General features: G+C 36.6%; 1 long non-coding RNA gene and 1 pseudogene across 2 annotated transcripts; one reads left to right on the top strand and one right to left on the bottom strand.

The window, feature by feature from the left end:
* Window positions 1-24,266: 24,266 nt before the first annotated feature.
* LOC148038159 (uncharacterized) lies at window positions 24,267-32,725 on the top strand. Of its 2 annotated transcripts, XR_015690416.1 has the most exons (4): window positions 24,267-24,493; window positions 31,196-31,270; window positions 32,361-32,463; window positions 32,561-32,725. It is a non-coding gene; the product is annotated as an uncharacterized LOC148038159 (long non-coding RNA). The 2 variants fall into 2 exon arrangements; XR_015690417.1 differs by lacking the exon at window positions 31,196-31,270.
* Window positions 32,726-39,513: 6,788 nt separating this feature from the next.
* On the bottom strand, window positions 39,514-40,383 carry LOC148038158 (putative CCR4-associated factor 1 homolog 6 pseudogene; annotated as a pseudogene).
* Window positions 40,384-72,089: the final 31,706 nt, after the last annotated feature.

Here is a 72,089-nt window from a genome sequence, read left to right as displayed (position 1 = left end):
AGGATGTTGGTGTGGTGGTAGATAAAGCCCTTGATCAAACCATAGGAACATACATAGATGACAACCTCCACTGTGTCACTTTGGAAACATGGCCTATTAAACAAGCCACCTTTGATGATGGAACATCATTGCTACAACAACAATCATACATGCAATTTATCTCTACAAATGCTTGTGCCAAAAACATGGAAGATACCAATGAAGATTTTGTTTTTGCAAAAAAATCAATTTTTGTTGAGAAGAGATCATATTTTATGGTCAATAGAAAGCCTCAAATTATTGCCCCTAAAGGTGCAAACTTAAGGACTTCTATGGACTCCATTTCACATGTTTCCATGATTGATTGTTGCCAAGAAAAGTGTTGTCATTTTGTTGATAGAGAAGCAATGCAACAATTACGTAAATACTTTTGGGGATTGCACTTTGAAGACTGCACAAACTATGTTTATGACAAGTTTGAATCATCATGTAGGATTGATTACTTGGGAACAAGGAAGCATAGCTTCATCTTCAATGGACAAGTGGTATGTGGAAAGGCATGGTATGAGATTCATGGAATCCCAAAGACATCTTTTTACAGGTACAAAACACAATTTGAGCATGGCATGAGGAGAGCAATGCATGGAAACAATGAGGTAATAAGAGCAGCTTGGGATCACACTGAGATGGGAAGAGCCATCCTTAGAGACTTTGTTAAGAAGAATATAGAGAAAATGCCACACAAGAGTAGAACAATGCAAGATGGATCAAGGGAGACACAATTGGTCATCCCAGATGTTTACAAGCAGGTAGATATATGGGCACAAGTAAATACAACATTGAGTGGTATTGGATGTAAGCAAATGTCCTTGTCCACCTTCAATCGTATTTGGAACACAGAGTTCAACCATGTAACCTTAGCAAAGACAAGTGAGCTCTCTAAATATAGTATTTGCTCAAAGATCAAAGAGCAACTTGCAGCAACAAAGTGTCTTCAAGAGCAAAATGTACTCCTAAAGAAGTGTCAATGTCACATGCTACAACAACAAAGTTGTCAAAATATATACTACAATTGGCACTAGGCCTCAACATTAGATCCAAATAAAAACTTGTGCATCATACATGATAGAATGGACCAGCAAAAGACAACTATCCCTAGGTTAAGGTTTCAATCAAAAGAGACTGAAAGATCTACTCAACTACTAGTTTCTTTAACAAGCATGATTACACATGGACATGGAGAAGGTAGATATGGAAATTTCTCACTCGATCTATGGCTTCACGATCCTAATTTCACAATTGCATCATTGCCGTTGTGCTTTAGGAACTTGGAGTGACTACACATGCATGCAAATGGTGATCTACAAGTGGATGGAATGCCGAGATCAACCTCTATGCTACTAAATGCCCTTAACTCAAAAAAACACTGGACCACCATCAAGGTGTTGCACAAAATAAATCATGCATGGAAGATAATACACCACAAGATGGCCATCATCATTTCAAACGATTGCCAAAGAACTTACTACTTCAACTTGATAATTGTGGATCAGAAAATAAAGTCTCTAAGGATGGCTCTTCCCATCTGAGTGTGATCCTGAACGTATACAATATTGGGCACTAGTTTGTAGTTGTCAAAATGCTACAAATGCGTAGTTGTCAAAATGCTACAAATGCAAAGGTGTATTTTAATTGTTGGGATAAATATTGGATGTGCAACAAAAAAGATCCTGAACGATGGAAAACAATAGAGAGCATTGTCTTCTCTTGGATGAAGAAAGGTACAAAATCTCCCAAAAATTTTAAAATTCCCTCAAAGGTTGTATTGAAGGCCAAAGAAAGTCTACAAGAATCCATCGATTGAATATTTTCCTTGAATATTTTCAAGGATATTAAAACTAAGGTGTTTATTAATACCACCTTTTTGAGTTTTTTTCAATCTCTTGGAAACAACCATAAGCAGTAATATGTTCCATTGCACAAAGTTCCAAATCAATGAAATTCCCAAAATTCATGAAATCTATTTTGATTTGGAATTCCCATATTGATGGGAAATTCCCAAATTCTCGAATATGGAGTTTATATCTCATGAGGAAGACAAGGGAAATGACACTTGTGATGCTATCAATCACCCCCAAGAAACCAAGTGCACTTTCAAAGATTTCTATCACCAAGGTTTTGAAAAAAAGTGAGGAGTTTGAGCATTAGACAATGCACAGATGATTCCAATAATGTCTTGTAGATTCCACAAGCCAAGTTGGCAAAACCAACAATGTAAGAATGCTGGAAAATTGTTATATGAGGAGAAGTCGAGAAACCTTGCTATCCACCTCGTAATTATATAAATTCGTAGCACTTCAAATGTCCACGTGGGGATGGTCTCATATTATGTATGTCGTCGTAAATTCCACAAACCAAGTTGGCAAAACCAACAATGTAAGAATGCTGAAAAATTGTTATATGAGGAGAAGCCGAGAAACCTTGATGTCCACCTCCTATTTATATAAACTATAAGCGCTCCGCACCTAGACTCGCCCCAGCGGGCGCGATTTTTGCAGCGAGGGCGGGTGCTGGACGCGTGGCACCCGCCCCCGCATTCCTTTGTGGGGAGGTTGGGGGCTGCCACGTGGAACCTGCCCCCAACCTCCCCTTAACTAATAGTAAAGATTCTTAGCACTTCGAACGTCCATGTGGGGATGGTCTCATATTATGTTTGCCTCTGGGTAACTTATTGCTTGCCGATCGTGGAAGCGACATGTGTTGCAGCAATCCATTATGTCTCACTTTTCGATGTGTGCCATGCCGCAGTAAGAGCAAAGTCAAAAACTCCAGGAGGTACTAGCTGAGGAGGTGGAATAGAGAAGGTGGTGCTTCTTGTCTTCTCCTTCGTTCCACGTCGTCACCTTGCGTCCTTTTGTGGAGCTCGCCTTCCTTCTTCCCGTCGTCTTCTGCTGCTTCTTCTTCATCGTCATTGCTTCATCTACTCGTCCTTCTTCGGCTTCTTAGTCTGCTTTTTTCATCATGCGTTCCGCCTCCGTATGCAGCTCCATCCGCCTCTTTGTCTGTAGATCTTCGTCTTTGTCACCTTCTTCTACTTGTTCTTGCCGTTGCAGCAACGTTGTCTTTGCCTTCTCCTCTCCTTTGTTATTGCAGGTAGGTCACCGTCTTCTCGTCTTCTTCCTCGACTAACTTCTCGTCACTTTCATCTTCACTTCGTCTCCTGCGGGTCACAGTGAATCGTCGTCAGCTTCTCATCACCATCTTCATCTCCTGCAGCGGCCACTTCGTCACCTTCTTGGACGTTGCCTTCCTTCCCTTCTTCAAGCTTCGTCACCGCAACAGCTTCTATCGTTGTCGTTTGTGAGCTCCATCGTTCGTCTCTTGGTGGTGCTTACCCGATTCCAGTCCCATCAGCCTCCTCGTGCCTTTATAATCATTCGATGCCGCGCAAAGCTTTTAAAAAAGGTCATCGTCCCCCCCTGTTAGCCAGAAGATTATTCTCAGGATGAAAGTTAAGTATCCAAAAATGATCACGCTCTTTGCGAAAAGTTTGTACACCAGTTCTGTTTACATATCCTATACACGGTTACTCTTATCTTCAGAATTGGAGAGGAGACAATTATGTCATGCCCACTGTCATGTCTAGCATTGATTTTCCCTCTTCCTCTTCTTTGTCTTCCTTCTCATCTTCATTTTCATTGGCCGCCGACACCTCTTTTGTGGTAGCCTTCTCAGTCCGCAAAGAAATGAGATAGCATGCTTTCACATCTTTGAGAACAAATGACAACTTAATATTTTAGCTTCATTAATGTTAGATAGGGTCTTAAAGGACTCCATTGCTGTTGGAGATGCTTCCTCAGTGTCATAGTTGGGGTTTGCAATTTGTCCATAGTCAAGATCATTGCCATGTACAAGTTGAGTCTTAAGGAAAGATGCATCATTCAAAAAGTGTGCTTTGCCATTGAAATACTAATTCCAGCTTGCGTGCATTTTCAATAGCTCTTCAGATAGCATGTCCATCTTGATCCTTTGTAAACTTGAATAGGACCCACAATAGAGTAGCACAGAAAGTTTCCTCCTTTCCCACAGCGAATGCAAATGTCAGATGTAGAAATACTCCACTTAAATGTCCATGATACAAGCGAATAACCAACTTCGCTTTTGAAGAGACTTACTATCTATGTTGGCAACATCCAACATCCGAGTTACAACTCACATGGGAAAAGACCAAAACGAAGGATCAACTTTACAATATTTTCCTCAAGTTCATGAGTCATCAACCTTCATGTGAACGCATTGTACCCTATCAAGAACATACATAGGAAAATAACTTCGTGCCCAATCATTTATGCAGTTTGCAATTTAGAATCCATGCTATGCAATCAATCGAGCATCACATAAAAATTTATGAATGCATTGATGAAATTCTGCCTAGCCTAACTACATATTCTCGTACACCATGCAAATGCAAACAAAGAGACATACTCAATGAGAAATAAATTCCTAATGACGCTGACTAATGTGATCAAATTTCTGGTAAAAACCTCCGCCCTCAAATTTGTAGTGGTGGACGCACAGTGTCACGACACTATTTCACTGTACAATACAAAATCTATAGTGCGGCATGGTCACGAGGGCGACATTTCTGGATTGAGCACATCCACAAAATACACTCCACAATGGATTGTGGTGTCATGGCAAAGTTCGAGCAAAAGAGCCGATGGCAGGCCAAGGATCCAAATAGCGTGATAGATGAGATGGAGTATTTTGGGAATCTGCAAAGTATTATCTCAGTGTGGATTACCGTAGCTTCTCCATGATCATATTCAATGTACAATGCTTCAAAGTGGTATTGGAAGGAGCCAAGCCAACTGTTTAGCGAGGTAAATCTAAATTTCTGAAAATAGATTTTGAGAAAAGATGGACGGATTTGCACAACACATTTGCCATGCCAGTCCATTGTGAACAAGTGCATGACCTTTTCTTTTAAATTTTTTTCATGGCACAAAATAATCACAAGTGTTAATTCACTCTTATATGTGATATTGAATATGTAATTTTCTATCCAAATCCCCGACAACCTCGATGCTGGTATATTGTGCCATCAACTCATTGGAGTGCAAGAGTGTATGATGAAAGCTATGTTCCCAACATAGACAAGGAGAGTATGCAAGTGGAGGGGTTGATATTGTCGAGAGTGGAGGTCGAAAAGGGCTTGGAGCGTGTAGAGGAGGTAGACACATGTAACCATGATAAAGATCCAGGAGGTGAGGAATTATTTGAGAACAAAGTCGACTCGTCCTTCTGTGGTGACCTATCTATAGACCTTCCAGTGTATATGGAGTTGTGCCAAGAGATTGACATGGGACCATAGGCTGGGTCATATTTGTATCTGCCTACTCAATTCCTTGATGATTTACATTTAAGGATACTTTAGAATATGCATTTTAATTAGCATCATTTTTTTCAGAGTTATATTATCGTGATTTACCTAAATCTTTATATTGATTATGCTAACATCATTTTTTGTCTATGCAGGTTACCTCTGATAATACTTCGAGGGTAGGATGAGTCGAGGGATGAGTAATGAGGAGTTGCAGGAGATATTCGCACATATGTGTCTAGATTAGATGGCATGATTTAAAGATTTGGCAAACTAGGAGCTTTCTCACAGACCATTGGGTCGTTTTTTGAGATTTACTTCCATACGCTCTGATGCTTTGGTTTCCAATAGACAAGGTCGATATTCTAGATTGGGCCATGATGGAGGGAGTGATTCTGGGGGGGTGCTACGGAGATGTAGATGTCATGAGCCTGCAATCAGTTCTAGATAAGGATGCTACTCCTTGCTTTCATATAGGTTTTAGAGAGGGTGGCTTATGTGGGTGTTGTGGAGGCACTGATGTAACATCTCCATCTTGTCGTTCTGGTGGATACTTGTCACCTCCAAGATTTGTCACACCTATAGGGACATCTACTTCAGTGACTCTGGGTTTTTCTCAATTGTCTGCAGGTGATACCCCTATGGGTGCTACTATGAGAGATACTACCCCCATTTTTCATTTTGGATTCTATAAGTATCAAGATAGCTTGATAGCAAAAGATAATTTACAAATGCAAAACTTCATAGCTACCACGACAATGCATTTTTATAGCTAGACATTTCTAAGTAGTAGAATAAACTTCATTCACACTAGCAGTCATGCTTGAGTCATGATGACAGTACATTATGTGTTTGTTTTCATTTGGTATATATGAGTATCAAATGTGTTTCATATGTCAAGTTTAGGCACAAAAACAATTATACATAATGCAAGGTAGGCTTTGCTAATGTGGTGTCAAATTATTAAGGTGGAGCATCATTTTAAAAGTTTGATTTGAAGATTCTTTCATGAAAAATGCCTCTCGCATTTCTAAGACTTCAAAAAATGATAATGAAAAAATCTTAAAACATGTATTTTTTAATGGAGGCCAAGTAGAATGAAATGTATGGTAGTATTATTTTGTACAAAAGCTCTTTAACCTAAACTAACATCAAGTACTTCAAATCATATCAACCTTTTGGAGCTAGAACACATGGTTTTTATACAAAAAAAAATGTGAATCATGAGGTCCCACATAGAAAGAAAATAGAGCTATTTCATTTTCAAGATTATTAATTGCATACCAAAAACCCCTAGTTTGTAATGTGTTAATCACAAATAAGGATATACACATCCAAAAAAAGAGTATTATGTAACTCATTATAGAAACTTGTGAGTTGTTGGCTCATTAGCTATGGCCCTAGAAGATCCCATGAAGTAGATGCTCACTAAGAATAAAGATTAGTTAGTGGTTGTCAAGAACTTGGTCAAAAATTACCACAAGATGTAATGCAATATCTCTTAGCTAGGGTACAATACCAATTGAGAAAAGTTAGAAAGCAACATGACAAAATAATTGGTATGGCTCAAAATATTGAAGCAAGATTAATGGAACCAACACAATCCATTATTTTATTACATGATTCAGACTGCATTTTTTTGTAATAAAGATGCAATGTGTAATTGTGTGATGGAAACAAGACTATTTAGTAGATTAGATTTCATGCTGATAAGGGTAAAGTCAGAAGATCCCACATGAATAGATACGTAGAAGTGGCCAAAAGAGTCCTAATTTAAAAAAATCATGATCAAATATGGGTGCTTAGAGATCTCACAAATTTCACCAATAGGCATGCACAAGTCTTATACCCAAAGCATATGTCCCAATGTGAGATGGGAAAGCCAAAAATGAACAACTGAGAAGGAAGGACCATATTTACGGCAAACTAGTACTTTCAATTGTACAACTAAAAAATGGATAGATTGACATATGGAAAGGGATATGCATATTATGTGAAAAACATTTGACTAACTAATAGATCATTGTTGAGGGAGCATGTGTTAAGCCCAAACCATATGGGCTCATGAGAATAGACAAGATGGAAGGAAGAATCAAGACAAAAAAAAAACTCTATATAGCACTCTATAAAAGACATTGTACACTATGGATATCCTCTTGGATTACAAACATTGCACCTAAGCCATTAGCTTAGGCAAAAACTTTATTATTTTGACTACTCTGTAATCTAAATATCTTTGCTATAGTTATATAGATTCAATATGTATGCTATGCCCTTGTGAAGATAACTCTAGATGTGCGAGAGACCACGTGGATGTACTTCAACCCAAAAACGTTGACAAATCCTTGTCAGGAGAGCTCAATTATAGCATTAAAACTCTTAATTGCCTATAGCTATAGGCAACTTTAGACCCAAGTACTCTCTTATATGCAGTCTTATTGGGCCAAAGGCACGCGTAGAGAGACAAGAAATGTCTTTTCTTTTGGTTTTGCTCTGAATAGCGTAGCATTAGATCATTTATAAATTTTCCAGGATCATCAAAGTCTCTTCCTTGTATTTATAAGCATCAAGATTAGTTCAGCCCTATTTTACTCTTCATTGCTTTGAAGTTTTCCTTCCAAAACACAAGTATCAATTTGGTTTCCATTACTCTTGCTTTTCATGGACAATTCACAACAAATTAGCCCTTATTATGGCGTGCTTTCAGCCATGCTTTTGCATTACACAACTCAAGTATTTATTCTCATAAAACTCATGAGAGTTTTCTTTTGAATATATTTGGTCTTCATGGAGTTCTTTTACAGTAGTAAATATATATATGATGGTGTGTTTAATCAAGTCAAAGGTGTCTTGAGAGAATGGGCAAATTATGTTAGCATGAGTGTGAGCTAGGCACTACCTTTTCTTTCTTTTTTTTACTAAGGGTCCTTAGTCATTAGCCTTTGCTTTTGGCTCTTTTAATTTGGACTTTGGGCACTTGGGTAGGAACATACCCAATTTCCTTGGTCATATTGGACATTTCACATGGTCTCCCTCTTGTATATCAAACTCTTTCACACTTAAGTCACTTGACACACCTTGTCTTGATCTTGACAAGTCTTTGTCATATCTCCTACTTTCCATCATATGTTTGTCTTAACATATGAATAAAACCTTAGTATTGCTATAAGTCTTTACGGAGTGGACATGTAGTGCCACAACATCCACCCTCTCTAAACTTGCATATCCTCCAGTATGTGCTACAACTACACATCATAATCTCCAAGCTCTATTGTTAGCTCAAACTCCTTTTTGTCTTTCACAAGCTCTGTATCTTCTTCTTCTACAATATTCTACTTTGCATCTTCATCATGAAGATGTGGCTTTAGCTTTTCATAGATCTTTGGGTTACTCTTAATTGGGATTCTAAGCTCTATTCATCTCACTTACATGTGATATTATCATCCATATGTCGATCATAGTATTTTGCATTCATTAAGGTTAATCACTCCCTGCTCTAAATTTGTCAATCACGACCACCCTGCAGAAATATATTCATAACTTTTCATGGATAATTTAGGCTATTAAGTTGTCCGCTACAAACCTTTAGCCTAGATTTTGGTCTACAGGTTTCGTGAAGAGACCTGGACCAAATTCCAAAATATTCTACTCGAAAAAAGTTTGCATATCCTACAACTATATTTTCTTGTGTGTAGTCTTCGTGAGACATAGAGCTTTCAAAGCCTATAACTCTCACACATTTACTCTAATGACAACAAAAACTTATTATGCCTCTTTTCTAGGTATAAAAGCCTAATTTGGAAGTATTGATCACCATAAAAACTCTATATGTGGCATATATTTTAAAAACACTAAATCTAGCCTAAACTTACTAATTGGAGTAACAAGCATCCATAACCTCCACCTAGGTCAAACAGCCATATTGTAATCACCTAATAAAGCATACATACAACCTAGATACTCCCTCCTAGATCAAATATCCATATTATTATCTCCCAACGTCTCATGCATATAACCATATGTCCAATTGACTCAAAAATCCCAACTTCCTAACATCCAAGACAACTTGCAAGTAACCCAAGTATTTCCTTCCTTATCATAATATATCCAAAGTTCAAACAATCCAAAAAGAATATATCCATTTGCAATGTGCTCTAAAACATCATGAATCCCACCAGTATCACATAGTAATAAAACCTTTGTAACATTCTATACATGGAAATTCTACCTAGATCATCTTAAGGTAGCTTTTTTTTCACTAATTTATGTTCTATCTCAATCCCCTAACTTTAGCCCTATCATCAAAACATGGCTTTTCCTACATTATGAAATAAAAAATATTCTCATTCATCTCCATAGAATGGACTTTACAATGTTGTTCTCAATACCCTAATTAGCTTTCACATGACTAAACATTCTTCAAGATCTTCTACATCTTGAAACTTTATATCTTTTGTATGTATTTCCGTAGTTTCCTCTGCATCTACAAACCTTGTATCATTCAACCCTTCTTCATCCTAAATCTTCATATCATCTACATAAAGATCCATAGTTTCACCTACATCTACAATCTTTGCATCATATAGTTCTTCTTTATCCTAAATCTTTATATCATATGCATATACCTCCAGAGTTTCCTCTGCATCTAGAAACTTTGTATCATTGGTAGTTACTATCACACCATCTTTTTCTTGCACTTCCAATGTCTCTAGTATATTTGCATCTTCAAACAAAAGCTTACATATCCTTGAATACTTCCTCACTCTTTGTTGTTGTATCCACAATACATGCAGTTAAAGCATGCTACTCTTGCTCTTTTGGTTTTTCTTGCTCTTTTGTTTGTTCTTTTTCTTCTTCTTTTTGCTCTTCTAGTTGTACACTCCATATTTTGCTCGAGTCTGAGTCTAGCAAAAGGTGCATACTATTCAAGATCAATCTTGCTACCCCCTCTAGTTTCTTTTTTTGAATGCCAAGTTTCCCTTCATCTCTCTTCCTCTTCTCTTCCACAATATTTTCAAAATTCTATGTTTTGGCCACATAAGCATAAATTAAATACATATCTTTAAGAGAATCTCATCTAGTATGAGATCTAATAGTCTGATATGCATTGGACAACTTTGTTTAAAGTATCTTGCCCCTTTTTGTAGTTTCTAGGGGCGTAGGTTCAATTCTCTATTATTTTACCTTTAGGCTTCTTTTCAATCTGTAGCCCATAGGTTGTCACATTTATAGTAGCATATGTAATCTGTGCAGACAAATCCTCTAAAATATTGTTCTTTGGACCCTTTTCAAAGTTTATAGAAAGCCATAGCTTCCATTCCCTTGCCAAGTACTCGAATACTCACTACATTACAACACTATAAATCTTGTTAAACTTTATGTATAGCAGTATGCAACTTCAGACCCAAATCAAACCCAAATACTCTCTTACAAGCAACCCTCCTGGACCAAAGTCACTAGTACAATGGAAAATGTGTACCACCTTTTTGTTTTCTAACTAAATTTTATGACCCTTTGTCACTATCTTTTGCTTTTCCCTCTTTTAATCTAGACTTTGGCATGTGGGAACAAACATACCCACTTTCCTTGGTCATATTGGACATTTTGCATGGTCTCCCATCTTTATGTTAAACACTTTCACACACGTAAGTCACTTGACACACCCCATTGCCATGCCACCAAGATGCCCCCACCCCCCCAATGTGGAGTAAGGATTGAGCTCTACCATGTTGATTATTGCACATATAGAGAGAAGTGTCACAAGCTTTTATAAATCTCAATATGTACAATTGTGTGTTTCCATTGTGAAGGTTAGATGGCCATCTAGATAAATGATAAGTGAAGAGCTTAAGGCTAGCTAGAAGAATTATGACGACTAGGTGAAAGATGGATAGATAATGGCTTCAGAGGGGTCTCCCTTATGTACCATGAGAAAGCACTTAGGTTAACATTTCTAACTTATCATATTATAAATATTTCCAATTGATTAGGGAATATTACCTTTACCATTAGTCCAAGGACTTGATAACTCCCATATCCCATAGCTTCATGAAATATGTCTTGCCTTACTACCAATTGAACTACTTTATCTATCCCAAGGGCTAAACTCAAAAAGGTCACCTTTTCTCCATGGTCACATAGAGATTATCTAGCATATACATCAAGACCAATGTTAGGGCTCATGCATAGCTTCTCCTCACAATGGAAGTGTTTCAACTTTAAGCACCATGGATCATTGGTAGCACCTTATGAGAGCGAGGCATTGAGAATATACAACAAGAAGACCATGAGTGAGTCCCATAAGAGAACTAACTACCCTCTAACCTATTGTGTGCATTTGTTAGCCTTATGGTAGCTTAGCCCATGTGACTATATGTCTATAGGCTATCCTTGGTGTGTCAACAATAGCTGAAACATCACTTGAGTCTTCTTTTTCCTACTAGCAAGTTGTATTTAGCTAGAAACAAAGATGAGCATATTGAGTAAAAGTTTTTCTAGTTATAACTAACAAAAATTTTATTTTACTAGTTTTGGTTCATTTTTCTATATAGAAATTGGTTTAGAGTTTCTTGTGATAGAGGTGGTTGAGTCTTATGCTTTTGATAAAGAATCGTCAAAGGATTATGATGAGGTCTCTAGAAAGAGAGAGAAAACCCTAGAGAAGAAAGAGAATGAGAGTAAGAAAGAGAAAGGTAGAAGTGGTGGAAAAGATATTGTAATTTGGATTCATCCTTTTTGAGAACTAAAAGGGTGTTAGGGACTAAGAAGAATCTCTTTTGAGAATGGCATTAAGGAGCCACATAAGGGGTTGCATCGAACATCCATGCCCTTAGGAATAGGGTACTATTATGCTCACAAACCCAATGTTGGGACCATTGCAGGCACCTTTATTTTTTAAAGGGGTTCGACACACTTCCTCATGGCTATCTCCACCTAGCCTACTTGCATGTACACACAAGTTTAGTCAGTGAACTTATGTGAATAACCTCTATATATAGTACCCTTCTAAATGTAAAAAATGTGTTAAAATATTTATTTAAAAAACACTTTCTCTTAAACCCACGTGATATGATTACATATTTATGAGTGAACCCCCTGAGCTCTCTATTTTCCCTCGTCTCTTCTTTTACTTTCCTCTCTACTCCCTCTCTCTCCTCTTGCTATTGTATCTCTCTCTACTTTCTCTCTCTTCTCTCCTCTACTCTACTTCTCTCTTCTCTCTTCTCTCTCTTATTTCTCTTTTCTATCTAGTCTTTCCTCTCTTTAGTGTTGCTCTCTTCTCTCTCCTTTATCTTTTCTTTCTCTACTTTACTTTCTCTTCTCTTTCCTCTCTTTGCCCTCTCTACTCTACTTTCTCTCAACTACTTATCTCTCCTCTGTTTAATTTCTTTTCACTCTCTTTGTCTAGTTTCTTTATATTTTATTATCTCTATTATCTCCCTACTTTTCTCTCTACTCCCTCTATGTCCTTTTTGTGTACTATCTTTCTCTCTACTCTTCTTTTTCTCTATCCTCTCTTTAATTTTTGTCTCCTTTGTCTCCTCTTTCTACTTTCTATGCTTTCACTTCTCTCTCTCTATTCTCTACTCCTTATTATCTACTCTCTACTATTCTCTTTTTGCTCTCTTTCTTTTCTCTTTACTCTCTATTCTCTACTCTCTTTCCTTTCTCTTCACTCTCTTCATGTTCCCTCTCTCCTCTTTCTATTATCTATTCTCTCTTTACTTTCTCTTTTCTCTATTTACTACCTCTCCTCTCTTAATTTTCTCTCTTTTTGTTCTACTCTCTTTCTTTTCTCTTTTCTCTCTCCTCTACTTTTTCTCTACTTTACTACTTTCTTATAAGTAACTACTTTTATAGTTAATTAAATAGTTTCATAATTTTCATAAAATTAATTAGTACTTTCACAATTAACTATTTTGTTGTGACTATGTAATTATTGTTTATATAAGAGCAATATTTTTAAATGCATAATGATATATTATTTTTGTAAACTAATATATAATTATTTTATTTTAAATAAACAATGATTTATATATTAGAATAATAGAAAACATTTCATATTAAGCTAGCAATGTAAACATATCCATGTATGCTCAAAGAAGACAATGACATGATGATTAGCTCCATTGAAATGCTCCTAGCTCAAAGTTCCACTCTTTACATGTCTATATCAAAACACTTTTTATGTTTTAAGTTTAAAAAAATGTAATATTTCTCTGTTGTCTCGCTAAATATTCTCTCTTTGCTTTCTACTTTCTCTTCTCTCTTAGAATCTTTCTTGAGGATGATCTCTCCTCTCTTAGTTCTCCCTTTCCTCTCTCTCTCTCTCTCTCTCTCTCTCTCTCTCTCTCTCTCTCTCTCTCTCTCTCTCTCTCTCTCTCTCTCTCTCTCTCTCTCTCTCTCTCTCTCTCTCATATAGACATACACACGCATGCAACTAGTAGAGAGGATATGAACATTGTGTTTTACATGTAGCTAATGTGTATAGAGAGGTGTATTTTAGATGCTTAAGTGTTGTGAGAGAAGTCAAGTTTTTCCATAGATATTCCATATAATTAGATGGGGAATCTTAAAACACTAAGCCCCTTAAAGAACAATCTTGAAAAATATATGAATATATTTGGTGTCCCATTACTATTTTGAATCATAATGCACAATAGCAGCAACATGCAAAGCTATCACCAACTATGTCATTTCTTCTATTAATTATAAGTGCCAATGTCTTTATGATGCCAAAAATATTTAGCATTTCACTTTTTTATATGAAAAATCATTTTAGCTAAAAATGAGGAATGCGAACATACCTCTACTAAGAAATGATATCATTATTTTATTAATAGGTGTGATAGTGCACCATTTTTGCTAGTGATCAACCTAAAGTTAAAAAATCATTGAGGAAAACCAAAGCAATCGTTGATGAAAACCTCGCATGGGGTGAATCATGCATGAGATAGGGATAAAGAAATGGATTAAATGGTATTAGTGGCTTGATGAGATATGGGATTGAAGTTGCTTTATGTTTTGTAACTAAGGTAAAAGTACCTAATGATTAGGATATCTCTATAATTGTTGTGTTATAAAGTGCTAATGCTAGCCAAGAGGAATACCATTGAGAAACAGGGCGACATAGTAGGGCTACCATGATAGGAATAATAGAAAACAAAGCACAAAGAAAGCAGTTGTGATGGTGCCTATTCAAGTCAAAGTAGACCTTCATGACAAACACAACTAGAGTGAACCCTATTAGTAGAAGTTTAAAAAAGTAGTGTGAGATGTTGAGAAGCCCCATCACACTACATTGTCATTACATTCTTTGGATGCCCTACAAAAATAAACAGCGTAGATGTCTATAGCATTTTAATAAGCTTAAGGGGCCTAAAAAGCCCTAGCATTTATTGGAGGGAAGGCTGATGCCAAGAGGCATATTTCACGATAGATTCCGTAAGACCATGGTGGATTCCATGAGGTTTTGCAGTGGATTGTGTAAAACTATATTTATTTACCGGGGCTCGTACACAAGGTGGATTCCTTGTGCAAGAAGTTGACGGGGACGCCTGTCATTTTCAGGGGTCATGTTAATTTAATGTGCACATGGGTGACTCCACAGCAGGTGATTCCACAAAATACATACTTAAATTAATGGACGTTTATGAGTTTAGAGTGCACTCGTATTAAATTAAGGTTAGGACAGAGTTCCAACTTATTTATTTATTTTGTAGCTAAAATCTGCTAGGTATTCACTTTTTTTTATTTAATTTTATTATTTTCTAATAATTGTGAATGCTTCAGCTAATGTGTAGAGTAGGTGACGGTGGCATTGGGAAGCACTAGGCGATAGCGTATATTTAAATTGCCTAGAATAAATTATCATTTTTGATGGACGGGTGTCTTATTATTAAAGGCGAGCAAAAGCAAACACAAAAGCTAAAGATTGCTTATTGTAAAATTAGACTATTTTTGAGCTTTGAGATGAATAAATTTATAAATACATGCCTTGTGAAGCGCTCACACAAGGCATGGGGGGAGATTATACCCAAATTTTCTCTTTTCTTCATGTTGTGTAAATCTATCTTCTTTGGTTTTTTAGCTTAAGTAGAGTTCTTTGTTCTTGGGGACCTTCCCACACTTGCTATGTATATATCCAACATCCGATTTGTGCACAAGTGGTATCGGAGCGAAGCTGAGATCAAGGGCTTCCAATCGCTTACCATCTCATGTGAAGGCGAAGCTCTTGGAATGAACAGGCTCTATAGTCACTCTCGAAACGAACTGTCAATACCAGCATATTTCTGGCAGTGAAGAACCCCCTGCTGTGTTGTCAGATCATGAAGGACCACTTCTAGACACAGTGGAGGACCACTTCCCAAGCTCCTTTGCAAGTCATTTCATTCTCAGAGAAGCACATAATAAATTTTCATTAATTTTTAGCTTATAAGCTTAATAAAGCTTAACAAAAGCTTAAGCTTCAACCATTTGACGACCTGCAGCGGCAACACATACTAAATGGCATTGATTGCAGCCAGTACATGCCGTCGTCCTCTTCGATTGGCTAAAGAATATTAAGCTTTTTAAAGCTTGAGGTTATTAACCTTATTAAAGCTTCAAATTTTCAATCCTAAATCTCCTACATATCAACTATTCTTATTGTCATACTCTCAAACTAGTTTTACAACTCCAGCAAGCCCCTCTTCGTACCTGCACTCTAACAGAGACAGTTTTCAGCAAGAAAACTGACACGCGTAATGTATTTCCCACTGGAAAGAAGACCTTTGTCAATTTTTGTACCCGCAAAAAGAAGAAAGATCGCAAAAAGTCATTTTAAAAAAAGAAGAAGGAGCAAGCCTTGTAAACCCAACTTTGAACTACACTCATCCCACTAACAAGATTTCGAATGTGTGAGGTTGTTTGAAATTTTGCAGGATGTCCAATCAAAATATGAAAGATTTTATGCTGAAGGTGATTTACGGGAACTAACGATGGAGCAAAAAATGGACCTATTTATGATGCAGCTTTAAGAGGAACAAAGAGCACATCAAACTTTGCAAGCTCGACTGGCTACTCTTCAACGATCTACTATCAAACAAGATGGACCGCAACCTGAAGATGTTATACGACGTATGATTCATGCAACACTCAAAGCACAATCTATCAGGAAAGAAGCCAAGATAAGTAAAAGAAATTTTAAATTACGTACTTCTAATGGGCTACATGACGGAAAGCGCTCTTAGTCAGTTTGATGATTGTTTCCATGAAGAACAATATGCCGAAAAAGAAAAACTCAAGTGTGTCACTAACCATTTAGTGGACAAAGCATTGTTATGGTGGATTGTTGTCCGCAAGAGTATTGATTGTCCTACTACCTGGGAGGCTTTTCAAAAGGAATTTTTGCAAAATTTTCTTCCACCTCAATTCCACGAAAAAGCAATCAAAATAATGGGATCTTCTGCAACAAAGAGATTGTGAGCCTATTTCGCAATACATTGAGCATTTCTGGAATACCTTATTGCAAATTTGAATGCTTGAAGATGTACATGAGGCGATCCACAAACACAAGTTTATGTCTAGTTTTCTTGGTCACTTCTATGCGAAAAAAAATCATGTTCAAGCCGACGACTCTTGAGGATGCGATTTCTTTGGCCCATGATGCTGAAGACAAAATTTGAGGATGAGACAAGCGACCACAACAATTCCCAACTAATGGTAACTTCGATACAAAGCAATTCAATTCTAACTTTTGAAGATTCAATCAAAATCACTTTGTTCCATCTTCTTTCCGTAAATCCTGGACACGAACCCCTGCTTTAAATCCAAATCCAAATCCTAAGCCATCTTTCCAGCCAAATTCCAACATACTTAAACTGCTAGCTATTACCAATAATGTTTCCAAAGCCAAACCCATAGTCTGCTACAAGTGCCATCAACCTGGACATCTAGCAGTGAATTGTCAATCCAAAAAGCCAACTGTTCACATCAACTACTTGCGAGCAACTGAAGATGAAGAGCATGAAGAATTGCCAGATTTCACAAAAGATGATAACGATATCGGTGCTACTTCAGATACTTTACCAGGTATGCCAAATCCTCAATCCTTCTTATTAACGATGAAATGTCTTGTGCATTGTAAAGAAAAGTTTCTTTTACATGATGATGGAAGCACACACAATTTTATTTCTGCAAAATTGGTCAAAGAATTGAATTTACATACTGTTTCAACTCATTATCGCATCAAGGCTGCATTCTTAGGTACTAGATACAATGGTACACAAGAAGTTCATAATTTAGAAATTAAAATTGGTTGAGTGCAGAAATTTCTTGGTTGTGCCTTTGCAATCTAGTGACATTGTTTTAGGAATGCCTTGGCATCATAAATATAATCCTGATATAGATTATTCTACACAATCAATGAAGATTCATTCTAATGGAAAATAAATCACATTACATGGTACATACACTTTTGATAATTTTTCATTACTTAGTCACACACTAGCTAAACGTGCATTAAGAAAATGTAGCAAAATATATTTAATATGGGTGAATGAAATTGAAGCTAAGAAAAATCAATGCATCCTAGGCACGCACAATTTCTTTCACAATTTAAAGATTATTTTGCTACTGACTTACCACCTAGTTTATACCCTACACGTCCTGAAGATCATAAAATAGACTTAATTCCTGGTTCACAACTACCATGTAAAGCACCTTATAGACATAATCAAATTGAACAGAAAGAAATTCAAACCCAAGTTGAAGAATTGCTAACCTGAGGACTCATTAGGCCCAATAGTTCTCCTTTTGGTGCACCTGTCCTATTAGTTAAAATGAAAAATAATACTTATCAAATATGCATTGATTATCGTGCCCTAAATAAGATCACTGTCAAAAATAGATATCCGATCCCTAGGGTAGACGACCTCATGGATAAACTACAAGGGACCACAATATTTAGTAAGATAGATTTTAAATCTGGATATCACCAAGTACGACTGGATACACCTGATCTTTTCAAAACTGCATTTAGAACTCAATTTGGACATTATGAATTCCTTGTTATGTCTTTTGGTTTAACTAATGCACCAGCCACATTCAGTCGTATGATGAATCACATATTTTTGAAGCATCAGCATTGTGTAATTATTTTCTTTGATGACATATTGGTTTTCAATAAGAATGCGAACAAGCATTATGAACATTTATCTTTGGTTTTCAAATTATTGAAAGAGAATCAATTATATGCTAACCCTAAAAAGAGTGAAATTTTTCAAACCCACATTTTCTTCTGATGGTATTAAAGTTGATCCTAAAAAGGTAGAAGCAATTTTGAATTGGCCGATACCTAAAAATGTACATGAATTACATTCTTTCTTAGGTCTTGCTAGCTTTTACAGAAAATTTATGAGAAATTTTTCATTGCTTGCATTGCCTTGAAAAAATTATTAAAGAAAGGTATTGTGTATCATTGGTTTGATAATCAGTAAAAGTTTTTTGATTTACTGAAACATACCTTAACACATGCCCCTGTTTTGCAATTACCTGACTTTAATAGACCATTCTTCCTAGTAGTCACTGATGCTAGTGGATCTGGAATAGGAGCTCTCCATATGCAAGATTCACATCCCATAGCCTATTCTAGCTACAAACTTAAACCATCTGAACTCAAATATTCTACCTATGATAAGGAATTGTTAGATATAGTATAAGCTTTACGTCAATGGAAACACTATTTAATGGGATCTGAATTCATGATCAAAACTGACCAAGAAAGTATGAAACATCTCCTTAGTCAGCCACAAATCTCTGACCGTCATATCAAATGGGATGCTTTTATTCAAAGTTTTCATCCACTTATCTAATATCAACCTGAAAAAGAGAATCTTGTTGCCGATTCCTTAAGTAGAAGACCAACTATCCATAATATCTCAGTTATATCTTTTGATGCCCTTATCCCTATGAAAGATACCTATGTTCAAGACCCCAGTTTTCAAGATGATTGGAATAAATTAGTTGCAAATAAATGGATTCCAATAGATTCATTGCCTTATTCTGATGGATTTATGTTTTATGAGAAAAGATTGTGTGTAACTGTTCCATTTAGATCATTTGTGTTGCACGAAATTCATTATTTCCCATATCAAGGCCATAGAGGTATTATTTGTACTTTGCGTACATTGGTTGAAGATTTTTATTGGCCACGGATGGAATCTGATGTTTCGAACTTTGTGTCTGAGTGTTTAATTTGTCAAAGAATTAAGCAATACCATGGTAAGCATTATGGTTTGTTAATGCCTTTACCAATTCCTGAACTACCATGGAAACATATTTCAATGGATTTTATTACTAGTTTGACTAACATCCAAGCTAATCATGATATGATTTGGACTATTGTAGACCGATTTAGCAAACGAGCATATTTCATTCCATGCAAGAAAACATTAACTGCATCTCAAGCTGCTCAATTATTTTTGAAAATTGTTTTCACTAACCATGGTTTGCCAAAAGTTATTATTTCTGATCATGATTCTAGATTTTGCAATAATTTTTGGACTATGTTTGCTAATTTAGGTACAAAGATTGATTTTTCATCTGCAATTCATCCTTAAACAAATGGGCAAACACAAGCTACTAACAATATAATATTAGATCTTTTGCGTGCATACACAATTTCAAAACCACAAACATGGGATACATATTTGCATTTACTTCAATTTGCATACAATAATACATCACATACAACTACACAGAAAGCACATTTTGAAATCATTTATGGACATTGATTGCCTACATTGGTTATATCATTGTCAAACAAAGTTAAAGCCGTTGAACAATATGCATGCTACAATTTTTGCTAAAGTCAAAGACATGATTGCGAAAGCCCAGCAATCATACACTAAACAAGCTAACAAGAAAAGAAAAGCTATGAATTTCAAAGTTGATGATTATGTTTGGTTACGTATTGAAAAGAGAAGATTACAAAGTGTTGAGAAACACCTTGTTGTTAAGTTAGCCCCTAGATTTTATGGATCTTTCAAGATCATTCACAAAATCAATGACAATGCATTTAAATTAGAACTACCCCAACACTGAAAAATCCACAATACTTTTCATATCAGTTTGTTACTATCTTTTAGGGGGCAATTACCTATTCACCCTGTCTATGAAAACCCTCCTTTGTTAGAAGAAGAAACTGAAATTCTTAAACTTTTATAACCACAGTTAGAACTAACTGTAGATACTCTAGATATTTGGTTAAGTTTAAAAATCTTCCTGTTGAAGAGGCCCAATGGATACACGCCCGCAACCTAAGTGCTTACCCCTCACTGTTCACTCCACATTGAGCTAATAGCAATTGAGGACAATTGCTATCCCACCCATGAGGCATATTCCACGGTGGATTCCGTGAGTTTTTATTCCACGGTGGATTTCGTAAAACTATATTTATTTGTTGGGGCTTGTACACAAGGTGGATTCCTTGTGTGAGAATTTGACGGGGACGCCTGTCCTTTTTCGGTGTCATGTTAATTAAATGTGCATGTGGGTGACTCCATAGCGGGTGATTCCGCAAAATACATATTTAAATTAATGGACATTTATGATTTTAGAGTGCATTCGTATTAAATTAAGGTTAGGACAGAGTTCCAACCTATTAATTTATTTTGTAGCTGAAGAATGTTAAGTATTCACTTTTGTCGATTTAATTTTATTATTTTCTAACAATTATGAATGCTTCAGGTGGTGGCGATGGCATTGGGAAGCACTGGGCAATAGCGTGTATTCAAATTACCTAGAAGAAATTATCATTTTTTATGGATGCGCCTCTTATTATTAAAGGTGTGGCACTAATATTTATTTAAGCATGCTTATTTATTGAAGCGCTTGACAAATATTTATTATTTTGCATACGCATGGACGCACGGTTTAAATATTTCATTATTGAACATTGTATTTGGACATAGCTCGACTTTTGGGCCGCCCAATCACATTATTCTTTTTTTGGACAAAAGCAAACACAAAAGCTAAAGCATGCTTATTATAAAATTGGGCTATTTTTTAGCTTTGAGATGAATAAATTTATAAATACATACCTTGTGAAGCGCTCACACAAGGCATGGGGGGAGATTATACCCAATTTGTCTCTTTTCTTCATGTCATGCAAATCTATCTTCTTGCTTTTTGAGCTTAAGTAGAGTTCTTTGTTCATGGGGACCTTTTGGTGCTCGCTACGTACGTATCCAACATCCAATTTGCGCACTAAAGGCACTAATATAGCATCCTCTAGAGAGCATTTGCATGCACACTTTGGATGAAGAGATCGATAAAAATTTTCTAATATCATGGGAAAAACGTTTGTAGTGCCATAAAGGTATTCAACGGATAATCCATCCATATATAAGTGTGTGTGTGTGCGTGTGTGCGTGTGCATGTGCGTGCATATGTGTGTATGTGTGTACACATGCACACATACATGCATGTTGTGCATGTGCCTTAGACTATCAACTTTAGTAGTATTCATAAAGTCATCACCTATTACTATTTGTAGTAATACTCTCTATTGCTTTGATATTTTTCAATATCTACTTTTCCATTCTCAAGGAAGCTCCTTGCGTATTGCTGCACATTGAAGTACATTGTCATTATGTCATCAGCTGTTACCATTAATGCTGATGCTTAATGGTGCTTTGGTATTTGTTAATATCTAGTTCTCCATTCTCAACAAAGCACATTGAGGTGCACTGTCATTATGCATTGGTGTAACTCTTAGTAGGCAATGTCAATTAGCCTAGCTACCACACACATGATAGCTTGGTTCATGAAGGAAGTCTCTTATGAGACTCGACACTTTTCACAAAGCTCTCCTTGTTTTCGTTTCTAGATTGATATTTTGTATCCTATGCTCTTTCATATCATCGTATTCAGGGGGGTTTATAATGTAGACTATGCTAGAAATGTGTGAATGCATGTAGGACTATCCCAAATTTTCTCTCCGCCCATAAGATTTTTTTTCCTTGGGTTTCTATACACCTCTTATAATCTTCTGTAGTAGAATTATGAGCCACATCTTGCTCATCCATTGCATGCAGTCTTGGTTTTCCCTCTAGTCATTATTTCAGCATTCTACCTAAGTTCAAAAGGTCACCCTTCTACTTTGGCACATGAGCCTCTACAAAGGAGACTTTCCTAAATATTTTGAGTGGTGATGACATTACATTCACTAATCTTTGAAATCTATATTTCTCCTAGTGTAGCTATTTGTCCTTGATTTTTGTCTCTTAGTCTATGAAGCACCTTGCTAATTCAAGACCTACATAGGTCTCTTAGAATTTTATATTCATCTTTGTGAACTCCCATCGACATCAAACATTAGGTTTCTAGGATTGTATGATAAATCAACTCTTTTTATTTGTTGATTATCTGAGGATGATTGATTTTTTAATTACGTTTTTTTAATTTTTGGGCTTTGAGAATGTACCTTTTAGGTGATGTGCGGTTTTGACTTTTTTAGAAGTGATTATTGGGTATTTATTATGAAGTATGAGATGATTAGAGTTGTTTCAGTAAGCCCAATGGGCTCAAATATAGTTTTCCAAATAGAGATCCATGGATTCTAAACAATATCTCCCCATGGCCTTTCCCTCTACTAAAAGTGTCCTTCCTTCTCAATGCCCACGCATCCGTTCAATACAATAGGAATTGAACCTATTGAACTAGGCTTAACATCTTTGCTTATGTCACACTTAGACTATGATTGTATTTGCATGAGTAAAACAAATACGTGTAAAGCCCAAAGGCTTCCATGGGCAAAGCTTAAAGTCTATTATTGACTAAAAGGCAACGCCATCGTGGCTCTGAAGACTTATCAAAGCACCACTGTGTGGATTCTACTTAATATCTTTAAGGCCTTCTTCGTGCTTGAAATTCTTTTGAGCTTGGATATTGATTTCATGTGCTTTTGATGTGTTCTATTTGATTCTGTGTACCTTTGTAAAGGTATTATTGTCCTTTGTTATGTGAGTATGTGATGTCAATATATGTTTTTGAGCCATAAAAACTTGTGCATTTCTTATGAGGTATGATTGATGAAATGAGTTTTAACTTGAGTTTGGGATAATTCAAGCAATGGATGAAACATGCTAATTTGAATCGTTGTATTTCATTAGAAACTATGATAATTATTAGTATGCAATAAAGGCAAGCTAGATAACAAGTCAAGATGTTTGTACTTAAGAACATATAGAGGGTTACCAAGAGACAATTTGGTAAGTGAGAGAGAGTTTCCTTTTTATGGGGATTGGATGATGTTTCTCAAAGCATTACCCACTACCATGGGCAATCAAATGGGTTGGACTTTTCTATACATGCATATTTATGTGATGGGTAGTCACCTTGCCCACTACTTTTTACACACATGATAGTACTTACCAAGTATTTTAATGTTAAATTGGTGGGCATGCTTGTGTCCAAATGCTTGTAGAAGCAAATTTTGTAGCCCTTCTTTATTCTCTATGGAATTTTTCCTAGGGCCCTTTTGCCAAAATGTTTGAAATAATTGTTTTTCCTTGACCGCTATATATATGTCCCTAAATGATTCTTCTCATCTACACTCCAAATCATTCACCATGAAGAGTCATGCTTTTCCTTTGTGAATGGTTGGTCCGACAAATATGCATTGGTTTTGAAGGCGATACCCCATGTTCTTGATTGAGAATCGATTTTTGTCCTGAAAATCGAAGAGCAGCCCATGTGTCCGAGTTGAGATTCCAACTGCTAATGAGAATACTGGTTTATGAAAGTAGATCCTTTAGCGGGCAGCGGAGGATATGAAACGTTTTTGCGGACCCCGTGACATAATTAATACCTTGGTAACGAAGGCCAAGCGCGTACACAGAAAAAGGGAGGCAGTCGCGAACAAAGAGGCACACGCACACACAAAGGGATCAGGCAAACGCCAGATGCCGTCGCAAACAAAGGCTAGCTGATCGCCGTGATCATCTTATATTATGTGTAAAGAACTCCGATCCCGATGGATGATATCATCATATTACTGTACAACTCCTCCTCCATAGTGATCCGCTTATCTGTCCTCCTGAAAGTGCATGGCTTAATCTGGTATCAAAGTTTCTAATTGCGTGCCAGGTACCAATTTAACTTTCTCCCAAATTATCGATTCATGAAATGTCAGTCTCTCAAGACTCTCTCTCTCTTCACAATTCAAATTCTGTTTCGTATTTTGATGCATTCAACTTAAGTAGCGCCGAACGTACAGCCAGGATATTGGTTTGTCAATGACCGTATTTTCAGAGTGCAGCAGCAGTTATCGTGCGTGTGGTTGGCTTAGAGTGGGGTCGCACCTAGACCTACCATACCTTTTCAATGTCAAATAAGTCAAGTTCGTATAGTGTGACATGCTTTTCTTCCTTACTAAATTTATAGTTACCTTTACTTCGGAATGCAAGTAGAGACTAATAATATGTGTGCAGCACTCTTATCACAATCAAATTTGACTTTGTGTGAGCCAAAACCTTTTTGGTATTTCAGCTAGGTCATTTGTAGCATCGACTAGTAAATTTTGTTCTACTTTTAGTAGTCAAATAATGGAGTAACCTATATTGGTGTTGGGTGTTAGGGTGGTGCTTTCAAGATGGTGTGAACTCAATGAAAATCTTTTATTGCAGCTAAAATGAACATTTAACCCCTAACATGTTCGCACGTGACAACACTTTTGTGCTTCTTTGGGGTTTTCTTTATATTCTTTCATTTTTCTTTTGCACTGGTATGCGTTGTGAGCTTGGTGCTGCAATTCCCTATCACTAAATATTATGAAGGCAATCACAGTTAGGACTATGCTATCGATCAATGTGACATTGAAGGAAATCTACTTTTATCCCCTTTTAAGATAACCAATGCCACAAATATCATGTCTATTGCAATTCTTTATATATATATATATATATATATATATATATATATATCTATGCCTCCCTTTTAAGATAGCCAACGCCACAAATATCATGTCATAACAAGATATCAACATTTTGGGAATGCAATGGATAATTATCTTTCCTAGAAGACCTAACTCCTAAGTTCTTAATCTATTATTCTTCTTTTGAAGTTTCTTATAAAGATTCAAAATGTTCTTAACTATGATTTCTAAAGGATGACCCAATGGAAAGTCTATTTCCCTTATATATTAAAGCATTCTTTTTATTTAGTCAAACATACTTGCTAATCATAACACAATCATATACCATAGTTCAAGGGAGTCAAGGTATAGGATGACTTCATCCTTGAAAAGCCATGTCTACATGGGAACACTAGTATCCAAGCCTAGAATCAAAAATCAATCCTTCACTTTGAGGTAAAGTGCTATAGTGCTTCCACAATGCCAAAAAGGTGAGACTAATATTACTTGTGCTGTTAACATTGTGGGTTGAGAGCCAAATAGTTATGAGTATATCAAATCTATATTTTATGGACATCTTCCTTGTGAGTTGGGGATTTCACTATATATAAAGATGCCTCTATATCACGTGTTGTCAATGCCTTTTTAAAATACCCTTATTCGTGAAAAAAGTACATCTCTTTTCTATTTCATCCATGAATAACTCCTTTATATTGCACTCGTGCCTATTTGAAGAATTTCCTTTTTTTGAAACCAGATAATAGCTTACATACTTTCAACTAAACACCACCTCACCCCAAGCATGTATCTCATCCTTTGGACAAGCTTGCTTAAAGCCATCTTCCAAAGTATTGTGTGCATTCTAATTGAAGGAATACAAATCTATACTTCAAAAATATGATGTTTCCAAGTCCTTCAAGGGATTAAAATAAATTGCTATTTCCAAGCCTCTTTAGCTTTTAGGGAGAGTCTACTACTCTTGATCATGAAATCTTTTTTTTTTAATTATAGAAACATTGAAGAAGGTATAGCTTAGCCTCCTTATAGCTCAACTACTAAAGATTGGACTTGAGACAAGAAGGAGAGATAAAGTGCTCATAAATTGCAAAAAGAGTATCTATATTGTCTCATTTTGTAATCCCACCATTTTGGAGTTACCAATCCATGAATATTTTGATGTGAAACGTGAGCCCATTCAAGAGACACAACCCCTTCAAATCACCTACATTTAGTTTCTAATTAATAATCCTAAGCAAATGATCAGTGGTAAAGCCAACAAGAAGAGGAGAAAAGAGCATCCTTTCCTCATCATAGACCTTTTTAAGAAAATCACAAGAAATTAGACCAATTATTATGTTGATTGTTTGTTGAGTTAGATACAAATTAGGTCGACTAGAAATCAAGGGTTAGGGATCATATCAACTGCTAGTTTAACATGTCTATTTTCATGCATATTGTTTGACTTCAGGAATATATTTATGCAATGTACTCCATCAAAACTATTCAAGACCATGCTTTATCTCATTGCACCCTTCTAGTTCTTCTATTTTTTATACTATACTCATAGCACAACCTATGATGCTTTTAGATCCAATCCACACTCTATGTTGGGTGTGAGTGTCTAACATTTTTGGTTTAATGTTTATATCAAGTTATACTTGGTCACTAGGATGACCAAGCCTTCACTACTGGAGATGAGCACGTATGCATTCATAGGGCCTACCATCACCTCTTGTCTCTCTAGTTTATGAATTACAATGTAAACATGAGAAAAAGTGTCTAGAGACCCTGGAAGCATCGATACATTCCACATGCACTCCCCTTTCTTCATGCCTTTAGGCACATGTATATTTTAAGGCTTGTTTTTTTTAATTTTAGAGAAGGCCCTAGGCCAAGGGTATGTATAGACATCTCATGATGAACAAATCCTCAAAGTATGCTATTACCAAGATCATTTGGTAAGAGTTTTGATGTTGAACATCTACTTATGCCTTGTAACTTCCTTTTGCAATATTTTAAAACCAATTCCTTGGACTTTTGAGGCCTCAAACCTACCACTTATTGTGTGTTAATATCATCCTTTATCTATATCTATTCATGATCTCATTAGTAGTTTATTCATGCTTACGGTTTTGCTTATCGACTTAGTGATATTTATGCCTTTATGCAAGGAAGGCTTTTCACTTATTTGGTTACATATATTGAAAAATGAGTGATACTGTAAATGCTTGAGGGGCTTTAACAATCATTTGTTAAACTTTGAGCTACAATAGATAAATGATATTTCACAATGAGATGATCTACCTTGAATTATTTCAACAGTACTAGTATAGTAGCCTAGCAAGGTGTAGCACTATGTAAACATAAATATATAGGAGTTTAGTTTATGATGATACTAAGCTTTAAAAAATAATAATATTACCTATTCAAATTAATATATAAGTTTAATATGATATTAAAAAGTATAATAAGTATCAATTCTTTTATTTTTAATCAATACAATTTTCAAGTGAAGAAGTTCCTAAGAATTCTACCAATCTATACTAATTTGATTGAATTTTTTCTATTTTTTAATGGATCATTTTGAAAAAGGTTTTAAATAAAATTTCATGAAAGTAACTAGAAAAAAAAAAATTTACTTCTAAGGAGTTCCTTTTGTAAATTTATCATTTAGTTCTTAGGTCTTATTATTGTAACTTTGTGTATAAACCTTATGGGCTTTTAGAATTAAGTTTGCTTGTTGAATAGAGTTAATAGGTAACATTGCCTTCTTCTCAATTTTTCAACCTATAGCATTAGGAAAATGTGAGTTCATCTAGTTGAATCATAAATATATTATTATGGTTCCTATTTTATGAAGGGAAACACCTACTCAATATGGTCATCGAAAACTACATTTGTTAGTCAAGGCAAAGAACTTAATAAAGGTACCCTCCCCTTCTATGTACAAAATGATAGATCGATGACCTATGGGTTATTAATCATTTGAGAGCAAAGGCAGATATATATTTGATGTCACTATTGAAAGCTTATCGTAAAATTGAAATTAATAATTAAATATTTAAGCATTTAACTTTATTAGCTTAATAATAGGCCAACTCTCCCTCAAAGGCAAATCTCAAGTTAGTGTCTGCTCTTGAGTTGACATCGATAGTAGCTTGGTAACCAAAAAATCCACTTATTAGCTAACCTAACGAATAAATACATCCTCTTGTCACTTGGTAGAGACATGTTAGGCTACTCTGTGGCCTATAACTTGGTGTTTTTTTATTTATTTTCAATTTACATTATGCTTAAGAGGCTATTTCAATTAAAGTATTTGAAAGGTATTCATTACATCCACAATCAAGGTAGCTTTCAAGATCATTAAGCTATCGTTTTATTAGGTGAAGAGCAGTTTGGCTTAACTAGCAAGTATTCCCACATAAATTTTTAGTTTTTCAAAAAAGGATTTCAGAGTTAAGACCTTACAAGGGTGGTCAATCCCAAAATAGCCAAGAAGCTTTGCGTTAATGAGCCTCAATTTCTCATTCTTTAAATAGAAAAAAACATATGATAATTTTTTTAAATGGTTAGAATGCATGGCATTTGTGAAAGCATAAATGCAAGATCTCTCTGTGGAAAAAAAGATGTAATATGACATGCAATTTTTTTGTTGTATTATGAAGAATACAAGAAAGATTAATGTAATGTGTTGCTATGAGGTCTAAGTCAAAGGCATTAGAAGGAGAAAAGATGTCGTAATGCATTGTCAAATGACAAATTAAACATGCTCTCAAAATCATCATCAAGAGGTCTTAATTTTTAGTTTTCATTCTCTTTATTAGAAGAGATCAAAATCATAGCTTGTTACAGGAAAGAACATACATATGATTTTTTGGGTGGAGGTCTCCCATTCTCAACATACTTTTTGAGAGGGCATTTTTCAAGGATAAATGATGTGTTGGGAATTTTTCCCACGATTGCTTCCATGGATACTCTTTGGTGCATCAAGGTAGTCTCAGCCTCACATCATTTTTCTATATAGGAGTCTATTAAATAATGGCCATGATCATGGCTTCTCATGTAAGGGGGATGGTGAATGCATGCTCTTAGGGTGTATGTAAAGCTAGATGAGAGGCTAAAGATGATATGTCAACATGTAGTAGTCCTCAACATAAAGAAGGTAGTCTATCATCTTGTATACTTAGAAGAGGTTGATATTAGCAAACGACTATTGATATAATCAACAACCTTCTTATGCATGGGAACTACAAGGGCGTTTAATTGTAGAATACACATGCAATGCCAATCGACAGAGCAATAACTTAGATTTGAGGTAGCCTTTGAAAGTATACAATGACAAAAGGGACAGTGTGCAAAGATGTTTTGGCATTCTTTCATACCCTTTGACTCAAGAGCCACTTTCGGTCCCCTAGTATATTTCTTTATACGGACTTGAGGTGTAATATGATATGTGGATTCTCTACCCCACCAAATGTTGGCTATTTCTCATGGTTTGTGACTTTTTACTCATCAAGCCAATGCTCCTTGGAATTCTCTCATTGGGTTGTATCTAGGGTTTTTTCCTTGCACCACTAACACGATGATGGCTCAAGCCAATAAGAAAAGCCAAGCCATGGATTTAAAGGAAGGTGACTTTGTGTAGTTATGAATAGAAAAATGTAGACTAGAATGTGTTAAATTTTTTTGAAATATTAAGCTGGCTCCCATATTTTATGGGACTTTAAAAATCATTAGGAAGGCCAATGATAATGTATTAAAACATGAACTATCTTCACATTGGAACATTTAGAAAGCCTTTCATAAGTCTTTTGGGACCTTTCCGAGGAACTTTCCTATTAATCCTATTTATGATCAACATCCTTAGAAGACATCAAAATTTTGAAACCGGAAGTTATTGTTGATATTGATCACATATCTCTTGTAAACATTTAGTTTAATTCAAAAACTATCGATAATTCCAATATATGATAGCCCTCACTTTGTGCTCCTATCTCCCTTTGTTCTCTAAACATTTGGCCACATACAAGTAAGGATAATTATTGTTCCTACCTTGAGGGCATGTTGATAGGAGGTGTTTTAAAGTGGTAACACTACAAGATACAAGCCTCACACCGACGTTCAAAGTGATGCAAATGTTCATAAAAAATTTGCCCCCGTCATCGTTAAACATGTCAGTATCAATATCTCCACAAAATCGTCGCTATTTATGTCACTATTTTTGTCAGTTTTACAACACAAATAGCGACCGTTTGCGACGCATATTTTGCGATGCCAATAATGACACGTGCAATAAATTTGCAACGCTAATAGCAACGGTTACAAAGAAAAAAAATTATGACAGTGTAGTAAGTTGCCCTGGCACATATAACACCATGTGTTGTGTAATATTCTACAAATGAATTACATGTTAGGTACACAATGGTCGTCAAGATGAGCACAAAATGTACTTGAACCCACAAGATTGATACATAAAATAAGTACAAGATGGTTGATGAAAACTCATGGAATTATGGCAAGATACAAAGGATGATAAGTACATAGTACATGGAAGAGTATGTAGGTGGAGGGGTCGATGTTGCAAGGGGTGGAGGTCGAAGAGGGCTTGGAGCATGTAGAGAAGGCAGATTCGGGTAACGATGACAGAAAGACAAGAGGCCAAAAATTCTTTGAGAACAAAGTGAATTCCTCCTTTTGTGGTAACCTATCTATAGAGCTTCCAGTGTATGCAGAGTTTTGCCAGGAGATTGACATGGGACCATAGGCTACATCATACTTGTTGTATATGCCTACTCAATTGATTGATGAATTGCTTTTAAGGGTACTCTAGAATATGCATTTTAAGTAATATCATTTTTTTTAGAGTTATATTACCGTACTTTACTTGAATCTTTATATTGATTATTCAAAAACATCATTTTCTATCTGTGCAGGTTACCTTTGACGATATTTGGAGAGTAGGATGAGTCGAGCGATGAGCGACAAGGAGTTCTAGGAGATAGTCACATGTATGTCTTTAGATCAAATGGACCAATTTAGAGATATGGTAGACCAAGAGCTATCTCGGACACCATCGGGCCATTTTGTTAGATCTATTTCGACATGCTCCGATGCTTCAATTTCTAGTAGATGAGATCAATGCTCCAGATTGGGCCCGAATGGAGGGAGTGGTTTTGGGGGGTACTGCAGAGATATGGATGTTGTGAGCCTGTGGTCGGCCCAAGATAAGGGTGCTATTCCTCGCTCTTGTACATCTTTCAAAGAGAGTGGCTCAATTGGGTGTTGTGTGGAGGCACCGATTCAATGTCTCTGTCTCGTTGTTTTAGTGGAGGCATGTCACTTGTAGGATTTGTCACACCTATAGGGACATCTACTCTAGTGACTCTAACTTTTGCTCAGCTATCTACAAGTGGCACCCCTATGCGTGCTACTCTCAGAGATACTACCCTTGTGGGTATACCAGATGTATAGGGGTCTCTTGGTTATACCCAGGAGGGTAGTCATAAGTGGGAGAGGATACATCTTAGACATACCCGAGAGGGGTACAGATACGTCGTAGATGATAGGACATGAGCTGTAATCATGAATGATGAGGGGAGAAGGGTGATGTCTTGCATGAGAGAGTTATTCCAACAAGTTTTTCGACACAACTTCTTGGACCATTGAAAGAATATACCCAAGGGGAGTAAGGATTATATAGTGGCATCCTTGCACGAGGAGTTTTCGGTACCTATCGTAGAGCAGAAAGGTTTTCCACTAGATGGATGATGGAGTGTATGCATGGATACATATCATATAGACGATTGGACACATGCAAGGCACTCAAGAGTGGTGCCTCAAAGCTTGAGTGGCTAGATACATATGATTGGCGGAGACTCAGGGAGCATGCTATAGATTCTCCCAGATGTTGGCGATAGCGGCAAGAGGTAGCGAGGGCACAATTGGAGGCAGGGGTCGTGTATCATCTGGGAAGATGCGGCCACATGACTTATCTGGAGGACTTTATAAGTTTTTCTTTTATTCTTCTCACTTTCTTATTTGCAATATCACTTGTACTGACAATTATGTTCTAATAGTTGTATTCTGTTTTCTTTGCAGCACTCCATTACAAATTGGGATCCCACCGCACCTAGAGACTCGATATCTAGAGAGACACGGTCTCACTGCACTGATCGATAGACTGTATACACATGGCAGCCCAGTAAATCAATCATCTTTCTTGTTCGTAGTTACTATTTTTTTTAAAAATGCAATATGTATGGTGGATTGATGTGTGTTTTTTCATTGTTGGAATATAGATTACAGCAAGCAAGTTGTCAAGAAAATTATCATGAATTGCAAGAAACTGTCCTGAATAGTATCTATGTTGGGAACATTGCTTTCATCATACACTCTCACACTCTGAGGAGCTGAAGGAACAACATACCACCATCCAGGTTGTGGAGGATAAAATTACATGTTCAAAACATATAAGAATGATTTAACATTTGTGACTGTTTTGTGACTGTTTTGTGATGTGAAAATTTTCAAAGAATCCGGCTACTTCCAATACCACTTTGAACCACTATACATTGAATATGATCATGGAGAAGCTATAGTAATCCACTGAGATAACACTTTGCAAGTTCCCAAAATATTCCATCTCATCTTCTATAACAATATTTGGATCCGTGGCTTGGTGTCCACTTTCTTGCTCGATCTTTGCCATGACACCACAATCTGTTGAGGAGCACATTTTATCGATGCACTCAATGCGAAAATGACGCCCGCGCGACCACGCCGCATTGTATATTTTGTATTATACATTAAAATGGTTAGATTAGTTGTCATATATAAAATCTAGATATGATAGCTTATAAAACATGCGGCCACCCTCGAACTATATTCCCTTAAGAATTTCCACTCGTCAGTAGAGACCTCCACCCCTTCACGAGAAGCTACAATCAGAGCTCCATGTAACCATTGCTTAGACATAAACCGTGGCATCTCCTCGATGCCCTTAGAATATCGAATTGGTCGATGGCGCGTACTATATCGAAATTCTGATCGTGCTTCTTCCTGATCTTTCCTAGCCTGCTCGTACCCTAGCGAGCCATATCTCCATGGATGTATAATACAACATACAAAAACGATTCACTTTCTCCTCCATTGCATCATATATCCTTTTTTCTACCCCATTTCCAACCACCACATCTCCGGTCAATCTATCATGGTCCTTTAGTGACCATAGCATAATAATGTCTGAATCCACTATTGATAGCCACTGCGAAATATGCACTAACACCTCTGACACCAGTCAACCTTCATCCATGCTACCTTTTAGCCGAGCTCATTTTCACACAAAGCCTTTCAAGGTTTTCATGAAGCGCTCCAAGAAGAACATCCATCACAAATAGATGGGTCCCGTAATCTCCACTTTATCTACAAGATACACCAGGAGGTGGGTTTATATCGTGAGCATGATAGTGGGAAGGTATTTCCCAAAGAGACAACAAATCGTCTCCACCACTCCTTGCCTTGCAGATTCAATAGAGGATGTCTTGATCTCCTTCTGTGAGATCCATTGCACTAAATTCGATAACCTATAAATTGCCCCGCATATTTCTAGAGTGAGGCATCCCACGATCACGATCGATAGTACAAACTTTCACAAATGAAGAAGCATTAAGAACACTGACTAGACACTAAATAGCAAAATGCATGGACCACTTACAATCAAGGCCAATACAAACCTGACATATCTTATGCCAATCATGGGATTTTAGCCATGATGGTTGGTTGTCTTTAGAAAAAGTAGATCTAAGGGAACCATCATATCCATCAGGGTACGGATAGACCTAAAAATTGGCTTCACAATGCGCTCTTTTTTAGTGGACAGACCCCAAGGAGTGTGAGGCAGTTGTACGTGACCATTACTACTCGACTATCGCCAAAGCACCTCCATATTGTCTACCTCCAAATCCATTCGTACCCCTCCATTATCTCTCTTTCTTCCTATGATGTGGTCCCATAATAAGCTGCCCACATTCTCGAAAATATGCAAGGGATCCAATAAGTGGTTGATCTGTAATAAGTGGGTCCAATACAACAACTCATAGAAAATCAAGAACCATCGTATTCCGTTTGGATGTGACTCCATGTGGACCATTTTTAACTCATACCAAACTTGGACATTCATTCATGCTAGAGGTTGTCCAAGAAAACCTTCCCTTAGTTCATGACCCTCAGGCAAGAAAGCAATGTGTCCTTGATATACCATCTTCTTCATGGTTCATGACCTTTGGGAGTCTAACTGTGGCCCACACAATGGATATGCATGATAACCTGAGATAACTACATATGTCCCAACACCCCTATTTAGTCATTACAAACTTGAACGAGCTATGTTAGATGCTACCAATGAGAACGAAAGCCTACCTACCTGAGCACTCCCCGAATCCTGGAAAGTCATACATGGTCCACATGAGAATGGCTCGTATATTAGTAGACATCGCGCTTGCTCATATCTTCCACGGTGACCCCCTCCTCCCACAAAATCTTAAGTTCATCAACTAATGGATAGAGATAGATGTCCATATTCTTGACTTTGTAGCGCCCAAGAACAAGCAAGCTAAGGATCAGGTATCCTTTCTTGGTAGAAAGTCATGGCGGGATGTTATAGTTAACAAGGACTACATGCCAAACATGCCACACACTATAAGAAGTTGAGCGGAGACCAAATGGATTCATGCCATCCATAGCAAGACCGAGTCGTTGAAGATTCCTTGGCTCTCATGCAAAGCTTCAAAAGGTAGAGTTAATGTGGCTCCATGCATGTGAATCGGCTGATATTTGTTGGACTCCATCTGTGGATCTATTCTATGCATGCCGCATTGTTAATATCGCCATGCACGACGTAAGAAACATGTGACTTTGGATACATCTCCATTAGTCTCCTCTCGAGACAGCACATAATCATTGACACATGCATAGATGCTGTTGTAGTCCATGCCAAACTTTCATAAAACATGTCACGTATCATCATGAGACTCAGCCATGGTATTTTCAAGTGGTAATATATCATACTTTAGCAACCTGAAAAAAATCATAAAATACCTTGAAAAAACACATGTTTTTTATAATGGAGTTAAAAAGATCAATGGAGCGTATGTAGTACATGAACAACTCGGTCACACTTGCATCGCTCCACCCGTATTTTGCATGCACACTTAGGAGCACAAGCAGTGTCTTTAGGTGAGATACTCGGCACCCATCATATAATGGTATGGATACTTCCTCTCTTAGCGGATCAGATGACTCGACATCCATGGGCATCAATGCATCGATCATTGCCTCCATCTCACACTCCAAGATTAGAGAAAGATTCAAAAGACTAAATGTCTCCTCTGTTATTGAAGATGTATACTGAGTTGAGCCTTCCAAGTGGTGGATTTCCTCAGGCACTCCATCCATCGCATCCCCATGAACTCTTCTACATGGTCGCAATAGGTACATTCCTCCTTGGGATGAGGCATCACCTCCCTGTATAAGTTTTACAGGCATGTCTAATGTTTTTATATATGATATTTAATCAGTTTGCAAATGTAAGGCATGAATGATACACTCTTTTCTTATTGTTCACTTTAAGTCTGAGATCACCTGATCAATGATCTTCAATTGGGACTCGTCGAAGCATCATACATGTTCTATAGATAAGCGATGCTTTTGTCTAATTTCCAGCTTGCATTGAGAGCAAGGACACGAGACACACTGATTAGGATACACCTCGTGATCTTGGATATCACGACCATCAATATTTTCCATTTTGTCCACGTTACAATAAACAATAGGTTTTTGTTCTCTTTCTCTTTTCAAAAAAAAAAACCTCCATTTATCCTTATTTTCTTCTCTTTCTCTTTTTTAAATTTTCTTTTACCTCCATTCATCCTTATTTGCTTCTCTTTCCCCCTCTATTTCTATAAATGTTTCTTTATCCCCCCATCTTCCCTCCCCACTCTCATTTCTTCTCTATTTTCCTTTCCCTCCCTTCTTTTCTCTATGTCTTTCTCTCGTTTCCTCTTCATTCACACTTGATGCATCTCGCTAACATCAAAATCAAAGATAGAAAATAAAATACCCATAAAATAAGACATTGAAAGACTCTCTCCCCACCCCTCTTCGTCCCTCTCTTTCCCCTCTACCAATCTCTTTCTATCATTTTGTTCTCTCTAATTTTCTCATTGTTTCCATTTTTCTCTCTTTCTCTTACTCTCTATTTGTTGTTTTCTCTATCTCTCTTTTTGTCTCTCTTTCTCCCCTTCTCTTTCTAGCTCTCTTTTTTTTCCACTCTCATTCTCTTTACTTTACCCTTTTATCCACCTCTCCCTTCACTCTCTGTTTCATGTTCTCTCCCCCCTCTCTTTCTCTTTCTTTGTTGCCTCTCTCTTTATTTTTCTCTACCCCCTCATTTTTTTCTCACTCATTCTCCTCTCTCCCTCCCTCCCTCTCTCTCTCTCTCTCTCTCTCTCTCTCTCTCTCTCTCTCTCTCTTTGTTATCTTTCATCTTTTCTCTCTCCTTCTCTCTTCCTTTTCCTTCCTTCTTCTCCCTCAATGCATCTCATTCTCAAGAAAAACAAACAAAACAAAGAAAAAAATCATAAGAACAAACCAAGAGAATGCAATGTACCTACCGCAAAGGCTCGAGGATGGATTCCTTGTCTCCTCTTCGTGACGTCCCCTCTTTCTCCCTCATGCACTTCTCCCTCTTCTTCGCGCACGGTGCCAGCGGTGGCGACAATGAGAAGCTTTCCTTCTCTCTCTTTCTCTCTTCCTCTCTTCCTCTCCCTCTCCCTCCCAAAGCCACAATCTCTTTCGCTCGCTCTCGAACTATTTGCGGCAAAATGCCACGCTTGGGTTTTCGACACTTTTTTTTTCTCACAGTGAAATAACGACGCCGCTATTTTGCATCGAAAACCATTGTCACTATATCCCCATTCCCTTGTAGTTTAAGAGCATGTTTAGTTCATTTAATTAATCGAGCTTACTTCATTCAACTATGTTTTTCAATCTTTGTGTATCTAATAAATCATTCAACTCTAAAGCAAAATAATCTTGAGAAATAGTAATTGTTAATTATAGGCAACATCATAAAAATAAATACATATGTTGATGTGTCTATAATAAACACATCTAATGGCATCAATAAGTAATCGTGAATTCAAGTGGACTACAATAAGCAAAATGATAGTCCAGAATCATAAATATATCCTAATTTGTCTCTACACATCAACTGAGTCTAACAAGAGATAACTTTTTTATGAAAATAATCTTAAATTAAATATATTTCATAATACTAAGCATATAATTTATTAAACATCAATTGTCACCAACAACAAATAGTAAAGAAATATTCTAAGAGCACTCAACTAGTAAAGAGAGTGTTGGGGAAATAACTCTTTATACATGAATGCTAATGCTAGCCAATGTGTATATAATGGAAACAACTGCTAGTAAAAATCACCCACATACACATGAGTGATTCTTACTCTCACATATGAGAGATGTCTTCGCCAACTTCCCACTAAAGGGAAAGCCATCGAAGACCATAGTTCACTTCAAAATATGGCAATTATAATCTGTAAGATGTATTGTCATTCTTATTAATTTTGTGTATTGAAGTGCTAAGGTATGGTGAGAGGACACTAGAAAGGCCTTAATAGTATAAGAGGAACATCAAAGGAGGGAGAAATTCCATAACACATTATCATAGCTAGCCAAGTGAGGTGTTTGATTGCCAATCACTATGTCAAAATGATATTCTCAAAGGCTATACATATGGATCCATCATCCGTGTGTTTCTTGATGCACATTCTTTGCATTGCTTCTCGTGTTAGACCTTAGAATGTGCTTAGAATAAACCTTTCATATTGCTTATTTTGTCTCCCACTTTGCCTTTTGTCATGTTTGTTCTTTAATGTCTCTTTTTCAATCCTACAAAAAGAAATATCTCTTGAAAAGAGTAGTGGGCAAGTGCATTAGTGCACTATCCTTGTTTGCCTTAAGACTCGTCTACTTGTACTTCATATTTTGACTTTTGTAAGCATACATGTCGAGACACCTAGGCATAACTTTTGCAAACATTTGGTGTATAAGTAAATGCCTTGTCCACCGTATAGAGAAATAAGTGTAGTTGGTGCTATCACTTACAACTCTCAAATTTTGTTACTACAAATTCAATACAAAATGGGTGAAGAGGACCTTAGAAAGATATGTTTTCTTAGTAGGCAAAGCACTTCTTTGTTATGAAGGCAATCTTCTATTAAACCTAATCATGATGAAACTTTTAGTTTATTTAAGATTATTTTATGTATCATTAGATGATAAATAAGAAAAAATATCACTTTCGTAGAAGAATGTTTTCTCTTTGGAATTAATAATGCATTTATGGCATGTTCATTTGAGAATATTGACTCTCTAGCTGGTTCATTTCAAGACAAAATATAGATTGTTTGTAAGCATAAATATTGAATGGCAAATTATTTTCTCTAAATATTTGTGAATTGATTTGTAATGTTGTTAATTATCAAAATGCCATGGTTGTGATTACAATAGAATTTTGAATGATCAATAACAATCCTTCAATACAAAGTAGCACACTTGATGGCTTGACTCTCTTGATGTGATGCATAAATAAATGTCTATATGCTATTTCCTAATAGAGATGCTTAGATTTTTTATGTTGATTATTGTGATGCAAGTGATACAACCTAACTCAGATTGTACTGACACACCACCACATGAAGTGTTTCATCAAGAAGTGGAAAAAGGTTAGCATGCCATGTGTCTTATTAAAGAATTACACCCACAAATATTCTCATCCATCTTGTTTCTAAAGAATATAATTATGTGCATTTGTAACGTTATGTACCTATGACACTCATTCGAGCATTCAACAAGTGCAAGGAAATACTATGTCATGCGCATGAGAAGAATACAAACCCTAACCTTCAAATAATGGTTTCTAATTCCAACCGACCCCCTGGACTCATGGGTTAATGCCTATCAAATCCCGCAGTTTAATGAGTTATGGCGTCTGAAGTTTCATTAATTTTTTTCATGACTGGCATAGATATGGTCGTTAAGAAAATACCAGATTGAAACGATCTCATAAGTCACCACCAAGAGCATCTATATGCACAACAGCAATTAAATCTCATCATCCAAAAGGGTTCGCTGACTAATAGAAGGATTTAGCATAAGTAACCCCTTGGACTTACAACGAAAATCCATATAATACGCCCTGGCATCTTTGGAGAGCATTCATGTCGATGATTGTCCCATCAGTTGGTGCGTTGTCATGAGAAGCAACGGGTGATTTTGATCTTAACCGGACCTCTTTGAGCTTGAAGAAGGCATCTGCCGTGAGCAAGCTATCAGAGCCTGCTTGATGCGTCGTCCCTTGCCTCGTCAGCCCCAGGTTAATGGCCACCTTGCTCAGTCCTGAGAATGGGTCCCGGCAGAGTAGTAGTACCATGTATTTGACATCGTAGATGACACCGAAGTACATGGGAAGTAGGCCTAGGAACTCGGAGAGACGGGGTGGCATGGGCTTGCATGTGAGGGCCTTGAGGAAGTAGGCAAAGTCGTAGCCCCCGTGAAACGAGATGTATGTGACGTCTGGGTTAAGGACTATACCGGACGACATGGCAAGCTCGGCGAACTCGAACGCATCGATGCCGAGGCGGCTGTGCTTGCCGAGGTCTATCCCAGCCTGCTGGAGGATGCCGAGTGCCTTTGGGCAGCAGCAGTCCGCACTCTCGTCGAACTCCCTGAAATTGAACTGCCATGCGTAGCAAGTGGTACCGTCGTCACCACGCGGCAGCCGCCCGTCGGCATCCGTAAAGGTCAAGCCAAGTTGGATGAGCTTGAGAAGGTCCACGTTCTTCCGGATGCTCTCGTACACGTGGTGCGGGTTGCTTCTAGACAGGGGCTGGTAGTGGAACCCGGAAAACTCAGTGTCGATGCTGACGAACGTGTGAGTATCGATAATGTCCCGGATGAGCTGGAACTCTTGGTGGAGGTTGGACTGCCAAACCTCCCGGATTTGCACCACCCTGCAGGCGCCTCTCAAGGACGACGTCATTGTAGTACACAGTCCTGCGCCTGATCTGCCAGCATCACCAGCTAAAATTGAATGCAACAATATCAACGAGCACGACAAAATGTTCTGAAAAGGTCTTTGAAATAATTTAGAGATGACGTCCAAAATTAGGGCCGACGAGTCAGCAGACGAGGGCTATGGGTGACAACGCCGTTAATAAAGAAGCAGCACAGTGATCAAGGGGGACTTATTTAAAAAAGATTGAGAATCTTAAATATTGTAAGGTTCATGAGAATGCAGTGTGCGTTTATACTATAGTGATGGCCCAGAGATGTGGTCACCTTTACTGAGAACTTGCATTTCCGCTGGGTATGCGTCGATCAGACGTCGCTGGCGAGGAGCAAATGTACGCCGAAACTACCGATGACGACGATGTTCGTGGGTGTATAGACGCAGCTACTACTTTGCAGAGGACGAACAGGAATCAGGATGAGATCTTTAATTTATGGGCGAAGGTCCCTAGATTAGGAGCTGTCGGACTTAAATATTTGTTCGATTTCCTTAAACTTTGGTTTTATCCGCCTTATTATACCTCATGCTCATTTCCTCATTCCTTGGTCACAATGTTCTTCTTGGAACCAGTAAACCAAAACCAAAATTCTAACTTACATAGTAAGTACGGCTCCCCTCCCCCCCTCATGACTATGTGCCATGGGGTAGGGGGAGTTGGGATCGACGGTTGAGGGGGGCCATGGACCTCAGCTAGGATCTAGACCGGTTCTTTTGGCACGAAAATAAACCCCGCCACAAAAGTAAACCCAGTCCGACATGTAAACCCAACCCGCCGGAAAAGGGGGCTGTCGAAAAAGGTGGTGGGTCACGCAGCACATGGATGGGGCCCGCGATTTTTGCCGAGGCACGTTGCATGAGGTAGGGTAATCACGACACCGAAGGGGATATGACAAATTAATGGATACAGTGGGGCTCGGGTTATTATATGGTTGCTGAGGGGTGATTGATGGAAGTCACACAAGACATTTGCGCATTTGAGCTCAATAGAAAAGCATGGGGAGTCCATTCTTCATATGATTTCCAAAGTAGAGGGGGATGGTCCTGAGGCCTTGAGGCTCCCCCCGCCACCCCCAAAAGGAACCCTCTTCCTCGAAGCAACCTTCCCGAGTATTGTGCTTCAAGTCCTTAGGAGAGATTAAGGGGATTGTTGTTTCCAATTCTCTTTAGCTTTTCGGGAGAATCTATTGCTATCAACCATGAAATCTTCATGTCTCCTTATAGCCACATTGAAGCAACTAGGGACCAATCTTCTTGTAGCTCACCATGATCTCCCTCCTATGCATGTCCTTGAACATGCGACCAATCTATGGTATATTGTAGTGTTTAATGGAGGTAGTAGTGACACTAAAAAACTATCCCCTCCCCTTAAATATCCTCCTATATATCCTCTATAGTATATTGTACTTTTCAAAGGAGGTGGTAGTGACATGAAAAAGCTATCCCCACCTCTTAAGTCCCCTCTTTATCATAATCTATTTCACTTCACTTTCCCTGGTCCTACGATGTCCATTACTTATTCCCTCTCTCATGGGACTCTCATGCATATGGGAAGTACCACGCAAATGGAAATGACTAGTAAGATGATTGAAATGATGTAATGGGATTAATAGATACTTATAGAGTGGATAGTAGAGTGCTCTAGTGTGAGCATGGTATACGAGCTTGTCGCTAGAGTTTGTTTGCCTCTCTCCAACTAAGTTGCACTGACAATAACTCCTAGCCTAAGATAATATAGTACAGGAAAAAGAGGTGGCACATTTAGCTAGTTAATCCTAGCTTATAGATCAATCATGACACCACATTGAGAGTACACAATAGCTTCAGTAGATTGAAATTTAGCCTCATAGTATGAAACCCTCCTCGTTAAGATAATAATCTCATCACATACATGGTCTTGGATAGTAGCTCTTTGGACCTCCATGAGAGCAATAAAGTAAATCACCCACTAATGAATATCTATCATGGCAAAGTTTAGACACAAACTATGTAGCCATGTAACTTTGTTTGCTTTTTATCATTCATTGGCTAATGTAGAACTATCCTATCAACTCAATGACTAGCTAAATGAAAGTGTTGTGCATTTTTGCTCGAGGGCCAACATCTTCCATGTTGTCATCTTCTAAACCATGAGCCTCTTTAAGTCTTACTAATAGTAGAGTTCACTAGTAGCTTTCTTGATAGTTTTTTGCAAAATTCAAGGCAATGAGTAATTGGTATGTCCATGTCAACAAAACATCCATATTTTCGTGATGACTGATAGTAATTTTCATGGTTATGACGAGGCTTATGATCCTTTGGGCTCTTCATATGGTATATTATAACCATCACTCCTACTAATCTACTAACATCAATATCCCAACTTATCAATGCTATGATCACATTGCTTATGATAATCTTGTATTATCATCATGACTTATAGGCACCATTCCATCTATTACTATTGTGGCTACCATGACAATCACTTTTGTCACTATCATCGCGATAGATATTTTATTAATTTTTGCGAGCTAGGATATGGTTAATAGGCCATTCTAAGGCTATGGTTTTTATTAAATTCTTTCCAAAAATTATCATGATTACCATGGCTACTATTATTGCAACTAATAATATAAGTGCTAATTCAAGCTATTCTTGAAATGTTGGTGGCAAGAACTACAATGATAGGACAAAGGCTATTCAATTGCAAGATTTTTTGGGTACATTACATTATTTGTCCCTTAGGAAAATCAAAATGTTCTCATGTTGACAAGAGTGTAGGGCTTATTAAGCTTTCATAGGATCTATGATGTGTCCACTTTGAGACATCCTCAACAGCATGATTTAGTGGTCCATCAAGATGATTTTCTAGGTGACATCCCTCGGTACTCTTTCGAATAATATGAGGTTTGTTGCCTAGAATCTATCAAGTCCACTTTGCAATGGAAAGAATTGGTTGTTTCCATGCGAGTCGATGTGAATTTTGAGTTCTAAGTGAACTAAGGTCACCTATTTAGATTAACTAATATTTGTCTTTGAACATTTTCTTGTGCTCGATTTCTAGAATCAAAGCCGACTTGTATTATACTTGATTCAAGGAGAGTGAGAAATGAGGGGGAGTATGGGTATGCCAACCCCTTTGCCCATAGGGCAAAGTCTCACTCCATTCCCCTAATACGATACGGAGTCAAGATGCTAACTAGTTCTATGTGGTCAATATTCCCTATACTATAACGCATCAAATGTAGAGAAACTCTCAACTTACCAAGACCACCCTGCCTTGGGGGGGCCATTCATCTAAAATCTCGCCCTCCCATTGTTAGAGGGATAGTATGTTTAGTCAGAATCCATAGGAAATTTTGATCAACAAGACGAGACTCAAGCAGTAATGATAATAGACGCCAAAGATCTTTATATTTTTAATAAGAAAAACAATCGATACAATGAGTTGAAAAATATCTAAATCTCTATTGTGAAGAACTAAGAAACTCTTCTTTCGAGTGGCCTTCTAGGCTAAGGCACTCGATTAGTGTGTCATTGATACCAAAGACTCAAAATCTTGCTTTTCAAATATAAAAGCTTGCTTTGTCCTTTCTTGCATTTACTTTTTTGCTTTCTCTATTTTCATTTTTCTTAAGGCCCTAAGTTAGACCACAATTTGTTTTGACCATAACTTTGTCATACAAACTTCGAATATAGTCATCTAAGTACTCAAAATGATTAGAATAACCTTGGTCTATAAGCTTACATGGACAAAATTATGAGAATATTCTTTGAATATCTAAAAATAGTGCTTTGTGTAAAACATATTGCTTTTTGATAGTTTGGATCTTGGATGACTTGTATTATTCAAAAATAGATTCTTGTATGTATTTGAACCCATCCAAATTTCTCAAAAAGTCATTAGAACTTAATATTTAAAATTTAGACTATTTTTATAGACCAATTCTACTACCTGAAAATCTAGTAAAGATCTGAGTTCAAGTACACCATAAGCGCATATTCAAAATACTTGTATGGATGTCTTTTCCTTGCTTTTTCTTCACTAAATCTATATTCTTAAAACATCCACCCCCTCTGAACTTGCACCAATAAACATCATTCGGATGGGCCAACATTACTCATTCTCATCACCGTTGAGATCCACAAATAACTTGATCTCCTCATTCTTTACATCAAGTCCATTTGCTACATTATCTTCTAAATCATCAATATTCTCCTCCTCTTCTACTACATCTTTAACATGCTATTTATCCTTTTGAAACTATTCAATTGCATAGGCCTTATCCTCTCTCCTCTAAAGATATTTATCTTTTCCTGCAATAGGTATCGATAATATTGTCCCATCAAGCTTAGCCAATATATAGGTACCATTGTCATAGACATGCTTTACTACATAGTGTCCAAACCAACCCTTTACCATCTTGTGGATGCTACTATCCTGATTCTCCAGGCTGTTATCATACACCAACATCCAAACCACCTCTTTACCATCTTGGGGATGCTACTATACTAATTCTCCAAGTTGTTATCATCACCCTCTTCCACAGCTCTAGGCCACAGATGATGAGTAGACGATGCCTGCTATCAAATCTGTCCTTATTGCTCAATATGGTTGCCTTCAATCTCTATAGTCCTAACTGTACATCTTCTCGTCTTCGATCTAGCTACTTGATGTGAAGAGTTAGAAGCTCCTCTTTAGATAAATTCTCCTGCCAATGCAATACACTCCAAGTCAAGGTGCAAGTCTCAATAAGCATAACTGGTTTATATCCATATATTAACTCTGATGGCATAAATCTTGTAGTCATATTATGAGTTGTATGACCAGTCCATAATGCAAAAGGTTGCAACCCTAGCCAATCTCCAACTCAACCACTGCAAGCTTTAGCCAATGCCTACACTATGGGTGGATTTCCTCTCTCCCTCTTTCCATTTCCTTCTAGATTATAAGTGGTACCGAAAGCTATTTTAGTACCGAGTTTAGAGAAGAATTCTCTAGCTTCTTCTACATCTAGTTTACCACAGTCCATAGTAACATTTCCAACACATCCATACTTGCAGAAAATATTTTCAAGAAGAAACTTGCATATAACATTGGTAGTTTTAGTCCTTAATGCTCTACCCTCTACTTGATTTGTAAGATCTTCTCCACGAAAGACTCATAAGCATAGTGACTAGGTCCATTACCCACTTATAGTGCATACTCAATAGATATGTAGGATGTAGCTTGTCCCTATGATGTATTGAGGAATACATTTGGTAGTCCTTGCAAGTTTCCACAAAATGAGAGATATCTTTATACATATCTTTTCACCAATATCTCTCCATCTTCTCATATGTTGCCCACACACCCCTATGACCAGTCCATTGGCTTTCATGAAACTCTCATATAACCTAAAACTAGGTAGCCCTTCCAAAGCATTTTATATCTCAAGAAATATCCATATGATTTCCTTCTGATATTCGTGAATTCCACATTGGTCTAATCGTCCCTCTTGATTAGTGTACTGAGATATTGATCTATTTGTAACCACTCTCTAGTATAAAGCTACTCTAAGAAGGTCTCAATGGTAGAGACATGAGAAACATGATCAAGTACGGTATCTGATACTCAAGACATGAGAAACATGATCAACATCCCAGCATATCCCAATAGGACTAGTGTCAATATTCAACATTATAGGCCTTTCACAAGTGTAGTTTGCTTTCCTAAGAGCTAGAGCAAATTGTAACAATCTCTTCAATTTTCGCATGGCTTTTGTATGTTTCTCATTCCATAAGAATTTCTGCCCCTTCCAAAGTAGCTTGTACAAAACATCTGCAATATGTGAAAATTGGGGTATCCAAATCATACAAAACACACAAGCACCAATGAATCTTCTCACCTTTGATGTAGTTGAACAATACTGCACATTCTTTCCAATAACAACTATCTTCACAAATGAAGGTCTCCTACCATAATAGCCACACATGTGTGCAAAAATAATGACCTCATTCACACCAAAGACGGAATTTTGTCCTAAGAGCTTCAAATTCTCCTCCTTAAGCTTGGCCATAATCTCCTCATAATCTGCAATATGCTTTGCTACAAATTTTCTAAATCCTTGCTCGTTTAGATTTTCATCCTTCTCTTTTGCACATTCCTTTATGGGTACATCATCCAAGAAATGCATCATAAGCTAAGGGATATACTCTTGTAGAATCTTATGCATAGCATTCATCATATGTGCAACAGAGTTAGTAGCACCTTGAGGTAAGGTACACATCTTGATAAGGCCTATCGGAGTCCACATAGTAGTAAGATCTCTACTTTCCAAGGCAAGATAAAACAAATGATCATAGCTACAATAAAAATCACCAAGATAATAGATGTCACAACTTGCAAATGCCTTAGCAATTTCATCCACAACTAGACATTACCAACATCCTTGATTATCACCTTGTTCACTAGCTACATATCCTGTATAAATTTGAGTGATCCATTCTTCTTTGAAAGTGTAAACCACCTATTTGAGTATGGCGTAGATTATAGCTCTAAGATTCCCATCTAAAAATTTTCATTCAACAAATCAATTAACTTCTGGAGATGCACCTTAGATACTGGAATAGGGTGAAGGTTCCATGGAATATGAGATATGGTAAAGATCGCATAGGGGGAACAATATCTCAGCTTACACAACCAATCTCATGTGGAAAGAATGTAAATGCTTTGCCATGACATTCAACCATATTCTAGAAACATTGTTTCTTTGTTAGTAGTATGAACTCATTATTCCTAATCTTCAATTCTACGAGAGTCTTTATTGAAAACTTATGACCTATATACTTTGTATTTCTTAAAGTTAGTTGTTTTGCATCCCTTTGTACTTGTTCATCATCACTGTCACCTAGAAGTGGTCCTACAACTAGCTTTACCTTTTTGTCCATTATTTTGTACTTTATATCAACCCTAGCCTATCTCTAATCCACTACAAAACTCAAATCTTGCTACAAATGAGCACTATACATTTTTTGGTTGAAAATAGTCATTCCTTAATTCTTTTGGATGAAAATGCTTAGCCATAAACTCTATTTTTTAAGTTATCCTAGCCTCTGATTTTGATCTATGTATAAAATATGTAATTTTATGAAATGTGTCCATGGAATGCATTGATATAATACTAGGACCTTTTTGCAAATCACTTTTCAACATACCTTCTATTTCCAATGTTGTGTCCACACAAGTTAAGACATTATACATCCCATCTATATACTCATCATCCTGCAAAACACCTACAAGCCTTAGATCTTTCTCCTTTCTGCATATATACTACTTGGTGCTAGTAGGCAACTCTATAATTTTCTAAAAAGAAATAGAACTACCTGGTAAAAATCCAACAATGCTCATAAAAAAGCACTGCTACTAGGAGGTGAGAGTAGTGGGTAGTGTGTTTAGTCACAATCCACAAGAGATCTTGATCAACAAGATGAGAATCAAGCAACAATGATAATAGTCACTAAATATCTTTATATTTGTGATAAGAAAAACTAATACAACAAGTTGAAAAAACTCTAAAATCTTTGTTGTTAAGAACTAAGAAACTCTTCTTTCGAGTGGCTTAGCACTCAATTAGTGTATCCTTGATGCCAAAGATATAAGTTAATTAAATTTTGAAATTACCTAGGCCTTCTCCTTCATCCATGCTTCTATTTACACAACAATATCCCTTGTTTACAAACTTAAAATCTCTCTTTCCAAACACAAATGCTTGCTTTTGCCTTTCTTGCCTCCTCTACTTTTTGCTTTATCTATTTTTGTTTTTTTGCAGGCCCTAAGTTAGGCTGTGACTTTTTTCAACCATCACTTTGTCATATGAACTTCAAATATAGTCATCTAGATACTCCAAATGATTAAATTAGCCTTACTCTACAAGGTTCCATGAACAGAATTGCGAAAATTTTCTTGAAATATCCAAAATTAGCACTTTTTGTAAAACAACATATTGTTATTTTACAGTTTTGGTCTTGGACAAGTACCATTCAAAATAGATCCTTGTATGTATTTGAATCCATCCAAATTTCTCAACAAGTCATTAAAGCTTAATATTGGAAATTATTACTAATTTAGTGGACCAATTATGCTACCTAAAAATCTTATAAAGATCCTAGTTCAAGTACACCATAACTACATATTCAAAATACTTGTAAGTAGTCTTTTCCTTGCTTTTTCTTCACTGAATCTATAGTCTTACAACACCGCTTCCCTTAGTTTGATAGTTTTGGTTATCTATTTACCTAATACATCTATGTTGTACAAATAAAATTAGTTTCCCTAATTAGTCCTTTTAGTTATAATGTTTGTTCACGTAACTTAATTGACAACACACAAAAAATGAAAAAAATCCTTTAGAATATAAATTTTTTATTTATTAGAGAATCTTATACAAGTGTTCATCTTCCACCCATACGGAAAAATGATCTGAAGGCCTTTATTTTCCCACTATTTATCCCTAACTAGTAAGGGGCCCTCAAGGATTCCATTTGAAGGCATACAGGGATTTGTATGGTTCTTAGGAGTCTAAGAGCTTATTGGCCAAATCCCCCTTGGCACCCTCAACTTCTCTTATTGAAGGATCCCCTTCTATAGAGGGACCTCTCACCATCAAGGTGGGTTCGAAGTATTCTAGGTGGTAAAAACTAATCCCCCTTAGTGAAGGGATCTACAGCTAGCCTTGGGGAAGGTCTAGTGCACTTTCCCTTTATCTTATTATAAGTTTGGTATATTAGGGTTTGTCCAATTCAATCAAACTTCCTAAGTGCACCAAGTATACTTGTATACATCATTTGCAACCGCAAGTAATTCTTTTTCAAGCAATATTTTTCCACAATAGGGAGGCAATCGGAGCTACTGGCAATTCTTTCCAACTTGGTCTTGTCTCCAACTTGGATTTCTTTTTTCTAGTATTCCTTTCAATTTTTCTAAGTTCTCTTTGAAATATCAATCCTAATTAGTCTTTTGCATTGGATCTTTTCTTGATTTTTATTTTAAAAAATTATTAAATTTTCCAACTTGTTTTGACTTTTGCTCGCATTCTTCCTCAACCTAAACCTTTATTGAAGGTTATTCAATTGACCTTTTTACAAGTCTTGATTGTTTCTCTAAACTTCTATGTATTAGGATATTATTAAAAATTATCTTAATTTATGAAAACTAAGTTAAAAACCTTGGAATCTTAATTTTTGTATTGGAAGTTTTGTAAGCTAATAATGCAAGTATTTTTCTCTAAGAAATTGTAGGTTTCTATTTTCTCAAAAAGCGATTCATGTGAGTTTTTCAATTGCTTCATAAACTAGGGTTTGCACTTCACTTTGTCATATTGGCAAAGCGAGTTGATTCGAAAATCCTAGTCTTATAATGGCTACATATGCAATTCAATAATTTCTAATGGATATGTATGTGAATTAATAATTTCAACTTAACTAATAACACTAAGATTTTCTCTATTAAAGAGGATACGTTTACTCAACGAATTTTATGGCCTACTTTTAACTACCTTATTTGACATTTTCCTATAAGAAAAACATTATTGATCAAATTTGTTCTTTGACAGTAACATAGTGGTATGATGTTGGATTGATTATGATAGACATGTAGTTTGGTGTTTAAAAGTTATAAACATAGATAGTAATTGATGCAAATTGTAACATGCATTAGTGTCATTGATGTTGTAAGCATAATGATGTAGACAAACATGTGAACACAATAGTCCAATTGATGTGGATAGCAAGATGGTAGTTTGACAAGCTATACAAAGCTCCATGAGGTGTACATACAATAAACACATGCTATTCCAACCTTAGGTAGCAATTGCTAGCTGGTAGGGATGATTGGCATCGATACAAGACTAATCAATAGGGTGCTAGATGGTAGACAACAGTGGACAACTCGAGCTAAGATATCCTCCATGCACAAGGTGTGGATAGTAGTGAAAAAATACTTGCAAGCTGCAAAAATGAGATTAAGGCTAAGTGGTGGGTAGCCTACCTATTTATAAATGCATGGATCCTTGCAAATTCGGGTTTGGCTTGTGGGACACAAACGCTCTCTAGAAACACAATTTTTTAATGAAAGTTTGGTAATTTGAGTTAAGTAAGTGTGCTTTGGGGCTATTTAAGTGGCTAAATAGTATGTAATATATTTTAAGCACAATAAGAGGCTTATATATAATGTCAAAGCACTTCCTCCTTCACATTCATTTATAGCATGCATCTATGTGTAGGTTTTGGTGGAGATAGATTTGGTGCTAGTGTCCACATAATCACATTGAGTAACAAAATTTATGTATTGTCTCATGTCTTGGTATATAATCCCTTTTCCAAGCATTTTTTTCCTTCTAAGTTCTTTGTGTAATGTAGCCTATTATAGCAATTTTCTATACTTCCATCACTACATCCACTTTTGAATAGTATTAGAGCTTAGGATCAGTGCTCAACTTTGTTTCAACCCCCCGTGCTTGAGTTCTTAGTATTGGTTTCTACTATTGCAGATTTATGTTTTGATATTTTTGCTACTATTGCTGCGAATGGATCTATCGTTGTGAGATGTTGCAAGTGTTCTTTAGCCTTAAATGGCCACTTGCTACATCCTTTTAGCCTATGCATCGGCTATATCAAGATGCATTTTGTGTTTGCAAGTTGAGATAACCAATTTTCTACAAGACAATTGCATTAGTTATTGTCTCTATGAGCATTTCACACATAGCTCTGTGCATTTTTCTTTTCCATGAGAAAGCAACCTGTTTTTCTAGTTTTGCTTCATTCATTATCAAATAGCTTGTGTTTTCCATACCCCACCCTACATTTTCTAATTAACTACTTGCATTTTCTATTTTTTGAATTTTTTAATTCAAGGATTGTTGCATTTAATGCTCGTAATGATTACATTTTGTTATCTAGCAACAACTTTGCATTGTTTAGATTTTCTCTCTTGCAAGCTAGATGATTGTTTTTTCAAGTTCTCTTCATTTTTCCTACTAAATTTTCTCCATTGAAGCAATCTTTTTATGATCAACTATCCTTACACTATGTATGAACTCATGCAAATGCAATCTATGTTGTGTTTCGGATTTTTTCTTTATCTTCTCGTGCTATCCTCTCAAGAAGGCACCTCCTTAATACTTTACTATGATAAATTTCATAGCTTTATCTCACATGGAGTGTTATCATAAAAGCATGGGTTTTGTAGAAGCATTTACGATATGTTGTTTCACAAGCTATTTCGCATCCTCATATTCCAAATCATATTCCAAAAGATTGCGACTATTGCACTAGAGGAAGTATGCATGAAAGAAGCTATACAACTATATGAAGTCATTAAGGTACATGCATATATTCTCAAGAAATGCTTGCTTAAATAATACATTCATGTGAGCACCACTCTACTCCATATGTGTTACGAGTGTGGTGGACACTCGTAAAAGCACAAGATGGGTTTGATGAACTTTCATAAATAAATGTAGTTTCTTCAAATCTAGTAATTGCTTAATATGATGAGTATGAATATGGTAATGAAGTTCTAAATTGGGTGCATGCAAGTGAAGGAATCTTCCCAAATGTAGTCCCTTTTACTTGCATTTTCAAAGCTTGTGGTATCATAAGAGTAGGTGACAAGGGCAAAGAGATATATGCTAAGGTTCACAATGTATCTATTACATAAGGATTTGTTACATTCTTTTATGAAAAATATCAACTTATAGTAAGGGATTTACAAATTGTTTTAAAAGGTTAAAAAAGGGGTTATAAAAATATCACAAAGTTGGCTACATAGGGATATATTAAACATGTCATAAGTGCACGTGATATCCCCGTGAGTTCCTAATATAAGTTTAGATGTAGCTATTGTTGCAGCACATATACACTACTTTTAATGTGTAAAGTCTATTCTATCAATTGCACACCCTTGGGGAATTTACTAAAGATATACTTCTACATCACATTTGTTCAAGGCATCTTTATAAGTGCCCTTATTTGTGAATTTTTCTAAACAAATGTTGAATTATGGCATACCAAAGAAGTGAGATTGCATCGGAGATTACATTTTCAAAACCTATTCTTCAAGAGATGCTTATTGATATATGGGTTGTTACAATTTGAAAGTGGAAGAACCAAGTTATACCAAATATTGCCTCTTACCTAGGAAATATTGCATATTCAAAACCTACTCTTCAAGAGCTTTCTACTGATATATGGATTTTTAGGGTTTTTAAGTGGAACAACCAAGTTATACCAAAGATCCCCTTAAAATTTAGGCATGCACATTGAACTCACAAAAAATGAGGCTATGCCTTTAATAGGGAAATGTTCCAATAAATGCAATGGACAAGCCATGATAAACTTTGGATAGGTCAAGTAGTTTGTCGTAGCGTTAGATGACAACTATCTTTGGGACTTGGAAAATTTCCCTTACTTTGAGATGTAACATTTTGGTCTCATATGTTGATTTGGCATTTTGTAGATGTTAATATATATTTCTTCTTCTTCTTCTTTCTCTCTCTCTCTCTCTAGTTATGACACTCAACTCTCATTAAAAACACACTCATATATACATACATATGCATGCATGCACACACTCTCTCTCTCTCACATGATTCTTATCTCTAACATCTCCATCTCTAGAAGTTAAGCCATGGAGGTTTCTTTGCATCATCTTTTGAGGTATCATCCCCTTGATAGAGCACAAAATATTCCTCATCACTCTTTACTTATTGTGCAAACTGAGCTATCGCCACCATCGAGCAAGGAGCTTCCTTGGTTGCCCATGCCTACTAGCTCTCTTGATGTAGCATTGGCCCCATAGGTGGGTGTGGGCATGGAGGTTCTCATCTTAAGGTAGGCTTGCTAGTGCTAGTGGGCCATTATCATTCCTCTCTCTGAGATGATCTAGTTTGCTCTCCCTAGCAACCATCTAGAATTTGGTATGTTAGCCTCTCTCTCTCTCTCTCTCTCTCTCTCTCTCTCTCTCTCTCTCTCTCTCTCTCTCTCTCTCTCTCTCTCTCTCTCTCTCTCTCTCTCTCTCTCTCTCTCTCTCTCTCTCTCTCTCTCTGTGTGTGTGTCTTAGTCACACCTCTACTCTTCTTTTGTGAGCACCACAATTTCTATTATGTGTTGGATAGCAAATGATGCTCTTTGCATAATTGCATCACAAATGCAAGATTGCTTCATTAGCAACAAAAACGGGGATTAGGTCATCCAATATATTTGAATTTTCTCTAGTTTGAAAAATTGGGGAGGTTGGGGAAGTCTTTCAATACCCCTGAAGTTTTATAGGTTATAGCTAATTAGGAATGGCCATCTATTGCTACACATCCTTGGAAATGTTGACAAGCACAAGACTAGGTCTTTTAGAAGTAGCCAAAAAGAAGGCTTCTCTAATATTGTGAGGCATGAAGGGCTTCACACACAATGCAACTTCTTGGTTTACGTGAAATGTAGAAACAATGTCATGCACATTCTAACTATGCCAAAAGAGGAGAATTTTGGAAATGGTGGCTCAATTTGTACGACAATTGTGTATAAAGTTAAGTAGTAAATAAGGGCATTATTTGTGCATGAATGCACTCTATGTATTCTATATTCATGATCAACTAGTTTTGCTTTGTAATATACCATTCACCTCAACAATCGGTATCTCTTGAAATGCATATGTATCAATCATACACCTCAAGGATTGCCTAGAAATGGCCACCATGGGAATTTTGTCAAGCATAGTATATGCTAGTCATGTACCTAGACTAGTTTCCCCAAGGCTTGATGTGGCAATGCAAACACCTACTTTGTTAAAAGCCTTTGCGTAGCCTTTCGCTACAAAGACCTCTCTGTAACTCATGGTGACAAAAGACTTGATGATGATAGACCTAGTAATATTAAGGGCTTTATGGATCTCCATGGAAGTGCCTCCAAGTGGGAGGCAAAGACATCAATATTGCCTTCTCACTCAAGAGCCTCAAACAAGGTATCACATGCCTTTTGAGGCTCATCATTGGCATACTTGGACTTGAAGGTGCTAGGGAGAGGGGAGGGTTCTAGTGAGAGGTTGATGATTCTATGTGGCAAAAGGCAAATAGAAAATACTCTTGTCTATGATAGTAGTGCCTCCGTGTTGCTCCAGTATGCTTCTTGATAGGAGGCTCCACATGGCTGGGTCTACATATGTTTTTTTGGCAAGCAAGGCTACATCAATGAACCTCCAGGGGGGCCCAAATTTGTTGTAGAATCTAGAACCAGGGACCCAAGTTTAGGCAAGCGCACTACCATGTTTGCAAGTAGTAGAGGTGAGCCTTGGTGTTTTTCCATGGAGGGAGGAGAGGGGTGCTTAAGGTAGGGGTGGAAGAGGGTTGCAACACTATGAAAGCCGTAGCCATTGTTGCTTTAGTTCATGTGTAAGAAAATCTTCATCACAACAATCTTGTTGCATAATTTTAAAATGGGAGTGAAAGCGAATGTGGAGAGTCAGTAATCATGCCAATCTTGTTTCCATCATTTCAAAGGAGTAACATTATTTATTGCTTTTTTCCACCCTTGGCCTACTGAACATCAAGTTATCAATGAGGCAAAGTTCTCGCCCAATGTAGCACAACTTTGTTTTACTCCAAGAAACTTGCTAGGAAGAAGAGAAAAATTTTGCATGTGGGAGATTTTGACTGAATGAGACTGATGGGTTTTATTCAAGAATTGTATAATGTTTTGATCTTTCAATTTCTTGAGGCCTCCTTCACTTCTAGGCATAAAAGTAACCTGCATGTGCTACAAGTATGGTACTTGTGGCCATTCCCTCAATTACAAAATCACATAGACCAATGAACAATCCGGTAATTGGAGGTGAGGTAGATCCTTTCACATACTCTACTTGATGTGCCATCGTTAATCAGGGTTGATCCATTTTGACCTATGTTAATACCTCATGCATTACCCCCTTCCCCTATAACATTTCTTAGACCCTGAGTATTTGATGTAAGTTCATTTAAACCTTCTCATTCTAGATGCCTTCTCTTGATGTAGGTGGATTACTTGGAACTAGAACCATCACCAACTCCATCACTTTTCCAAGGATCCACAAGAAAGGAGGTAAAGCTAGGTTGGCTCTTATTTTTTATCTCATGTGGACTATTTTACTACTATGAAATCAAGCTTATTAGAGATATATTCAATGCCAGTCAAATTTATGCAAAGTTTTAAGGAATTGAGATAGGGTTCTAGGTAAGTAGGCAAAACGGCAAGCCAACACAATCGCGAGTAGCTACTTGAGAACTTTGTTCAACCACTAGAACAATGCATGGATCACCTTTTAACAATGTAGGGGCTAGCTCTTTTGGTGCAATACTTGTCACAATGCTTTGCAATCCATTTCAAATCACAACAAGTAAAGAAGGTTTCACTATTCTTTGGCATTCTACATCTTTAAGGTGCATGTGTACATAAGGCAATAACAACCTCGCACAAAGACAACATGATTCTCTTATCATCCAATGACTTTGTAGCACTTGACTATGCCACATACTTGGAGGTCAACAAAATGCAACACATTATTTGAATGAATATTTTAGAGCAACTCTTATCTTGCAATATGTCAAGATGGAACCAAATGCAATGAGCAAGTATGGGTTGTGTTAGATTATACTAGCATGAAAAATGTGTTGGAGAAACTCATAACTAAATATACCAACCCAAATTCTTTAAGTATGTGTTTGATTCTATCATTTAGGTATTTGAACTTTTGTTTACTTAAATTTGCTACCTACTTCACTCAATATATTATGGGGCTTAATGCTTTGCTTGCTTACTTTGTAGTATTATTTCTAGGAGTTGATGGCTCCTTTTTGGACAAACATTACATAATCATTATGGAGTATATAGACACCTTGAACTTGGTTAGTGTTGCTTATTTTAACATGTCTAAACATACATATATTGATTAAACTTAGCAGTTTGGTAAAAAAAGTGGAGTAAAGTAGAATATCCTTCATGTTTTTAGAAGTGGATTTGCATGTATTATGTTTTTAGTAGATTTTTGTACCACACCTAATGCTTTTTGAAATATATTGGTGAAATTGAAATTATGAAATATTTAGGTATTCCAATGTTTGAAATTACTTGAAATTATATAACTAAATGGAGTATTTGAAACCATAATGAAGCATCTCAAAATGGAAACCTCAATGAATAGTAATCACAAAGGGAAATTTTATTTTTACTTCTATTTTCTTGCACCAAGCTTGCTATCGATGTCCCAAGCCTAATAGACTTGGTACTAAAGGATAATTTGTGTCTTACTTTATTTTTTAATAGATTATAGAAATTATGCTTCTAAAAGATACTCTACATAACTTGCTTTTACCTTTATATCTAAGTCTAATGTTCACTTTGGTACAAAGGTACTTAGTTTCCATGCAAATAGGTATTAACGTTGCAAATCTTATAGAAAACACTATTAAAAATGCCAAGATTAGATGGAATCATGTATTATTCCAAGGTATTCATCTCACACTTTAAGATATTAAAGGATCCAAAGGTGACTTGTTTTAATCTTGGTATCCATATTCTAAGTCTTACATTGGCATATAAATACTAAGTTTCTTCAAATCTAAAAATTATTCAAGTATACGAAGTTATCCTAGTTATGGTGTATGTCAAGATATCATTAATTATTTATTCTTAGATAATTTGATAAGGCAAAACTTAAAGAAGATAGGGCATGTTTTTATCTTAACATCTTACCTTTGTATGGATTTAGATTGGTCATCAATAATTTATGGCTTGTACTTTGGTGTCCCAAGCTTGCTTGGTATACAAAGATGCAAGACTTTCCTTATACCAACACGTCATTCTTTATATACATATATATATATATCTACTAGACTAAATACAAATTCTTATATTTAAAAAAATATGAAATATTTTATCTAAAAAAAGGGGAATGCAATAAATTTGTTTGATACATTGTATGTGTAAAAAGGGGGTCGTATGACTCTTGCAAGAGCAATAGATAGGGGGTTTTCTAGGGTTCTTTTCTCGCACGTGATGTGTCTCCTTTACAAAGAGTGAACCCCCTGAGTTAAAACCATAAACAAGACGACAATAAAAAGTTAGGTTTAACTTAGTAGGCAATCTTTCCAACTTGGTTTCTCTTCCCTTTGGAGTTTCTAGGAGTTCCAAAGCTTTGAGCTAATAACTCTCATTAGATTTTTCCTTGGCTATTATCAACTTATCTAATCTTTAAAGGGTCTTTGATCGACAACCTCTTTGGTTTAAGTCCCATGTTGAAGGTTGAACAATCAATCTATTGCAAACCTTGAGTGATTTGTCCATTTAGATGTCTTTTTCTATGTGTTGATGTAATGGGGCTAAGTTTTGGCTTAGTTTATGAAAGCTAAATCTTTGAAGTCTTTTTAGTGCAAAGTCCTTCAATGTTGTCACTAAGTGAGTTATAGAAGTTTATTGTGTTTCCTAACGGGTTTGAGTTTTTAATAGTTAGGAAAAGGATCAATAGACCCTTATATTTGCTTTCTTAGATAAGGATCATGTCTTCTTTCTCTATGGTGCTTCTATATGGGTCTATTCTAGTTATCCTAGGTTCCTTAACAGACTAAGTACATATTTCAAATTTTCCCTCAAGTTTTTTATATTGTTTAATAACATTTAATAACACACCCAATTTATTCATTCAAAAGAAAATGTTTTTTTAAACACTGAATGTATTTTTGTAACAAAATAAAAATTTAATTTGATTAGATTAGACCTTTCTTCTCCTATCTCTAAGTGACTTAAGATACCTTAAATTGTCAATTTATTTATTTTTTTCTTTTATTATTTTTCAAAATGAAATTTTATGCAATATTTTTACTTGAATTTTTTGCAATTAGTATTTAACTACTTCTTGATGCAATTGGTTTAGATTCAACCACCCTTCAAATTTTCCTAATTTTTGCATTAAATTCTACTATTCTAATTTTAGAAACAAAACTTGAGTATTTAGATTTTGGCACATCTTCCTTATTCTCATAGTTAATGTCTTGAATCAACAATTCCTATTTTATTCCTTTGTACCTTTATATCAAATTTTATTCCTTAATCTAGAAAATATTGGTGTTATAGTTTTGAAAAGAACTTTGCAATATTTTTATCTATTTGTTCTAAGTAAATTTTAAAGTGTGCAGGGAAAGAACCTAGGATTGGTTTACAACTAAATGCACATTGTCCACACTTGCAACTCCATTCATGGCTCTAGTGCTTTGTGCTCCAGAGCTTTGCTTCTTTGGGCTATCACACGAATGTAGAAACTTTCATGCGCAATCTCCCAACTTTGTTGGACTTGAATGATGCAGCTACATGTCTTGAGTAGCTAGGTAGGGCCTTTGCAAGATAGGGTCTTTGTAAAGGAAGGGTAGGTTAGAGGTTTGAAGGATGTGGATAGAACTTCTGTAAGATGGAAAAGGAAGTCGAGATGCATACAAGGGAGTAGAGATGCAGAGAGAGCTTATACAAAACTAAGCAGAAGGTGGGGCTTTGCATGTTGTCCATGATCTTCTTGTGCTTGATCATTGACTCTTCAAATGATTGGGGTTTCTTTTCTCTTATCCCCTTCCTCTCCCTTTCTTCCTATACTTCACTTCTCTCTTACTCTCCTCTCTTCTCCTATTATCTTCTTCTTCTACTTCTCTCTCTTTCACTCTTCTCTCTTTTGTTCTTCTCTTCCCTCCTTCTACCTCTCTTCTTTTCTCCCCTTTCTCTTCTTTTCTTCCTCTTCTTATCTCCTTTCTCTTTCTTGCCTCATGATCTTTTCTTATATTTTCCCTTCTTCTCCTACTCTTCTATTCTTATATCTTCTCTTCTCCTCTATTATTTTCGTCCTCCTCCTCCTCCTCCTCCTCCTCTCTGTCTCTCTCTCTCTCTCTCTCTCTCTCTCTCTCTCTCTCTCTCTCTCTCTCTCTCTCTCTCTCTCTGAGTTACTTAATGTGTTTAGAAACAAAGAAGGAAAGCCTCATTTAAGCCTTAGCAAACACTACAAGATATAGGCATCATACCAATATTCAGAAGTGATACAAATGTTCATCAAAAAAATTACCCCCATCATCGCTAAAAGCATTGGTATAAATGTCTCTACAAAAGCATCGCACTTGAAGACATTGAGCCCACTTATTTTGACGAAGCTATTGGTTATACTTATTGGGATGTAGCAATGGATGAGGAGATAACTATATTTGAGGCCAACATGACTTGGGATCTAGTACCATTGCCTAAGGTCAAGAAAGTTATTGGTTGTAAGTGGTTCTATAAAATGAATCATAATTTGCATGGTTCAATTAGCATAGGTATAAGGTTAGGCTAGTTGCAAAACGCTATACACAGATGTATGGAATAGATTATGGAGAGACATTCAATTCAATTTCTAGGATAGCAATGGTTACGTATGTGATTGCTTTAGCAGCATCCAAAGGTTGGAGTTTACAATAAATGGATATAAAGAATGCCTTCTTGCATGGTGATTTCCAAGAAGAGATGTATATGGAGCAGCCAGCAAGTTATAATCATTTAGAGCATCCCACATATGTATGCAAGTTAAAAAATGTGCTCTAGGGGCTGAAACAAGCACCTCGAGTAGGATCTCATAAGATCTTAGAGTATCTTGTCAAAATTGGCTATTATATATGACATGTAGATCACTCACTTTATGTGAGAAAGAGTGATGCAAGTTTCATTGTCATAGTCATCTATGTGGATAGCTTGATTATTATATGTGATAGTGACAATGGGATTGCTAATGTCAAGGGCCTTTTGAAGAAAAAATTTAAGATGAAGGATTTGGGTGAGGTAAGGTACTTTCTCGATATTGAGATGATTAGATGTGATGATGGTATATGGCTATTCCAAAAGTAGTGTGGCTTGTATATATTATCTAAGTATGGTATGATGGCATGTAAGCCTCTTTCAATGCCATTGGAGCAAAATGTAAAGTTGATTGTTGATATTGGGAATGAGATAAAAGATCCTAATATGTTCAAGAACATAGTAGGGAGTTTGATCTATATGACCATCACAAGGCTATTGTTGGACTTGTGAACCAATTTATGCAAGTACCTAGGAAGACTCATTTGGATATAGTGGTGCGCAAATCGGATGCCATATGCATACGTAGCGAGCACCGGAAGGTCCCCAAGAAAAAGAACTCTACTTTTGCTCAAAATCCAAGAGAATAGACTTGCACGACATGAAGCAAAACGACCAATTGGGTACAATCTCCCCCCATGCCTTGTGTGAGCGCTCCGCAAAGCATGTATTTAATATTTTATTCATCTCCAAGCTAAAAAATAGCCCAAATTTACAATTAGCATACTTTAGCTTTTGTGTTTGCTTTTGTCCAAATAAAGAATAAAGCGATTGGGCATCCTAAGAGTCGAGCTGTGCCCAAATACAATGACCAATAATGAATATTTAAATCGTGCGCCCATGGGCATACAAAATAATAAATATATGTTAAGCGCTTCAATAAATAAGTGCATCAAAATAAATATTTGCACCAAGCCTAAGACGTGTGCCTATCAAAAATGATAATTTTTTCTAAATAACTTAAATACATGTTATCGCCCAGTGCTTCCTAGCGCCACCGTCGCCTGCTCTACACATAAACTGAAGCATTCACAATTGTCACAAAATAATAAAATCAAACCGACAAAAGTGAATACCTAGCAATCTTCAGCTACAAAATAAATAAATAGGTTGGAACTCTATCCTAACCTTAATTTAATACAAGTGCACACTCTAAACTCATAAACATCCATTAATTTAAATATGTATTTTGCGGAATCACCCGCTATGGAATCACCCACTTGCACATTAAATTAACGTGATGCCCAAAAAGGACAAGTGTCCCCATCAACTTTTCGCACAAGGAATCCACCTTGTGTACAAGCCCTGGCAAATAAATATAATTTTGCAGAATCCATCGTGGAATATGCCTCCTGGCATCATACCCCTAGGGTGGGATAGCAATTGTTCTCAATTGCTATTAGCTCAATGTGGAGCGAGTAGTGAGGGGTAAGCACTTAGGTCGCGAGCGTGCATCCATTGGGCCTCTTCAACAAGATGATTTTTAAATTTCACCAAATATCTAGAGTATCTACAGCGAGTTCTAGTGGTCATAAAGTCAGTATCTAAAGTAGTCTCGGGTTCAAGGATTTCAGTTTCTTCTTCTAACAAAGGAGGATTTTCATAGACATGGTGGACAAGTAATTAGCCTTTGAAAGGTCGTAACAAACTGATATGAAAAGTGTTGTGGATTTTCCAGTGTTGGGGTAGTCCTAATTTAAAGGCATTGTCATTGATTTTGTGAATGATTTTGAAAGGTCCATAAAATCTAGAAGCTAACTTTACAACATGATATTTCTCAACACTTTGTAGTCTTCACTGCTTTTCAATTCATAACCAAACATCATCAACTGTGAAATTCATAGTTTTTCTTTTCTTGTTCACTTGTTTAGTATGTGATTGTTGGGCTTTCGCAATCATATCTTTAACTTCATTAAAAAAAGTAGCATGCATATTGGCAATATCATCAACAACTTTAACTTTGTTTGACAATGAAGTAATAGGTGTAGGCAATCTATCATCCATAAATGATTTCAAAAGGTGCTTTTTGTGTAGTTGTATGTGGAGTATTATTGTATGCAAACTGAAGTAAATGCAAGTGCGTATCCCATGTTTGTGGTTTTGAAATTGTATATGCACGTAAAAGATCCAAGATTGTACTGTTTGTAGCTTTTGTTTGTCCATTTGTTTCAGAATGAAATGCAGATGAAAAATCAATCTTTGTTCCTAAGTTTGCAAACAAAGTAGTCCAAAAATTATTGCAGAATCTAGAATCATGATAAAAAATAATAACTTTTGGTAAACCATGATTAGTGAAAACAGTTTTCAGAAACAATTGAGCAGCTTGAGATGCAGTTAATGTTTTCTTGCATGGAATGAAATATACATGTTTGTTGAATCAATCTACAATAGTCCAAATCATATCATGATTAGCTTGATTGTTAGGCAAACTAGTAATAAAATCCATTGAAATATGTTCCCATGGTCTTTCAGGAATTGGTAAAGGCATTAACAAACCATACTACTTACCATGGTGTCACTTAACTCTTTGATAAATTAAACACTCAGATACAAAGTTAGAAACATCAGATTCCATCTGTGGCCAGTAAAAATCTTGAATCAATGTACGTAAAGTGGAAATAATACCTCTATGACCTTGATATGGGGAACAATGAATTTCGTGCAACACAAATGATCAAAATGGAACAGTTACACATAACCTTTTCTCATAAAACATAAATCCATCAGCATAAGACAATGAATCAATTGGAATCCAGTTATTGGTAATTAATTTATTCCAATTAGCTTGAAAACGAGGGTCTTGATCATAGGTATCTTTCATAGGGATAAGGGAATCAAAAGATATCACAGAGATATTATGAATAGTTGGTCTTCTACTCAAGGCATCGGCAACAACATTTTCTTTTTCGAGTTAATATTGGATAAGTGGATGAAAACTTTGAATAAAAGCAACCCATTTAATATGTCGATTAGATATTTGTGGTTGACTAAGGAGATGTTTAATACTTTGTTTGTCAATTTTAATCATGAATTTAGATCCCATTAAATGGTACTTCCATTGACATAAAGCTTGTACTACAACTAGCAATTCCTTATCATAGGTAGAATATTTAAGTTCAAAGGGTTTAAGCTTGCAGCTAGAGTAGGCTATGGGATGGGAATCTTGCATAAGGACAGCTCCTATTCTAGATCCACTAGTGTTAGTGACTACTAGGAAAAATGGTTTATTAAAGTCAGGGAGTTGCAATACAGAACCATGTGTTAAGGCATATTTCAGTAAATCAAAAGACTTTTGCTGATTTCAAACCAATGATATACAATACCTTTCTTTAATAATTTTGTTAAGGGTAATGCAAGCGATGAAAAATTTCTTACAATTTTTTTGTAAAAGCTAGCAAGACCTAAGAAAGAACATAATTCATGCACATTTTTAGGTATCGGCCAATTCAAAATTGATTCTATCTTTTTAGGGTCAACTTTAATGCCTTCAAATGAAATAATGTCCTAAGTATTCAATTTGGGTTTGGAAAAATTCACTCTTTTCAGGGTTTGCATATAATTGATTCTCTTTTAATAATTTGAAAACCAAAAGATAAATGTTAATAATGCCCGTTCTCATTCTTACTGAAAACCAATATGTCATCAAAGAAAACAATGACACAATGCTGATGCTTCAAAAATATGCGATTCATCATACGACTGAATGTGGCTGGTGTATTAGTTAAACCAAAAGGTATAACAAGGAATTCATAATGTCCAAATTGAGTTCTAAATGCAGTTTTAAAAATATTAGATGTGTCCAGTCGTACTTGATGGTATCCAAATTTAATATCTCTTTTGCTAAATATTGCATCCCCTTGTAGTTTATCCATGAGATTGTCTATCCTAGGGATCCGGATATCTATTCTTGACAGTGATCTTATTCCAGGCACGATAATCAATGCGCATCCTATAAGTGTTGTTTTTCTTTTTAACTAATAGGACAGGTGTACCAAATGGAGAACTACTAGGCCTAATGAGTCCTTGGGTTAACAATTCTTCAGCTTGAGTTTGAATTTCTTTCTGTTCAATTTGATTATGTCAATAAGGTGCTTTACATGGTGATTGAGAACCTAGAATTTAGTCTATTTTATGATCTTCAGGATGTGTGGATAGTAAACCAGGTGGTAAGTCAATAGAGCAAAACAGTCTTTAAATTGTGAAAGAAATTGTGTGTTGTCGAAGGGGTTTTTGTCGAAAGGTCAAATCCACCGGGGATCAGAAGTAGAAGGAAGTAGAGATAGGAGATGGAAGAGAAGTTAGAGAATACCCAAGTGGTAAACACTACAAAGACAAATCACAATGAATTGAATCAATATATATTGAAAGAACCTGGAATCTTTGCACTACTCAAAAGCAATCTCCAGACATTAGATCTCCTCGAGTTCTTCGTAGAACAAAACGTGCATAAAAATTACAGCTCCTTCTCTACTACTCGAAACCCAAATCTATGGCTCCATTGGCTCCGAAAGGGGGGTAAGACCCCAAGACACCTGATCACGAACCTCCCGGATCACTCCTTCTTCTTCTTTCAGTTCAATCTGCAGTTTTCGGCCTATTTATAGCGATCGCGATGCGTGCGATTTCGTTAATCTGCCCCTCTTGTGAAAATCCCCTAATTGGTTGAAAAAGCAACTAGCTTTTTGCACGCCATCCTAATCTAGACGCTTTTTCTAACTTTTTTAAATTTTTACAATAAATAATATCAAAAATAGGCTAAAATTATCCATAAATCTAGTATTTTTGGATAATCCATGCAACTCACACTAGTACTAATGGCTCAGATCACATTGACTCTCTAGATCAATAAAGAAGTCGAATGATGATGCATTCCATACTTTTTCACACTATGTCCTCATAACATCATGACATCCACCCCCTCTAAACCTGCACATCCTCTGGTATGTGCCAAAATCCTAGTTGTCACCAGATTCTGAGTCCTCCTCATCCTCTGCAACCATATCCTTTACTTCTTCATCTTTCATATCTTCCTCACTAGCCCCTGTATCAAGACCACTATTTTCTTCCAATTCTGGCAACTCATAGGTAGTAGATTCCTGTCTTTTGAATAATTTGATTCTTTTCCCTGCTACCAAAAGTTTGATGGCCGTCATGTCCAGCTCATTTAAGGCATAAATAGCATTATCAAATACATGTCTTACAACATAGGGTCCAAACCATCTTTTGGAAACTTTATGCATGGCACTATGCTGATTATCTAAACTGCTATCATAAACTAATACCCAATCCCCATCTTGTATGGTTCTTGGTCTCAGTCTATATCCTTTTTCAAACCGTTTCTTGTTCTGTATCCTTGCTGCCCTTAACTTTGCAGTTGCTGTCTCTATGTCTTCTTACTTTCTTTCCAACTGTCTAATGCGTAAGGCCAACAACTCCTCTCGATTCAACTCCTCCTCCCAAGGTAACACACTCCATGTGACTATCATCTCTTCTATCAGCATGATAGGTTATACATCAATTCTGTAGGCATATATCATATAACAGCACTATGAGTTGTTATGTCGGTCCACAAAGCATAAGGGAGCAATCGTGGCCACTCTTTTACCTTCTCTCCACATGCTTTTGCCAATGCCTTCACAATAGGTGGGTGACCTCTTTCACTTTTTCCATTTCCTTCAGGGTTATAAGCTAAAGTTAAAGCAAGCTTTATCCCCAACCATGCAAAGAAATCATGAGCTTCATCTACATCCAACTCACCCCTATCTACTGTAATTTTTCCCACATAGCCATACCGACAAAAGATCTCTTCTAAGAGAAAAGTACACACAGCATTTGTTTTCTTAGTATGTAAAGCTTTCCCTTCCACTTGATTAGTCAAGTCTTCACGAGCAAGCAAAAGATACCTCATTTGCCAAAGACTTATCGGCATTGTGACCAAATCCACCACCCACTGAAAATGAAGAGACAATGGATATGTGGGTTGCAATCCATCCCAATGTCTCACAATTGAATACATTTGACATGTCGTACATGTTTCCACGAAGTGAGCAACATCCTTATATATACCGTGCCACCAATATCTTTCTTTGATCTTTGTAAAAGTACCCCAAACACCTCTATGACCAGCCCATAAGCTTTCATGAAATTCTTGCATAACAATTACTTGTGAAGCTTTATCACCCAAAACTCTCAATGGCATACCCTATTTCTTTTTAGCATGTTTCCATAAGTATCCATCTTTTAAGAAAAATCCATAGGCTTTCCTCTTGATCTTCTTAAACTCCTCATCTGACGATTCATCTCTCTTTGTTAATGTACTGAGATATTGATCAATTCTTAGCCACTCTCCTGCATATTTGTCTTCCAGAAACACTTCTATATAAGATGCAAAACATCTAAAGTGTCTTCTCTTTGTTGTCCAAGCTTCTGTTAATGCTGTAGCAACACCTTGCATTGCTAAATTCACTCTTGCAACATCATTTTCAGCCATAATAAAGTCATCTTCTTCCTCCTCATCCATCATCCCATCTTCATTCTCATATCGTGCTCGAGATAACATGTCTGCCACTGGGTTATCTCTTCCTGTAATATGCTGAAATTCAGGGTTCAAAGATTTGATGTATGCAATCTACTGGAGCTTAGCAATGTCCGAGGTAGCACAACTAGTAATCATACCCAATATCGGCAAACAATCAGTCTCAATGACAACATGAGCACCCATAAAATACTCATTATCACATTTAAGGGCTGTCACAATTCCCCGTAATTCTCTTTTTACCTATGGATATCTTCTCTGTCGTTCAATCAATACTTTTGCACTAAAGCGTATTGCATATCTTTGCCCTTCCTCATCATCTTGCCCAATTGCCCATCCAATCCCGATTAGGCTTGTATCAATAGTAATAATGATAGGCTTTCCATGTGAATAGTCAGTCTTTCTCAATGTAGGAGCAGATTTGAAGAGTTGCTTCAATTTCTTCATTGTTTTCTGATGTTTCCTTTCCCAATGAAATCTTTGACCTTTCCTCAGAAGCTGATAAAGGGCATCAGCTACATGTGTAAAGTGAGGAATCCATATCAAATAGAACACACATGCACCCAAGAATCTACGCACCTCTAATACATTCGTGCATACATATTGCATTCTATCAATCCCATCTAGTTTTTACGGTGATGGCCTTCACCCATAAGGCCCACACATATGCCCAACAATTAAAACCTCTTCAACTCCAAAGACAGACTTTTGTCTAGAAATAGTTAAATGCACCTCTTCTAGACATGTCAAAATCCTCTCACAATCCACAATATGGTCTGCAATAAACTGTCAGCATCCATCAGCATCCATCTCTTCATTCTTTTCATCTACTACATACCCTTTGATTGGAACATCATCCAAGAAGGGCATAGTCAATTGTGGTATAAAATCCTTGAGTACCCTATTCACAACATTTTTCATGTGTGCCACTGACTTTGTTGCACCCTGTGGGAGAGTACACATTTGTACTAACCCCAAAGGAGTCTTCATGGTTGTGATATCCCTGCTTTCAATTGCAAGCTGAAACTGATCATAACCCGAGTAAAGATCACCCAAAGAATAGATCGCTCTACCTATAAAAGCCTCTGCAAATTCATCAACCACAGGACCTGCACCCACATTTCTTATGGTCACTTTATTGACTGGTTGCATGTCTTGAATAAATCTCAACGTCCCATTCTTTTTGGACACAGTAAACCAACGATTTGAGTACGGGGCTGAAGAAGGCTCCAAGATCTTCATGTGAATCTTTTCATTTAGCAAATCCATCAGCTTTGGCAAGTAAGCTTTAGGCACTGGAATAGGCCTCAAAATCCATGGTAGAAATGTCTCATGCAGGGCAAGACATTCGTGACATAACTGGTTGGGAATCACCAGTAGATGCATATTCAGTGTATGCATATTTAGCAAAGGTACAAAGCACGGCTATACTTGTGGAAGAAAAACGAAAGAGAGATGAAGATAATGCAGAGACGTCTAAAAGAATGACAAGAAGAAGTGTGGATCAGCCTATTACTACAAATTAGTCACCTCCCGAGCATGTTATGGAAGAGGTTAGTTAGGAGCAAAAACAGGATAGCAAACAAGAGGGCAAAAAGAAGGGCAAGCAGCCAAGATATAAGTTGCAGTTTGACATTGAGACAGCTACAGATCTTAAGAAGCTTCTTGAAGAAGGAATCCTAAACAGTCGGGTGGAATTCACCTTGGGAGAGGTACTTGGCATCGCCAAGTGAGAATTTCATGATGAGATCATTCACATAATTAAGAGAAAGCGTCAGTTTCTTGGTGATACCACTAGTGCATTGTTGCAATTTGAAGAGGAAAAATGTTTGTTGGGTATTCGGGCTGAATATGAGTATGAAGTAAGTACTGGATTTTCTATGCAGAATGCTACTAATTAGTAGACAGTATGTGAAAAAGAGAAAAAAGTGACTGAAAATGCATTGTCTTGTAGCAATATGCATGGTGGAGTAAGGTAGATGCAACAATATGGGAAAGAGACTCTAGGATTTATTCTTCATTACATAAGAAATCATTGGGCCATGGCTACCATTGAAATGGTAGTGAAAATAGGGGAACGTGAAACTCTTTGTGTTATGTCAAGTGCTTCAATAAATAAGTGTGTCAAAATAAATATTGGCGACACACCTAAGGTGCATACCTATCAAAAATGATAATTTCTTCTAATAACTTGAATACACGCTATTGCCTAGTGCTTCCCAGCACCACTGCCACCTGCTCACGTCAACTGAAGCATTCACAATTGTTTAATAATAATAAAATTAAACTGACAAAAGTGAATACCTAGGAGTCTCTTCAGCTACAAAATAAATAAATAGGTTGAAACTCTATCATAACCTTAATTTAATACAAGTGCGCACTCTAAACTCATAAACATCCATTAATTTAAATATGTATTTTGTGGAATCACCCGCTATGAAATCACCCACTTGTACATTTAATTAACGTGATGCTTGAAAAGGACAAGCGTCCCCATCAACTTTTTGCACATGGAATCCACCTTGTGTACGAGCCCCAGCAAATAAATATAATTTTACGGAATCCATCACAAAACCTCATGGAATCCACCGTGAAATATGCCTCCTAGCATCATATAGTCAGATGCATATTGAGGTATGTGAAGTCCACCATACATTATGGACTTCTTTATGAGGCAAGTAAGGACATGTAGGTATTTGGGTACACAAATACAAATTGGGCTAGCAGCCCTAGAGGTTCACTCTTTGTAAAGAAAAAATGTCACTTGTGAGCAAAGAATCCTAGAAAATCCCCTATATCTAGAGCTCTTTCAAGAGTCATACGACCCCTCTTTTTACACTTATACAATGTGTTAAACAATTTTATTGTATACATCCTTTTTAGATGTAAGATTTTAGCTTCTATTTAGACCACCCTGTTGTTTTCAACTTTAGACCAATATATGCAGTAACTGAAAAGGTATTTTCAGTAGCCATGGAATGAAATTAAACAAGTATAGATTCTTCAACTTTATCCTCTTCCATCACCTCTTCTTCATTGTCATATCTTGCATGTGATAGCATGTCAGCAACTGGATTCGCATTTCCTGCAATATGCTTTAATTCACGGTTGAGATCTTTAATATATGCGATCCATCTAAGCATAGCAATGTCGGGTGTAGAGCAGTTGGCAATCGTGCCCAAGAGTGGAAGACAATCACTTTCTACCACTACGGAAGCACCTATAAAGTATTCACGATCACACTTTAATGTCGTTACAACTCCCCACAATTCCCTTTTTACTTGTGCATACCTTCTTTGACGTTCATTGAGAACTTTTTCTCCAAAACGAATTTTATACCTATTACTTTCAAGATCCTCTTGGCCAATATCCCATCTTATCCCAATGGGACTTGTATCCACAGTAAGGATGATGGGTTGACCATTTGAATAATCAACCCTTTTGAGAGTGGAGGTTGAAATTAATAGCTTTTTTAATTTACGCATAGTGAGAGTATGCTCATTACCCCAAGAGAATCTTTGGCCTTTTCTTAATAACTGATAAAGATTTTCGGCTACATTAGCAAAATGCGGTATCCATATGATGCCAAGAGGCATATTCCACGGTGTATTCTGTGAGGTTTTGCGGTGGATTCCGTAAAACTATATTTATTTGCCAGGGCTCATACACAAAGTGGATTCTTTGTGCGAAAAGTTGACGGGGATACCTGTCCTTTTCGGGTGTCATGCTAATTTAATGTGCAAGTGGGTGATACCATAGCGGGTGATTCCGTAAAATACATATTTAAGTTAATGGACATTTATGAGTTTAGAGTACACACTCGTATTAAATTAAGGTTAGGATAGAGTTCCAACCAATTTATTTATTTTGTAGCTGAAGACTACTAGGTATTAACTTTTATCGGTTTAATTTTACTATATTCTAACAATTTTGAATGCTTCAGTTGGTTGATGTATAGAGCAGGCGGCAATGGCATTGGGAAGCATTGGGCGATAGCGTGTATTCAAGTTACTTAGAAGAAATTATCATTTTTTATGGGCGTGCATCTTATCATTAAAGACGTGGTGCTAATATTTATTTAGGCGCACTTATTTATTGAAGCGCTTGACATATATCTATTATTTTGTATGTGTATGGGCGCACAATTTAAATATTCATTATTGGACATTGTATTTGGGCACTGCCTGACTCTTGGACTGCCCAACTGCTTTATTCTTTATTTGGACAAAAGCAAACACAAAAGCTAAAGCATGCTAATTGTAAAATTGGGCTATTTTTGAGCTTTGAGATGAATAAATTTATAAATACATGCTTTGTGGAGCACTCAGACAAGGCATGGGGGGAGATTGTACCCAATTGGTCTTTTTGCCTCATGTCGTGCGAGTCTATTCTCTTGATTTTTTAGCTTAAAGTAGAGTTATTTGCTCTTGGGGACCTTCCAATGCTCGCTACGTATGCATACAACATCCGATTTGCATACCATCATATGAGATAGAATACTCATGCTCCAAGAAATCTTCTTACTTCTGAATCATTTGTGCATTTTTCTTGCATTCTACTGATGGCATCTATCTTGATTGGCGAAGGTTTGCATCCATAGGGGCCATATAGATGGCTGACCAGTAGGACTTCTTCTACTCCAAAAATCAACTTAGCTCCAAAAAGGGTAAGATGTACCTCTTCTAGCCTTGTTAAAATCCTATCACAATCATGAATGTGGTTAACTACAAATGTCCTGCAACCATCTTCATCAAGCTCCTCATTCTTTTCATTGATTTCATATCCCTTGATAGGTACATCATCAAGAAATGGAACAGTAAGTTGTGGAATAAAGTCCCTTAAGACTTTGTGCATGGCATTCATCATATGGGCTACGGAGTTTTTGCACCTTGTGGTAGAGTGCACATGCGGACCAATCCAAGAGGTGTCTTCATTGTGGTAATGTCTCAGCTTTATAATGAAAGCTAAAATTGGTCATATCCTGAATATAGGTCGCCCATAGAATAAATTGCTCTACCTGCAAAAGCTTCAACAAATTCGTCAACAATTGGACCCAAACCAATATTTCGGATTGTGACACAATTAACATACTGTAGATCCTGAATGAATCATAAAGATCCATTTTTCTTTGGCACGATAAACCATCGGCTTGAGTAAGGTGCTGAAGAAGGTTCTAAAATCTTCATTCTGATCTTCTCATTTAGAAGTTCTAATAATTTGGGCAAATGCACCCTTGGAACAAGAATAGGCTTGAGGTTCCAAGGCATATGTGGGACCGTAAAAATGACCATAGGAGCCACAATATTTGGATCCATACAACCTAATTCACTTGATTGAAATCACGGGGGGGGGTCACTCATGAATATATGTATATATAACGTGAGTTCAAAATAAGGGATTTTTTAAACACCATTTTTATACATTTTTTATATACAGAAGGGTGTCATATAAAAGGGTTACTTACAGATTGAATAGAAAAGGGTTGTGTTTTATTCAAGAAAAATTCACAAATTAGGATATT

Source organism: Lygodium microphyllum, chromosome 3 (genome assembly GCF_053477565.2).
Source record: "Lygodium microphyllum isolate KBCC chromosome 3, Lygodium_microphyllum_v1.1.10, whole genome shotgun sequence".
NCBI classification, from domain to species: Eukaryota; Viridiplantae; Streptophyta; class Polypodiopsida; order Schizaeales; family Lygodiaceae; genus Lygodium; species Lygodium microphyllum.
This window is presented reverse-complemented; position numbering and strand designations above follow the sequence as displayed.